Raw genomic sequence first — 70910 nt, 5'->3', positions numbered from 1 at the left:
CAACCTTAACAATTCCAGGATGCTAAGCCAAGTAATGCAGGAATGCAGCACAGTCAGTGCAGTTTGGGCAGGTCCAAATGGGCAGGGATGTGTTTCAGGCATGACAGGCAGCCAAGCACATCTCTGCTGGCTCCTGCAGGAAAACACCCACTAGGGAGACGGAGATTTTGCATTCCTTCTGTTTTCTGAATGTGAAATTCCCTGCCATTCCCTGACAACATCCCATTCTGCCCTGGGGCTGTGAGTCTTTGAGGCCATGGGTCCTCGTGGAGGGAGGGATGTGGCTGGAAAAAGCCTTGGCTTTGACGTGATGTGCTTGAGGTACAGCAGCACACAGGTTGGCAAATGAGATGATTGTATTTTCAGGGCACAAACTGTTTGCCCAGAAGGATCCCTCAAAGTGGGGGTTGGCTGTGAGTTTCCAGAAAGCCCAGTTTCTGGCAGAAAATGTTGTTTATAGATGGCCAGTTCAGGAATATGGAGTTGCTGCTTGTCCTCAGACCTGTCCTGTATTTATCTGCCTTTATTTTAACTGGACTGGAAATGTTTCCTTTGAGTAATTACAGCTTTTGTTTCTTCCTCTGCCTCAAACACATGGTCTGAGGGAGGTCTCATCACTTCTCAATGCTTCTCTCTCTATTACTTCTCCCTGCCAGTGTCTTCAACAATCTGCTCTCAGAACACATCAGGTGTTTCTAAATTACTTCAAATTGACTTGAGTGGGAATTTGGGGAAGCAGACAGAGATTTATTTCCTCTGTTTGTTTTTCTGGGTGTTCTTGAAGAGCTGTCTTGGTCTCACTTTGCTTAAACCCTTTTAACAGATAAGGCTGCTTGTTTCTTTCAAACATCTTGAAACTCTCCAGCCACAGAATTTAATTTCTTTTGTCTGGATTTACAAAGCTGGGGGTGTAGCTCCTTCCCTGCTCCCTTGCTGCTCATCAGACTTCAGGTAATGGCTGAGTGCTGTGTTCTGACTTTGAAAGCCATTTCCCATCATGAATTCCAGACATCTTTTTCCAGACTCCACACTCTTTTGTTGTTGTTTAGACAAAGTTATCAGTGAGGGAGGGTGCAATAGCTAGCTGGCAACTCCTGCAGCTGGTACAAGCACAGCACTGCTGCAGATGCCAGGGAGCCCCACTCCTCCTGAGTGTGGTCCCAGGAGCAAACATTTGTTTTGGTGCCATCTAACAAAGCCTTTATAAACCAGTGTGGTCTTCTGAAACCCTCTTTCTTCTTCATGGCAATGTACTATGCCAAAACAGAGGGAACACATTTTTGCTGCAGAAGGTGATGCTCATAAGGAAATGATGGCATCAGGGTGAACCCATTGCTCTTTACAAGTCCCTGAAAGGAAGTTGTAGCCAGGTGGGAGTTGGTCTCTTCTCCCAGGTAACAAGTGACAGGATGAGAGGAAATGGTGTCAAGTTGTGCTAAGGGAGGATTAGACTGGATATCAGGGAAAAAATTCTTCACTGAAAGTGCAGTCAAGCACTGGAACAGCCTGTCCAGGGCAGTGGTGGAGTCACCATCCCTGCAGGGATTAAAAAGTCATGTGGCACTTGGGGGATGTGGTTTAGGTGGTGAACTTGGCAGTGTTAACCTAAATGTATTAACCTAAATGATTAACCTAAATGTATTTTCCAACCAAACCAATTCTGCAATTCTATGAAGGCAGAAATAAATTCATGTTCAAGCAGAAAGCTGGGAGGTGATGCTTCATGTTCTGCAGCCCACGGACACCACCCTGAGTGTGATGCCAAGTGTCTGTCATTAAAGTGTTGAGGTGACAGAAGGACAGAGCTCCTTACATAAACAGAAACGACAAGACAAAAGACCTAGTGGAGAAAGAAGCTAAATTTGGCTGTACATATAGATGACTCACACAGAAATATCATCCATTTATAGGTTGTCTCCCGGATAGCGACTGGCCTGGAGCAAATTCACCCTGCAGTCAGTGGAAACACTTACAGGGAATTCAGTGGGAGTTCAACTTGGCCACAGGGAATGTTTTCCCGTTTGAAGCTCTTTGGTGTTTGTTGAATTGTTTCTTTCAAGCCTGTGGAGTGCTAATGGGCAGCACTCAGTGTGATGAGGCAGACACATAAACCTTAGAGCATCACTGCTCTAGCTACTGATGAAACATGACTTTGTGCTGAAATCACATCTGGGGCACTGAGGGAACAGGGCTTGAAGCAGATGTTGGTGCAGGGCTGCCTGGAGATTGCTGCAGGGAGATGTTGCTCAATCACCCATCAAAACAACATCTGCAAACCTGTGCCACTGAGTGAAAGCTGTGGGGCTGGAGAGGGACCTGGAGGGTGCCAAGGAGGAGAGGTAAAATCTGGAATAGGGAACAAGTGATGGGTCACAGAATCATGGAATGCTTTGGCTTGGAAGGGACTTTGTGAAATCTTGTGCAACATCCCTGTAATGACCCAGGAGACCTTTTAGACCAAACTGCTCAAAGCCTCATCCAATCTCACCTCGAATGTTTCCAGGGATGGGGCATCCACCACCTGTCTGGAGAGCACGTGCCAGTGTTTTATCACCCTCATTGTAAAGATCTTCCTTACATCTAACCTAAACTGACATTTTTTAGGTCAAAGGGTAACGGTTTTAAACTATCAAAGGGCCAGGAAAGGATGGGGTGTTTTGAGGACACCAGGCACTGTTGGTGAGGAGAAACCCTTTGCCCAAAGAGGCAAAACTAAGACTAAACATCATCTGAGCTTTTCAGTGGGACATTGAGGAGTTGGCAAGAGCCTGCTGTGTTCACAGAGCAGCAGCCCCTCAGAGATCCCCCTATATGGGCAGCAAAGCAAGGGAGAGCTTGGGGACTTTGCTGGGGTTTGTGGGGTGACTCCCCCTGACACCACACTGTGAAACTTGGGCAGCAGAGAGCTGGGAACTTCCCTCCCCACTCCAAAAACACCATCTCCATGGCCAGTACAGAGCAGCCCTGCCCAGCTGCACAGGGATGGCTCCTGTCCAAGTTCAGCAGTTAAAGGAAATTATCATATCAGGAAAGGAAACCCCCTTAACATCAATACAAGAATTAATCTGCACATATTGCAGAGCCCTGGTGATTCTTGCTTGCAGTTATTATTTCTCACTCATGGAAAGGCTGCTCATTTTGGACCTTATCATTCAGGCAAGAAATAACAAGATGTTTGCAAAGGCTGGGGGCAATTTTGAGATTGGAGTTTTGCCATCTCACTATTAAACAGTACAAAGTTTATTATTAAACAGGTGGAGTTGTGCATATGGGTGACTAGCATTTTTTTGAGGTACTATTTAGAACTACCATTCCTATCACCACTGAAAATTGTTCCACAGCAAAATTATCTTTATATTTAAAAATCTAGACCTGATTTGTGGTTCATGTTTGAACTGTGGTGCCACTAGATGTGAGCAAAAACCTCCCAACAACTGGAGGATGTTTTAGCAGCACAAATAAAATTTGAAACTCCCAGCCATCTCTTTGGTGATGATGTGAGGCACAATGGGCTTTTAAAGCCAAATTCTGTAAAATTTGGTGATGTGGTTGGGAGATGCAGCTTGGATGGAGACACCAGGTGGTGCTGGGAATGTGGGTCTGGAAGGAAACCTCTGTGCTCTGAGCATTCCAGAGAAAGGTTTTGAAGTGGTGTTCCTGATAGCACCACACATGCTGTGACAGAGCAGCAACCCCAGAGCCTTTCCAAGGAAGCCAGCTGGAATCTGGGCCTAATTGCAGACTTCTGTTCATAAATGTTTGTGTGTGTTTACTCACCCCTGAACCTCTTCTGCAAACAGGGTCAGCAATTAAAGCCCATCCCAGCCTTCCTGCTCTGGGACTGCCTTTGCTAAGCCAGGCTCAGGGAGGGGAGGCAGTGGCTGCTCTGGGTGCCCCTGGGTCACACGTGCCCTGTTATGTGACCTGCAGGACCTGCTGGCACAAACTGCAGCTCCATATCCTCTCCTTGTTCCTGTGGCTCTCCTGGGGATTTGGGGAGGCAATCTCACCTCTAATCAAATTGTTGTAGGAGCCTAATTATGCTCAGATTCGTGCTAGAGAGAAAAAATATCTCCCACCAGAGCAGCTGGGATTCAGGACTGCTTCCATGGGAGGCTCCTGCTGCCCCTGGGCCCCTTGCCAGCTGAGGGTCCTGTTAGGAGAGGCAGGAGGAATATTTGCAGCCTTAAACACTCTGATAATGTCCCCTTGGTCCATTCAGCCTCCAGTCTACCCATGGAGGGATTAATTTTATCTGACTTGTTGATTTTGGGCATTAATGGGTGTTCCATCTCTCCTCCAAGGTGTGGATGGGAAGATCCCACAAGAAAGTGGGTTGTAACAGGAGAGGAGGAATCCATTTACTTAAACCCTTGTATGCAAATGTGCTGATTCAATTCCAGTCTGCAAATCAGAATGAAATCCCTACACAAATGTTATGGTGGGGAGTAAATGTTCTCTTTCTCCTTGGATTTAAACTGCAAATGCAAGGTTCTGGTCTAAATGGGGTAGAAAAAGAATGTGATTCCCAGTGAATGGTTATTGGATGTTGACCTGTTTCATGGGAACGTGCGCCTTCTCTTGCTCACCAAGGTTTGGTTTGGGATGGGTGTGGAAGGGTAGAAAAGGAATGTGATTCCCAGTGAATGGTTATTGGAGTTTGGTCTGTCTCATGGGGATGTGCACTTTCTCTTGCTCACCAAGGTTTGGTTTGGGATGGGTGTGGAAGGGTATAAATTGCTGATATGTTTAAGTGCCTGTGCTCTTGCAGTGGTGGCTCCTCAGCAGCTTTGCCAAGCTGTGAGGCCAAAAGCACCTTGTGACTCCTGCACCTCCTTCCTCACATGCACGGGGGCAGCTGATGCTGGAACAAGGAGCATGTGTCTTTTCTTTGAAAATGAGAGCAGGGCTTTGCTCTCCTGGGGCTTGGCCATTGTACCTAGAGATATTCACCCGAGCTTGGGCTCAAAGTGAGGGCTGCGGCTCCTCACCATCACTGCAGGAATTTGACCCCAGCCAACAGTCACATTTAGGGGAGCTCCGACGGCATCGTGCTGAGGGGGCTCAGCCCAGGTGGGGTTGCCCTCTCCCCCGTGCTGCAGGAGATGAGATGCTGCCGGCATGAGCCTCCCACTCCACCCAGAAAATCCTGGCTCTAGAAGAGCTGAACCGAGGCGTGACCCGGGGAGGAGCAGGAGAGCACAGAGCCGGCTCTGGGCAGCCGGAGTGGGGCGCTGGGCACGGGGGATGCTGCACAGGGGCACGGGGGATGCTGCCCAGGGGCATGGGAGATGCTGCCATGAGGCACTGGGCATGGGGATGCTGCCCATGGGCACTGGGCACGGGGGATGCCGCCCATGGGCACGGGGGATGCCGCCCAGCCCACGGCCGGAGCCCGGCGCTCCCAGCCCTGGGCAATGGGTCCCTCTGGTGGGGATCTCCGCTGCACAGCCCGTCCGGAGCAGCACCGGCACCGCTCGGGCTGAGCTCCCCACGGGCAGCGCTGGGCACAGTGGGTTTGTCCTTCTGGCCCCACGGCAAGAGAGGGAATCCTCGGCTCCGGGAAAGATTCCTGCCAGCCCTTCCTGCCCGGGTCCTTGAGCCCCTTGTTGGCCTTGTCCGGGTGGCACATGGCGGCTCCGCCTTTGCAGAGCGGGATGTCCCCAGAGCCCTACCAGGCCATCCCAGCACCTCCAGCTCCGTCCGAGGGTGGCACAGAGCGGGATGTGCCCACAGCCCTGCCAGGCTCTCCCGGCACCTCCAGACTCCGTCCGAGGGTGGCACAGAGCGGGATGTGCCCACAGCCCTGCCAGGCTCTCCCGCACCTCCAGGCTCCGTCCGAGGGTGGCACAGAGCGGGATGTGCCCACAGCCCTGCCAGGCTCTCCCGCACCTCCAGGCTCCGTCCCAGGGCGGTGGCGCTGGCAGCATCCCCTCCTTGCGGCACAGGGTGAGGGCAGCGGGTCCGCCCTGCACATCTCCAACTGCAGCTTCCTTAGTGCAAAACAGCCCGGGAGGAAAACCAGCACACCTGGCTTGTCTGCCAGCAAGAAACCCACCAGGGAGAGGTTTGCGCTGGAAGAAGCAGCTGTGGGTAGCACAGAAACAATCCCATGGCAGAGGTCAGCAGGGAAGTTTATCCCTGTTGCCGTGGCAGAGAGAAATCACCTCTCCCCGCCTTTGGACGCGCTGTCGGCGGAGCCTTGAGCCTTGTGGCTTGCCTGGCTTTGTTTATGATTTCTGCGATGTCCCCACCCTGCGTCCAAGGGCTTGGCAGCCTCGGGAGGGCAGGGAGGCAGGAGCGGGGTGGGAATGCTGCGGACAATGCAGCACGGGCTGCGCAAGTGCCGGGCCAAGGTCACCTATTGTTCCAGAGAGTATAAATAGCTGGGCTGTAACAACGCAAAACCCAGCCTGGAAATCAAAACTTGATTTCTTCTTCAGCTCTCTGGTGAGGAAAGTGGAACAAGTCACCAGGAGAGAAAGGAGCGTCTCGAGGAATGCCCTGTCCACAAAGCAGATGGATAAAACATTGTTATAAAGTTATGCCCAAATTTCCTGTTTGTACCAGTAATAAGGTTTTTTTTCCTCCTGCAAACTGCAAGAGGTAAATCTGCTCTGAGTAGAGATGTAAAATAGTTAATGTGTTTTCCACTGATATAAATAAATGTGATATTTTTATGTCACAAATACAAACTATAGTATTACTTCAAAATCAGGTTCAGAAAAAAAAACCATTAAGTTTCTATTTGACAGGTTTTCAGATACAAGAATTACATAGTGATTTAATACATTTTTGAATAGCATGGCTAAACCACAGCAAAATCCTCACTGTATTCATCTCTTGAGTGAAGTTATTGGTTCTGCTGCTTTGGAGAAGGACTGGCTCTGCAGGGAGCTGTCTTCACCAGTGCAGGTTCAAGGGCATTAAAAGTGAAAACATTCTTGTTCAGTGGCTCCTGGTGCCCACCTGCCGCCTGTTCTATGAGGTCTGTGGTTTCAATCTCATCCCCAATGATCTTGTCTACCACGGTTTATCCCTCTCTAAACCTTTATGTGATACTGTCTGCCTCTGGACTGTCCATGTTGCCCAAGCTCAGGGGCTTGGCTTTGGGACACTAGCAGAGCAGGATGTACCTTTTGATTAGTAGGGTTCTCCTTTCAGAGAACAGACCTGAAATCAGTTTAATTGAAACAAAAGAAGTTGTAAATCTAGTCATCCCCTACCCCAACTCTCATATCTTCATTTGGGAATTTCACTTGAAAGTATCACCCTAAAACACATCCGTACTTTGTAAATGATGTATGCATTGAAGGAAAAAGGCACCACAGATAAATTTTCAGTTAGGTAAAGGGCAGACTGTATGTGCAGATCCTAATATGGCTGAGAAAAAGGCAGTTTCAGAGAAGCTGTGTAAAATGAATGTCTGTTGTTGTGACAGTGTGAAGTGCTTTCATATGTCTCAGACTCTTTATCCCCTTTCATTGTGCCGTTTTCTTCTATTAAAGTATTTATTGTTTCTAGAAATTGGCTGAAAGGCTAGGCTTGCATGTCCACTCTTTTTGTGAACCAGAAGTTTTCAGGGTTATTTAACAGTTTGTGCCTATCTAACTGGATTGAGGAGCGATGAGATGAGATGGTCTGTGCCATTTAGCATTGATGCTGTTGGGATCATGTGTGTGACCAAATAGAAAGCTGAGCACTTCAAAACTCTGTTTGCAAGAACAGTGCTCTGAATTGTGCTCTGGAGTGCTTTGATTGTATTAATGACAGCATTACTGCACCTTATAGCTCCAGTGCATGTGTTAGTTTATATCTTGTCTTCCTCTGTCTTGCAAGCCCAGAACAGATATAATTACAGCACATCTTTCCTTTTTAAGTTTCCTGCTGGGATATTTTCTGCTTGAAATCAATGCCTGCCAGTGTGCCTGTGAAATTTCCTGAGGAAGTAGTTTAAATGGTGCTGTAAAAACCAAGACTGATTTAGTAAGCAGGAGCAATCCAACATTGTTTCCAGAAATCCATTGCACAGAGGGAAAAGGAGGGCAGAGGGGCTGGGGAGTTCATGCCCATCAGCTGCTGCCTGCACTGCTCTACAAATACCTGCATGGGAAGGAAAATAAGTGGACAAAAAGGAACATGGATATGGAGCAAAGCAGATGCAGGACATCAGGAAGGATTGTGTTCTTCAGACAGGAAGGTCTAATGAAACAAGGGAAACAGCATCATTGCTTCAAACTGCTCTGCTTGCAGAAGGTGTCCTCATCTCTCACTAGCACAATCTAGACTTCTGTTGTGGGAAATAGCAGAATAATTCCCTCTTTATCTCCTCCAACTGTCTCCTGTCTCGTGTTAGGATGCACCCAGCCCAGTAGCAATTGTTTGCACTGATCTTTGCTGCCACACACTTGGCACCAGCAGCGAGTGACAGAGTGAGCACTGTCCAGCTGGGAGAGGTCCCCAGCACTGCTCTGCCTGGGGAGCACAAAGACAAGCTATAAAGATCTGTCTCTTGCTCTCCTGTCATTCTCCTCTTGCTGTTGGGGTCCCAGGAGCAGAGGATGTCCCTTTGGCAGAACCTGGGGGTGGTGCTGCTCTCTGCACACTCACCAGCAGCATCTCTGATGGGGCCACGCTGCATCTGGGGGCACTGCCAGACTTGGGGAGAAGGGGGTAGACCTCACCTTAAACCCTCACACAGGTGCCAGGCTGCTGCCCTGGGGGTGTTGGACTGGAGTTGGTGATCAGGAGGGTCCCTTCCACAAGTAGCTGTGCTTGGAACTTTGATAACATCCCCCTCTAAGCACTTGAGCCTCTGTGCTTAGAGGTGTTTGAACAGCTGGGTGTGGGCATTGGCACCCTGCTGCAAGGCTGCCAAAGGAGCTGGGGTACGGGCTGGAATATTAGAGCAAAGGGCACTTCTAGGGTTATGGATATGTTTTACATCAGTTCACCATCAGATGGAGCAGTTTTGGAAGCAAAGACCAGAACCGTTCCACTTGCACTCTGCCTGAGGCCAGGATAAACAGTGCTATAGCATCCTGCTTTCAGATCAGTGAATCTTCAATTATTTGAGAGCCTTTATCTGTGGGATAAAAGAGTGGGCTCACAAGTCACTGTTGGTACTCACTCTCTTGGGAAGTGCAAGAGGCAGCTTTCAGTTTCTTCATGCAAGAAAACAGGAATTCAGCCTGGAGCACTGAGTGCTGTGTGAGTGTGGGGCTGGCAGTGACTGCACCTTGTGGGGAGCTGGGTCTGCAGGAAGGAAAATGGGAGAGGCTGTGCTGGGTCATGGCACCTGCAACAGCTTTGGGCAAGTACAGAAATTGCAGTGGTGTTTCAGCTGAGGTGTTAAAGCAGGTGAGTGAGCAGACAGTGAGGTTTTCTGTGCCTCAAACACAGACCTGTCCTGTCTCACCTGTGACATTGCCCTGATTTTGCCCCTGTGGACATTGGTTCACTTGAGCCAGGCTGTGCTGCTTTGCTCCAAGAGCAATAATCAGCTCTTTAGGGCAGATATTCAAGCTGTGTTCCAGAACATCACTTAGTATTTACTCTGACACTGCAAGAGTAGTACATAAATAAGTGCCTCTATATTTAGGCATTGGTCCATCAAGGGAGGTTTGCTGGAATGGGGTATCTGTGTGAAGTGCACAGTGAGGTGGGAATAAATTCTGGCTGAAGCAGTGGAGAGGAATAAAAAGCCTGGATTTTGAGAGACTGAAAAAATCCCTTTGCCTCTGCAGACCTCTGGGGAGAAGAGAAAGAGTATTTTTCCTTCCAGCTGTGTAACTCCAGTTCTAGCAAGGCACAGGCTGTTGACTGCATGCTGTCTCCATTAGCATCTCTGAGTGCTTCCCAGAAATACACCTGCTGACTCCTCTGAATAAGAGGAGTTAAATGAGGTACATTAAAGCCACGTTTCCTTGCCATGAATTTCCAGGAGCTCAATAATGCTGTTTTGGCAAGTTAATCTGGCAGTCCTTGTACTGATGTCTTTAAAGGGTCATTAAAACCTCTTGGTTTTTTTCTAAACAAAAGACTGAACCAAAGATTTTTGTGGATAATGACCTGAGTTAAAAGACTTGGTAAACCTGCTGTTGCATCAGGTAGTACATCATCATCTTTATGATGCTGGAACAAACACGCTGATGATGCCTCAGTGTGGGACAGCACCTAATTTTCTGGAGCTTCCCCAGGCATTCCCTGCCCTCAGCAGCTCTCCTGCCCAAGGTGTGCCCCATCACCGCAGGCATTTCAGATTTGATATCACTTTTGGTGACAGACAGTGGTAGGTGTTAGGGGTTAAACCCTACCCAGCTCTGAGCACTCATCAGGAATGAGGACCTTTTCAAAGTGAGTTGGAATCCTCTCCCTCCTCCTTGCAAAGGCTGCTGCAGCTGGGATGCAGACAGGGAAACATGAAGCAGCCCAGCCAGCACAAGGAGATGACTACCTCCTTCGCATGGGCAGCCCTGCCCCCCCCAAATCCACTCTGCTGTTTTTGGCCAGTAAATGAAAGCCAAGCTGAGGCCTTGATCCAAAACTGGTCCCAGGCTGTGTGGGAGAGTTTGTATACGAACCTACAAAGGACAGACTGTTTTGTTTGCGAGGTTTTTTTGGTGGGTGGTTGATTCCCCTCCTTCCCCCCAGTCAATTCATTTTAGGTTTCACAAACAATATTAAGCCAATAATGTCTGTGCCAACAAATTGTGATTCTAATCCTGCTTCCTGATACTTGCAATCCTGACTGTTTGTCTGGGTGAGCAATTTGTGTCAGTTGGCTTCTTCCCTGCCTCCCAAATAACTCTCCCACTGTTGGGAAGCCCTCTGCCCAGGCAGGCTGGGAATGGCTCCTCTGCTCCAGCTGCCAGTGGCAGTGGTGCTCCAGTTCCTCTGTGGAATTAGCAATCACCCTGCAGGGATACCCATCCCTGCCCTGTCTGCTGGGGAGAGGGGCTAAGGACATACTGACATGAATACTGGGCTGAGAGTTTGGGTTTAGCATCAGGGGAAATAATGGGAAGGCCACTGCACACGACAACTGGTTAATTTTCAAGCGGCCTGTAGCTATTTTAGTTACAGTCTCTTTTAAGGAGATCAACACTGAGGGCAAATTCCTTCCCAGATAAATCATGCTCATTCCACATGCACGAGAAAGTGGGGAATTTTGTTTTTCAAGTGGCTGCTTTGCATGTTTCCCTGGCTGGCAGCTCGTGTGCCAATGCCAGGGCTGGGTTCACTGGGAGCCAGGGCTGCTGCTCTGGGGGCGGAGGGGAGGTTCAGCCTCACGTGATGCTCATGGGATAACTCCCTAAGATAACACTCTGAAAAAGCACAGGATTCCTTTAAAAATCCTTTTAGAGAAGGTGTCACCCCTGTGCTCTTAATAATCTTTTGAGCCTTGGAATAAGATGGTTTTTTGTTTAGAAAGGAAGGGGAAGAACAGCTTTAGGGTACAAGCTGCTTTTCCTTTGCCCTGTCAGACTCATTCACATCCTAAACCGTGGGCAGCTGCAGCCCCTGCACTCCCTGCATGCCCTTTGGATGCCCTGGGCAAGGCAGGCAGCCAACAGCAACACCGGGGCTGTGGCCACCTCCCTGCACAGGACCCAGCTGCTTCCCAGGGCACTTCTGGCCTGAGCTTTGCTGTTCACCTCACCCTGCTCACAAGGCACAGCAGTGGCTGCACAGGATCCCACAGGAGATCCATGGAGGCTGGGAGTGCTGCAGTGGTGAGGAATGAGGATGCAGATGCCTGCAGCTCCTTGCTGAGGCTCTGAGCATCATCTCTTTGTGCTTGGTAATGACAGGTGAGGAAAAGCCACCTCCTTAGAGCTCCAAAATTTCACTGCAAATACCTTGGTGTGGGAGAGGAATGAAGGACCTGAAATGTGGTGACCTGACCTTTCCTATTCTTACAGGCAGCTGTAGCTGTGTGGAGGTTTTTTCTCTCCCATCTGTAAGCTGTGTGCACAGAAAACAATGAATTCCCAACTGCACACACAGGGGAAGCTCCATGCCTTCCACCAGGACCATTCATGGAGATAATTCCTCTGGAGATGCTCATGAACACCATGAACGTAAACACCACCAATATTTGTCTATTTTATCTAGTGAGATTTATCTGTCTTTCTTTCATGGCTGAGCTGTGTGTTAGCTCTAACTCAGTTGTAAACATGGCTTAAATTTTCCACGTCTGTTACTCTGAATGCGGAAGAATGAAGATGTTTTTGCTAACTCCCTTTAATGCTAAAAGAATTAAGATGTTTTAGTTGTCAGAAACAATGCTGGTGACTTCCATGTGGTCTGCACAGCTTTGTACTGTATGAGGAGGCCAATATTGCCTTTGGATGCTTCTAAAACTCTTTGCATCTTGTATTTGGTTTATAAAATTATGGCAGGCACTGTGAAGCTGACTTCAGTAAATCACTCAGTCTGTTACACTGGCCCAAAGTTAATCTGAGTCTCTAGCCAAAGCAATGGATTTGGCACATATTAAAATCCGGAGTTTTTCTTACATTTGCATAAACAGCTCTAGATTTGAGGATTAAACTAAATTTGTCTTTGGAGGAGTAAAAAACACTTGGCTTGGGGGGGGGGGATTTCCCCCCTCCATGTGTCTCAGGGACTCTTGTGCTTTGTGTGAGTTTTTAATTTTACACGAATGAGCACCAGCTGAAATGTTCTGCTCCTTGCTGTGGAAAACTGCATCTCTAAGAGGAAATGCTGCAGGATTGTTCCTACATTTTTCAGTAGCTCCTGACCTTAAGCCAGGCCTTGTTTCTGTAGCTGGCTCCTTACTCACCAAGAAGCTGAACATACAGGCAAACTCAACCAGGCCAAGTGAACTTAGGGCTGAATTCTGCCTCTGTCACTTGGTTCATTGATGCTTGCTGGAAATGCACTTTCCATGAGCTCTTCTGACTCATGAAAGGGCTCTGATTTCCTGATGTGTGTTGTGCACATTAAACTTCACAAGCAGATCCTGCTTTGGGCAGCATCTGCTTTTCCCAGTCCCAGCCCTGCTGCAGCCCTGGTATTGTTTTACACGAATCTGAAGGCCATGTGTGTTTGTCCCTTCCACGGATAATGTCATTTCTGTTAAGAACCATCATGTCCTTTTTGTTTTGATCCTTTCCCCATGTGCTTGGGATGTACTTGGGGTCATCTTCACTGCAGGCTGAAGATCACTTACAGGGCATTGAATATTTATTTGCTGGATTTACAAGGAAGGTACTGACTGCAGTTACCATGATTAGTTATTAGTCTGTGTCACTAGATTTCATGATAAAGTATTTTCTTTGCTAGCTCTTATTGCTGTGAATTTCCTTTGTCCAGAGCAATAGGATGTTCTGAGATAAATATAGGGCTTCTGTTTCTGTTTCACTTAGCAAGTCTGAAAATTTTATTTCCACATGTTCACAGGCTGGCCTTTGATTCTTTTGGGTCATGTTTTTTCTTGGTTTTGGTTGTTTTGGTTTTTTTTTCCTCCTTGAGTTTCAGTCTGAAGGTTTCCCTTTACTCATGTTTCAAATACCCGCATGGATTTAAGACTTGCATGGAATTGCCAATAATGCTCTTTTCCCACAGATATTTCCTCAAAAATAAGGATTTGGTACATATTCTTTTTCACTGTGGGTAAATGGGGAGGAACAGACTAAACCTACTGAGAATATTGAAGTGGGCTGTTTATGGGGAGCTGCTTTTAGGGTAATTATGCTTCCCATACCCCACCCACACACATCATGTCTGTCAGCAAGGCTGCATGAAAAATATTCCCAGTGACAGGTCACACATGACCAGAGATGTTACTGGTGTCAGCTGAGCTCTCTCAAGAGCAGCCAGAAATGCTGTGGTTGATCAGAAGTACAGAGATACTCAATGAAAATCTTCTTTAGCGAGTTATTAATTGGAATTTTTGGGGTGCCCTTCTCTGAACAAACTGCTGCATGCGCCTGTGGAGGCAAACCCAGGGTGACACTTTCAATATGTGTTTCTGAAAATCTCCTTGGACCCCGTCTGTTGCTATCAGTGCTTCTAAAACCCTTAAAAATCAAATTCTAGAAAACCAGTTCTTCTGTTGTCTGAACTTTTCCATGCTCTAGAAAACCTTCCTGTGTATCATGGAGCCAAATGCTCTGTTGAAGTGCAAGTCTGTTCATAGTTTAGTTCAAAGGGGCTGGAAGGAATTCCTGGTACTGCAAAGCAGGCAGTGCTGGAGGTCAATCACAGCCCCTCCATTGCTGCACGGGCCTGGCCAGAGCCCAGGGGTGGCAAATCGGTGACTCAAAGCATTGGGTTTGTCACAGTCTGATGGGGAATCCAGTAAGATGTCCTGGAGGATTGCACTAGATAGGATGTTCTCCAAACATGGCAAGGAAAGAACAGCTAAAACAACAGAGAATTCAATGCATGCCTTAATTTAACCATGCCTTAGCAACCCTAGCTATGTATTTTCATGACAACTCCATCCACATTTTGAGAACAATCACTCCCAGCCATTAAACTATCAACTATGTACTCAGTGTAACAAAATAATTCATAAACTGATGGACTAAGTGCCAGGAAAAGATGTGATCAAGCAGTCTCATGATACTCCAGAGAAAAACTGTCTTGCTCCAATGTGCATTTGAGTTTATTTTTTGTTAAAAATAGATGGAGATGAACATAAACTGAACACAGTGAATGTCTGAGATAATTTACAATGAAATGCTGGGGGGGTTGAGCAAAAGGAAAAGCACTGTGAGATCTTACACTTGGATACTAATATACAACCTGTGGGCTCAGCATTATTCTAGCTTTACTCTCTATATTTCAGTGACCTTGGCTAAATGAGAGCTGACCTCAGGAATTCTCCATCCCAGTGCCCCCTCAGGAGCACTCTGCAGGGGTTTGGTACTCTCAGGTGCAGCACTCTCACAAGGTTTCTTCCCTACAGGAGTGGAATGAAGCAGCAATGCCTGGGGCTCCTTATGGGAAGGGTTGGTCACTGGCTTCTGTGCCCAGAAAGATTGGGACCACCCAGTGAGGGCACCCAGGTCTCTGTGATCCTGTGCCTTGGGCATTTTCATGGTGAACAAGGATGAATATGACTTGATTTCTGAGGGATTTCCTAAATATTTCCTTGGTAGTCTTTACCCCCACTTAATCTCCTAAATTTTTCCAGGGCATTAATTTCTCCTTGCTGATAATTCCCTGGGAGTTTGGCTATACAGAATGAGATCACTGCGTGCTCTGCACCCCCAAACAAAAGAGGTCTGGTGCAGATGGGGGGCACAGGGGGGCACCCCAATGTCCCACGGGCCACGAGCCTGTGCCAGGGTGGCCAGCCCAGCCCCACCTCCACGGCCAAGCATTCCTGCCTGCAATCCAGGGTGAGACTAACCACCAGATGTCTGACCTCCTCACCCTCCTGGCAACACTCAATGTCCCTTCCTGTAAAGTTCTGCAGGGTTTTATTTTCCTTTCTTTCCCCAGTCTCCAACTGCTGGTTATTATCATTATTAAGCATAAATGGGCTCTTTCACACTCTGCAAGGCGAGTGCTGCTGTGAATGAAGCCTAACTAGCGTGAAAGGGTTTGCATGGCGATACTGCACAGGACTCAGAGAGCGCCTTGTAACTAAATTAATAAGAGAAAGGAACATTATGAACACATCCCCTTTCATAAGTGAGGGGATTTTCCCATAGGCTTGGACCAAGAATGTATCCCATACTTTTGCAAATGAAAAAAAAAGACCAAAGTGAAGTATTTTCTTTAGGATAAAGAAGCTATCTGAAGGGCAGCTAGGAAGAAGGTTTCAAAAACTGAGTAGTGGGAAAGTATTAAGATAATACTCCAGCTCCCAGCCCAGATGAACAGTTGTTTTTCAGTGCCTAAAAAAAAATATGGCAAAAGGCATCCATCTACAGAACCTGGCAAGGAAAAAAAAGTAACTCTTTGCCATGGAACAGATGAGTATTGTCCTTGCACTGCACTTTGAATTTATCATCCATCACATCTATGCACTAAGGGCAATCTGAATGCAAATGTTGCTTTTATTTGCATGAAGGGCTGAAAATAGCTGGATGCAGGTTACAGTTACGGGCATGTAGATATCAAACCTCCCCTACCCTCATCCTGTTACAATTAATGGGCTGTGTTCCTACCTCCTCATGCTGCAATGCCCTCAAATATCACAAACTAAGCAGAGTCAAGCAGGATCATTACAAGGAAAGAAGAGCTCTGAAGAATCCTCCTGCGTTGGCAGCACGGGTCACTCTGAGCTGGTGTTGTCCTGATTCCCAGGCTGCTGCACAGGAAAACAGAAAATACACAACCTGAGACTGAAATTCAGCAGTCTTACATGTTATATATAGAGATTTTTGTCTGTTCCCTTAATTATGATTTGTGCACAGCTCCTGCATCGTGGTATTTCCTTGGTAAGGCCAGGCTGATTCATTTCTACACCAAAATCCTGCAGAGTTCATTCCCAAAAGAGCTGATTAGCTCCTCTCTAGAGGGAGCTCCCTCTAGAATTACATACCACCATCCCTTCCCCCCTGAACACAGGGGTGAGCTGTGACCCCCACAGGTGAAGAGGAAGGAGCACATATTTTCTCCAAGAGGAATTGAGAATATAAATACTGTTTTGGAAAATGCATCCCAGGGAAATATCAAATACAGCATTCCATGGTCAGAGGTAGGTTCAAACCAACCTCACAGATCCTCAAGACCCACAGAATTCAGGCCCAGGAAGCCCCAGCCTGAGCTGCTGCACACTGCAGAGTGCAGGGATTTCCCAGGGCTGCCAGAAGTCCCAGTTTCTCAGTGTGCTTCATCCACCGTTTCAAAACCATTTTGTAGAAGTATCAGGACACATCTAATCCTTGAAAAAAAAAGTGGACATCACAATCATTTAGCAAGATTCCCCCCCTTTCACTTTCCTTTGTTAGAGTAGAATGAGATTGGATGGACTGTTGTTTACAGTCCCTTACAGTGGACTCTTTTACTGCCAATGCCACAAATGATGTCATTTGTTTAGCGGGAGACTGACTATTAGAAATGCCAAATGTAATTAGGATCTTTCCTTTCAGCTGGGTCTCACAAACACTGATAGTGAGAAATGGCTCCTACCTTTTGAACTTTCAGACTAGTGGTGGGATCCTTGCCCTGACAGGGCTCTTGGCAAAGATTTCAACCTCGGGTGAGAAAAGATTTCACACGGTATTTGCAATTCTCCTCTGAATTTGGAAAGTTCATAAGCTTTCAGCTGGGAATGACATCACTGGAAATAACTCCTCTCCTGGGTGAAAAAAAAAAAAAAAAAACTCATTAACCCCTGGAGATTGTAGAGCTGAGGCTCTGCCTGCTTCGGGCCCTCCAAGTCTGGGAGAAATGGGGCTGAGCCTGGCCAGATGCTGCCAGCTGGTTTGGAGCCAGCGTGCTGGGATCCTACTCCACCCATGACACTTAGAGAGAAACAAAGGGTGCAAAGGGTGTGTTAGGGACAGGAAGAGGCGTGATGCTTGTGACTGTACTCCAGCTATTCTCTACTGTCAGAAGCCCCCTGAGGGAGGAGGTGGGAGGAGGCCAGGGGAGGAAGGCCAGGAGCAGATGGCATTAATTTAGCACTGCCCAAGGCTGCTGCACAATATGCAGAACATTGGTCCTTGTTTAGAACCAGCCTAAAAACCTGCAGCCCTGTCCTTGCAGGCTGGCCTTTTACCCATCATAGCAGGAGAGAATACTGGGCATCTGAGCCAGTCCTGAAATTCACCCAGCAAAGCTCCAGCTGATAGTCACGATGCAGTGAGCACCCAGTGAAGCTCCAGGGGCCCATCCAGAGCTTGCTGACATCAATGGAAACCTTTTGGTGGACTTCAATAGACTGTGGATCAGGCCCCTGGTTTGTTACTGGGGGTATACATGGTTCCTTCTGACCAGAGATGGCAAAAGTGTGTACAAGACATGTCTTTAATGGCTCTGGCTCTCCAATCACCACTCTTGCCCTGATGAGAGGAGTGTGTGACCAGAGTGACACCACACAGACACTTCCACACTTATGGCACCTGCTTCATTGTGATCACTGTGATCTAGTTTCAGCACACTCAGCATGAAGAATGCCACTCACTATGGCAGCTGGCACTGCTGAGCTCTGGGTGTCCAACCCTGTCCTCTCCACTCCCCTTCTTCACCAAGAGTTTGCTTCTCAACCTGATGTTGACTTAACTGTAAAATTTACAACCAAGAAAACCTCAAAGGTCCATTTTCTATATTAGGTCCTATCTGTTCTTCTGGTCACCCAGCAGAGAGCCCAGCCTGTGACTGGGCAGCTTTGTATTGATGTGAAGAAGTTTAACCCAAAAAGTTTTTGCTGCCTGTGATCCTTCAGTGCCAGCTCCTGCTCTCCTCAGACTGTTTCCTTCCTCTTCCAGAGTCTTCCCACCACCTCTTTCAAGGATTTTTGTGCAGGTTATTTGAGGATAGGGGTACTTGAGTGAAAATATGGTGATGAAGCACCTGTGCTTTAACTATACACTATCTTCTGCTGCTGGTTTTAATGCTCTGTACATTCCTGTGTGATTACTTTTTCTGCATTCTCTCTCTTTTATTGAGCTTGCAAATGCAAATCAGTTCTGGGTTTTTATTCATTTACTTCCAACTGATAAAACGTCTGTGAGGCAGGAGGGAGTCTGGAGTCTGGTCTGTGTCCTTTAAGCACACACTGCATGCAGTCAGTAATTTTTCCTGCTGTTCACAGTTACATCCATAACAAATGGATCAGAAAAGAAAAGCTGATTTTATTTTGAAAAAATGGGAAAATTGAAAAAATGGACTTTTTCTCAAAATTCTCATAAAACTGAAAAAAAGAAAAGGGATTTGTTACCAACATTGTGGAACTGAAAAAATCCCCAAGTTACTCTTACCTTCATGCTGCTAAATTTACTGAATAGCTTTTGCAAACCCTAGACACTATGTGGACTTCTTAAAAGAGCAGCCTGGCTACATGGTGAAGAACTTTCCCAGATTTTCCCCTTATTTTATGTAAATTTGGCATTATATTTTAGGGACCTCGTTATTGCTTCCTTCAGGTTTTGAGGCTGAAGTTCCTTTCAACTCTTCCTATTATAGCAAACCAATGGAAATGCAGCTTGAGGATAAATCCAAAATGTTTTACTGCTTTTCTAAAGCTTTCTGGTATTATTTTGGTGCTACCCTTTAGTTGCACATCTGTGCCACTGAATCCACACAGCCATTTATTTTAATCAGTCCTGAACCTTTTTCTACTGTGTCAATAGGATAATATTGTGTTACCATGCTTAGGTTTTATTAGATAATATTGTGTTATTCTTAGGTTATAGTCCTAGCCAAGGGTGAAAAAGGATTTTCCCAATTCAAGTCATAAGGGGAATATTGTTAATAAACTTTGTCTTTAGGACTTGTAAATCAGCACAGAACTACAGAGATTTAGGAAGAGGGTTCTCAGTCTCCTGTTTCTGCGCAGGATGCCTAAATCCAGTTCACTGCCATCTTTTCCAAAGAGTAATGGACTGATTTAAAAACTGTGCCATGCCCCTCCTCCCCCTAGTTTTTTGCCTTAGGAGCAGAAGGTGAGATGGGAAGCTTGTCATGGCATGTAGGTACTTTGGGGTCCACTATCCCAGCCAGATTGCTGTGCACCCACTGGGAGGCAGAGCTCTGGTTTCAGTGTGGGGGTTGATCAGACACCACTGATTTCTGGAGGTCCATCACGGTGGCCCTGTGACCTTGGGCAAGGCACAGCCAGCACAGTTTGCAGTCTCTGCATGCCAGGACCCTGCTTTTCACAGCTGCTGGCTATCAGCATCCTGAGTGATGCTGAGTGAAATGAAGGAACTCGCACACAGTGCTCAAACCTGGCCAGGTCTGGATTTGCTAAGCACATCCCTGGACAAGCTCCTTGCTCCTGATGCTCCTGACAGAACACCAGGGGTAGCACCAAGTGAGCAGTCTCAGCAGGGCAGCTCTGTCCCTCCCCTGGATTTCACAGGGACTGATGGGGCTGTGTGTGCAGTGAGCTCCTCTCCTTTGCCAGAGATTACCTCGAGATGGGGCCATGCTTTGTTCCAGGCAGAAAGCTGGTGTAGGACCCACTTCCTGGACACAGGGAGGAAGGAAACCCTAAGGAAGGAAGATGAACAGCACTCTGAGTCATGACCTAAGTCTCAGCCTGCCTCTGGGCAGCATGTGTCATGCTTAATATGAGTGGGGCTTAGGGCACAGTGACAACATGTTCCAGATTCAAGTATTGTGAGGATATTGCTTTAGGTTTTCAACTTAGCATTCAAAAATTTATATCTAGACTGGTTTAAAGGTGAACATCTGGAGGAATAATATATCATGTTGTGGCTTAATTAAGCAATGTTAACAGCAAGCACAGGTCAGTGCATAAGGCAAGATAATGAAGGCTGTAGTGCTGACCATGTGTCCTCCTGGTTTGATGCACCATCAGAGCTGGTGGCTTTGGCCAACCCCTGAGAACTTCCAAAAGCAAATGGAAAAGGGAGCTGGGTAAGCCAGAAAGAAACTTCTCGGATGGAGAAGACTTTGCAACCTTTCTGTGACTTGACTTCAACTTGTGCATATACAAAACCCTTTCATTGCTGATGTACTTGCTTTAGAGATGAGGAAGAGTCAGAAATACTCAGTAACTTCAGGCTTGAACTGCACTGTGAAAAGCTTTGAGGGGAGGAAAATGCCCTTTCCTCTTTTCCCTGATGATCCATTCTTGACTGTGTCACAGGCAAGGGCATGGGCTAAGGTGAAATGACCTTCACAAATTTGATAACCTAAAAGGAGGTTTGGGAATTTCACTCATCAGAGATGTCCATTAATAAAAGACTTGGTGCAATTATTTAGTTGGATGTGATAATGAGGTGAATTCTTGCAACAGAGTAAAAATGTCAAAGCCAACATTTTCTTGTGTTGGAAACAGAATTTTGTGAGAAAAATTTGAAGACTTTCAGTAAAAAGGGTACACAATGGGGTTCTGACACTTGTTTGCCCATTGCTCTCCCCACCTAAATTCTGACAGATTCAGCCTTCAAAGAAATTACAAAAGAGATAAAATTGTCACAGTTTGAGAATCAATCAATACCCAAGTGAAAACAATAAAAATTTTTGAAAACAAGGGTAGCAAAACCTTGAACAAAGGTAAAAATTCTTTGCTAACATTTGGGTCTCCAGCCACAGATGCCAGCAAAAAGTTTGATAACTTCACACAGAGATGTTCTTGTTTATTTCTTTTCTCCAATCTTTCATGGTCATTTGAAAATTAAAACAGATCCTCCTCCTCCTCTGGACAGTCTAGTACAGTGAAAGCAGCTTGTTAGAAAACATGGCTAGGAATGTTTAAATAAAAATATGTAGAATAAAGGAAGGAACTATTCATGATGCATCACTCCTCTGACAGGCTGTGAAGTTATTTCACCCTTCAACACAAGTGCTAAAACATAATGGAATCCCTACTGAGTGTTTTCATGCTTACCAGAACATAAAAAAAATAGCATAACAAAATGCCCAGTGTGCCCCTAACTATTAGCTTGGATGAGCAAGGAGGCCAGGGGAAAACAGTGGCACTGTGGGAAATATTTGTGGCCAGGGAAGGAAACAATAACTGAAAGTGATAAAAATGGATGATTCCCCCAGAACCACGCACTGGCCAGGCAGCTCTTTGTGCCCCATGCAAGAAGGACAATCTGTAAGCACAACAGCAATGTAGATTATGGGGTTTTTCTCTTTGCTATCACAAAGAATTTTAAAAGCCAGATTCAGATATAGAAAAGGCCTTCAGTCAGGAAAGGAGGCCATTTTTTGGTTACAAAAAAAAGCCATTCAGCTTATAAGCAAGACTATGTGTGAGATATTGTAATGCAGCATTTCAATCTATTCTTTTTGGCTTTTAACTTAGCTGAGAACATGAAATGGGCACAGATGCAGCATTGCAGTGTGCAAAAGTGGGACACTAAATGGTGCATTAACATAGAGCTGAATTCTGTTGTTAATCAGGCCCTATTCAGAAAGAAACAGTGAAGCTTTTGCCTGCATAAAAACACATACGACTTGGCCTTTAATATACAATAATTCATTTAAATTTACTGAATCCACTGAACTTTATGAACTCAGAGTGGTTGCTCAGGTACACATTAATGGTGTACCAGGTGTAAATGATGATTTGCTCCAAAGAAGTTATTAACTCTTACTGCTTTATTTTCCTCTGATTCACAGCACAGATTTTGAGTGCTTCTGAAGCCTTGCATGTCATTTGATGTTTAAATGCAAAGATCCTATGAAGAATTGTCCTGAATTATTATCACTTACAACAAGGAAGTGAAGTTTTATGGAGGTTCCAAAGCCCTTCTGTACTCAGAAGATGGGATGGTTTAACTTTGTTCTCCCTTCGCATTGATGTAGCTTCAAAACCACCCAACGGGAAGTGATGGTTATAGTGTTGTAAAACTGGTGGAAATAACAGGATTACTTTTGACTAACCACAGGGTTTTCCATGTCAGGAATTTGAAAAGCCTGAAATCATTCTGTCCTCAGACTTTTTTACCTTTTAAAAGAAAAGACTAAACAATATCTTTAGGGCTTATATGGAGATTATACAAAGCCTGTTAAAGTAAGGGGAAAGGACAAAAGGCAGGCAATGGGGAGCAGTCAGCCAGAGGGACCTCTTCTAACCAAACCCAGTGTTCCTTCAGCTTAGAAAAAGGTGTTTATCAGTCAGATGAAGGGCAGGACATAGGGAAGCCATCCTACTTAGCATTATGCTGTCTGTAAATTTGTGAGCCACCAGCAGCACCAATATGCTGTAATCTGAGAGAAAACCCACAAGTGCTCATGCCAACTTCTCAGTCTCACTTCATTTTTGTGTATATGAACTTCCTGCAGCAACACTGGCCTGGAGGAGGGAAAGCCCTCTGTCCTTCCACCTCTCTGGGCTGGACCATCTCCCTGGGGTACACAATGGATATGCCCAAGTGTTTGTGGCAGCTCAGGTGCTGGTTGTACCCACAGCCACCTGCCAGTTCTTGCAGAGGTGAGCTGCTCTAAACTGGCTGTGAATCACTCAGAACTCTTGGTTTTGAAAGTACCAAGTTTCCTGTCTGACATTCTCCCAATACCTGTTTAGTATTGTTGCCCCTCAGCCAGGAATATATTTTCCTGTATGTGAAAATAATTGCAGTAATGTTTACAATATAAAAATGGAAGTGTGCTTCATGTGCTCAAGGTATTTTGAGCCTTTGCTAATATTATTCATAGAAGTAATTGTATGAAAACCAGAAATTCCAATTTTGCTGGGCTTGCTTTTGGTCTGGTTCCATAAACACTAACAGCATTAGAAAATACTGAAAGTCTTTTATTTCACATTAATTGAAGTAACTATGACAACATAACACAATTTATTTCCTTTAACATTGAATGGTGGTAAAATTGGCATTGTTTTAGGCCAGTTCACAATTTGCATCAGAAATAGCTTTGCTAGTTCTGGTTTATGCTCAAATTTTTCAATTATTCTTTTACTTCTTTTTTAAAATGGTTACTTCTCTGGTGAATGGATCAAGTGTTAATGACATTTGAAAAGACTTTTTTTGAGCCACATAAGGCTTAATAAAACCATAATTTTTCATTTTATTGCTTCAGTGGGGAAAAGCTGTTAATTAGGAGTGCCATGGTAAAGAAAACTGCTTTTTGGCTCTGCCTACCAACTGGTTTATTCTGCTTATAAACAATTGGTCCCACTTAATGACTAGACCATACTGTATTTACTAGCTACTGTCAAACATTCCCAGACCTCATAGTTTTATGTCTGTGAAACACTTGCATATTATGATCTCACCTCATGATACAGAATCTCTCTATTCAAGTTCATACATGATGTGAAAAGTCTCTGAGATGTACTCTGAGGTGTAAAATTAGTGTAATTCCCCTGGAATGAAAGAGACGTGCCAGTTTCTATCAAGTGGAGCTATGGCCCACAATGTCTCAAAGACATTTGCTTTTGTCTAGAAAACAAGCAAACAAACGTCCTTCATTTCAATGGAAAACAACACTTATGTCTCTCTTTGCTCAAGTACAGAAGGAGATCAAAGATGGCACAAAGGCTCCTTGCAAGGCAGTGTTTCACTTCCAGACAATTAATATGATAGTATCAGGGAAATGAAAATCTATTCCTTGCCTAGGTGTTTCCCCTCATGGACTGGAAAACTACTTGGTTTATCATTTTCTGTCTTTAGGCAAAAAGGTAACTCTTATTTGCATGTTTGTCAGTTTGTGCTTGAGAGTACAAAATTTACTTAAAAACAAGCCTAGCCAGCTAAATGAAATGCCAATGGTCTTATTATCCTGAGAGAGCACAGCACTTAAGTCCATTATTAAAATGAAGTTAATTGAATTTAAACGTGGGCTTAAAGTAAAGCACAGCCATAAATACCTCACTGAATAAATGGGAGATTATTCTTATGCTTAAATGTAAGCACTAATCAGTATTTTCCTAAAACTAAAGTTTATAGCCTTCTATCAGCAGTTCCAACTATCCCACTAATAATACCTGGCACTAAAACCAGAATTTTTCCAAGAAATTCATTCAACAGCATGAAAATCAAGACATTGCTCATACAATAAATTAGAAGAGTAGGTTTGAAACAAGAACACAAATATTAAAATCTGGGTGTGATGAGTTATGTATAAGAAAGGCAGGAAAGAGCTTATTTCAAGTTGAATTGTGTGGCTTTCTCAGAAACAGCTCTTTGGCAATCTAGAATGGAAAAACCTCCTTGCTCTACAAAATCCCAAAATGTAGAGAACTGTAGAGAAATGTGGGAACTGCAGAGCAACTATAACTGCTCTGTGTTTATACACCCAAGATCCTCTGCATCAGAGCAGTCTTTGGAATCAAAATTAGGGGTTGAATTAAAAGCTTGAGCCCTGAAATTGCCCCTGATATATCTGACTGATTTTGGACATGTGGCATTTTCTAGCAGAACCTAATATTCTTTGTATTTCTAATAGCAATGAAAATGTTTTCCTATTAGAAAGTTTAATAATGAAATATTCCTCAAGTATGTATATAGTACATATGTATATGTGCAAGTATATATCCTTTTGAGTTGGACCAAAGAATCTGTGGCCTACATCTCTTCCACTGAAGAGATGTGTCTATATAAATTGTCATAAATTGAGCTGGGTCTATATAAATTTGTTAAAGTATATCATGAAATACATTGTATTTTACTGCCAGTTTAGAGAAGGAGGAGAATGGACAAAAGGAGAAGTTCAGCTGCAATCCCATCTCATCATTGTCAAAATTCAAGTTTTGGAAGTTGCTTTTCCTTTCGATGTTCCTCACTGGCACTACTGTTTCAAAAGGATTTTTCTTCCATCAAACAAAACTCTTCAAATGCCAAATAATTGTTCTGCCTGCTACCATTTTCTCTCCAGTGATGGCCTGGAATCCTCACCCACCAATTTGCAGCCATGGACTTCCAGAGCCAGAGACCAGTGTCTTGTATTTAATGACTTTTAATGGGCTTTGCTTTCGTGAATTTACTCTGTCACCAGTTTTGGTTTTTGAACTCATACTCATGTAAAGCTTTAATATCCACAATGTTTGGGGGCAGAAATTTGAACTCGTTATTACACTTTGAGTGAAGAAAGACCTTTTTCTTCTCAAAAGCCTGCAGCTAAGTTTTCTTCTTCCAGAACTTGAAGACAAAGGCTTTTCTTTCACCTTTTCAATCTGGGCTTTGTGCAGATGTCTTTAATACCTCTTTTCAGCTGTTTCTTTTCCAGATGGAAGAGAATATTTAGGCCTGCCCTGCATGGGACCCATTTGATCTTCAGACCACTCCTTTTGGTTTGTCTGTATCTCTACCAGATGTAGCATTCCTTCCTTGAGATGGAGAACTGGCCCTCTGTCTGGAACCTGTGATGCAGGTGCACCAGGAATTCCCAGCATGGAATCAATCTTTTCTTTGTTGGCTATTGCTTTTGTAGCAATTCCTGATGTTCAGTGCATTCCTTGGTGATCGAAAATTCATCCAATACCTGCACTGAACTATTACAAAACATAGCATGGGTGATAATATGTTAGATCATGTAATTGTGGATGTTACTTCACCCCCACGTGTGCTACTTTGCATTTATATCTAGACTGGATTTCATCTACCTTTTATTTCCCACTCAGGATGGGAAACTCCTCCTTCAGTTCTTCACACCAAGTCCTCACCTTCACTTTCATACATGACTTTGTTATCCACAGTTCATCTAAGTGCCTTCTCCAGCTCACCCAGGGGCACGCTGAGCAGCACCAATGGGCACTCTTCCCTGCCAAATTCCACTTCCTTTGCTGTGAAAATGAACCAGAAACCACCACTCTTTGCTGCCTTCCTTTTGACCAGTTATACCTATTAGATGTTACCTCCTCTTCCCTGGCAGATCATCTCCTCTAAGAACAGTGGGAGATGTTGCCAAGAACCTTTTAGAAATCCAGGTTGAATACATCAAGAAGAATGTTATCTTCCTCACACTTTGGCTGAATCCTTCAAAGAAAACCAGCAGTAATCTGCAAAGTCTGACTTTCCTTTGACAAGCCAACACCTCACAGGGGGTTATAACCTTCCTTTCCACTGCTGGCTCAAATCTTGTCAGAACACTGATGTTCTGGCAAGGGAACTCAAGCTTGCAGTGTGAGGGAGACACAAAGTTTTTCCCAAACTGGGGTATGAGAGGGTTGAGCTGGTCATTCACAGCTCTAGTCATCTTCATGATGAGCAAGGGCTAATGATTAGCATTATTTTAACAATAAATGTTTTGATTCTGCAAGCATCTAATTGCATAAATTTGATGTTCTGTATTAAGTGGCTCTTCTAGGGGGTGCAGCTGTTAAACTGTTCCTGTTGACTGGACTTTGGAACCTCTGTGAGCTCTGTTGTCAACAAGACTAACCCGTTTTTATGGTGTTTAGTTCAGTAGATACACACAGAACAATCTGTCTTTTGCAGACCTGTATTCTCATTTACAAATGTTACTCTCCATTTCTGCCATCTTGTTTATACATACAGAGTAGTAAAATGCAAACATAGGCCTGGTATAAAGATCATTCATACTTTAAAATTTTAACATGAAAAACACCACTATCCTAATTAAACTTTCCAATTTTGAGGTGTGTGTGTTGATGTGAGCATAGACGTAGCACGTGAATACCTTAAATATGTGTATACATATGTGTTTATACATATTATACATGCATATACACATTTATATCCATTAAAAACTCAGATTGTGCTTATTCTTTTTCTGCAGAGAGACTTAATGCAAAGAATCAATACACCATGATTGCAGTTCCCGTTTTGCAAACCGGATAAATTAATCAGCAAAAGGGATCAGCGTGCTCTGGGGCAAAGCCAGGATTTACACCGGCAAAACCCAGGGATTGTAGGAAAGGCACAGCACAAAAATGGCTGCATTGCATCGGAGCGAAGGGCGGTATAACAGGATGAAAGAAGGAAGGGAAAAAAGACCTGACACACGAGTTTTGCAGAAAGTTTCCAAAGCGGGGACGAGGTTTCTCCGCCGGCAGCTCGGGGGTGTCGCCGCGCCGGGACCGTCCGCAGGGACGGGGAGAGGGGACCGGGGGGTCCCTGCAGGGGAGATAGGGACAAAATACAGGGGGAGGAAATGGAGCTGCAGTAATTGCTGGAAGGTAATGCTGGGTTCGTTCCTTACTGCTTTTTTTTTTTATTTGCCTTTTTTTTTTTGGTTGGTTGGTTGTTGTTTTGGTTTTTTTTTTTACGCGAGCCTGTCGGCCACTCCATTTGTTCCGCTTTGAAGTGCGTTGTGCAGCAGGGAAGGAGATCCGCGGAGATGGCGTCACTTTATAAAAGTTTCCAGATTTTACCGAGCTTCTTGGTTTGGTATTTTTTTCGGTTTTCCCTTTTTTTTTTTTTTTTTTTTTTTTTTTTTTTTTTTTTTTTAGGAGAGGGGGTTGTACTATTCGACTCTTCGTAATGCAAGTGGGCGATGTGGCCGAGATCTAAATATACCCCTGTGAAAGCAGAACCCCTGAGATAGCGACACCGATAGCTCAGGCTATTGTTAACTTTTGGGATTCCAGCTGAATCCCGCAATGTTAAATATTTATTTAATTACTGCAGAGAGAGCAGGAATTCTCGTTGACTCCACTAATGGAGTCAGAGCAGTGCAGCAGGGGAAAGTTTTTTCTCCGGCCCTCCCCATCGCCCCCACTTCCAAGTCTAAATAGCTGTGGACAAGCACAGGCTGGAATACGAACATTAAGAGAAAAAAAAAAACAAAAAACCTTTAGCTTTGTTTTAGGAGTTATATTTCAGTCGGGTAAGCAAACTATATTGCATGTATTTTTCCATATCTTCAGCTCACTCCAAACACAACATTCCAAAGGATAAAACCTATTACAAAATAAAACTGACTTTGAAACAGCTGAACTTCTACGCGGAGTCTAAAAATTATCTTAAAGCGCCTCGAGAATCCTAAATGTCATTCCCAAGATGTGGCGAATTGTAATTATGGTTGTGAACTATTTTAGTGGCAGGGCCTTACACGGGGCTGGCTAAGCAGCTGGAGCATTTATGAATTTATTTTTTGCCCTTTACAGTGTTACATATAAAGGGATTTAGACAACAACAATACTAATTTGTATCAGATTAGAAAAAAATGCAACTAAATTGAAAATGTGTTGTTTGCCTTTTGATTTTCCTTCCTGTACTTCCTTTTAAAACACATGTCATAGGGCAGTGCTTAAAGAGTGCAAGACGACTCATCAACAATAAGATAGTGAGTGAGAAATAACATTATCATTACTATATTACTGTTTTATGATTTTTTCATCTTACTGGCTTTTCCAAAAATTTTTGGGTTTAGAAGATGATCCAGTTCCCTCTTCTCCTAATAAAAAAACAAAACAAAACAAAACAATAAAAAACCCCACAAAAACCAAAAAACCCCAGAAAAACAGCAAAAAAAATCGGTGGAAATTCTGGTAAGAGAAAGCAAATAGCTTGGAACACACTGTCCAAAACCTGTACTACACTATGCCCAAAAGCACTTTAATTTACAATAGACATTATTATGCTTGTATATGCAGATCTTGATATGGCAGAGGAAATTATTAAACCCAACTATTTGGTCATGAGGCTGGAAAACAAAATTGTGTCCCTAAGTGTGCCACAAAATTTAAATGCAAGTTATAAAGGCTCAGCACCCTGTAACTTGGTGACTCCGTTGGAATTACACGCAGAAGGAGAAAGTCAGGTCCTGTCAGTTCCTACATGAGAAAGCCTGAGTGCTCTGCACTGCCATCACTAATTGTTTTGTGTTGGGAAATCCTGAGGTGATAAAACGGCTGTTAGAAAGCTGGCTTGTGAGTAATTAAGTGTAGGTCTAGCTATTAAAACCTGATTTGTTACTCATAGGTTACACTCATCTGTGTTGCCTTCTCTCAAGATAAAGATAAACTCAGTGTTCTTTTCACTGGTCTAGGCCAAAAGTGGCTGTGTAATGAATGGAGAGATGTCAGCTCTATGGTTCACACATATACAGGTGGGAAGAATTACCTTTATCACAACAGATACAGTTACTGTAATAGAGAGCTTCTGTTTCAAACAGTTCCTTTTCTCCTTTCATTTATTTCCAGAGGAAATACTGGAGGATGCATACCCTTCTTTATTTAAATTTTTAAATACTTATTTTGCTCATAAGCAAAATTTCACTTAAAAAAAATTAATTTCTGTTTCAGAGTGTCTCTGTTTACTATACTCAAGCTTCTCCATAGAGTGGGTGTAACCAGGAGAAGAATTTGGCCCATGATGTGAGCTAAATTTTCAGTGCTTCCACTATTTAGAGCTCCGTTGTGCTAAAAATAGTTTTCCTGTGGTTTTGGCCATGGAGCCACAAATGCAAGTTTTCAGTGCACAGTTATTGTGGATGTTGGGTCCTTCTATTGCTGGATGACACAGCTCATGACTGTGTCAGCGGATGATTATGTTGAGTGAGGTGATTATGAGAGGCTGCATGTCAGATCTCCACACTGTCCTGGAGTGAGCACGTGTCCCACCCAAATGCCAGGGACCACCAAAAGGAACTATGCTTGAAGGCAGCGCTTGGGCTGGACACTGAAAAACCCTAGGAAAAACTGGGACCATGCAGGAGATATCATTGAGGAATTCACCCAGAAATCTCCATGTTTTGTTAATTGTATGGGATATAAAACAAATGGAGGGAAAGGAGTAAACCTTTAGGAAAGGAAGACAATTTTCTTCATGGCTAATTTGAAGCCAGTTTTCATCAAAGCAAAAAGCTCATGGTGTTCACAGGGTTATAGTACTTGTAAGGAGTTCACTGTGATGTCAGATTCATCCTATTTCTGTACTACATATTCCATCCCAATTCCATTCTCCATCTTCTCTGTTGTCCATAGGAAATGGTCTGGTTGTTGCAGACAGCTTTGAGGAGACAAGGGCCAACTTTTTTCTGAGCTTAGTAGCAGGTGTCAGACTCCAGAAAGTGCTCTTGTAATGTGAGGTCATATTCTGGAAATAGTTGAAAATCACTGATTTAGAAGAATGAGAGCACTGCATGTTTCTGTGCTGCTGATGTGATGGTGAGGGCAAGCTGGGGATGGTCCAGAAAAATAACACCAGAAGAATATTCAAAGGATTCAAGCTGTTTAAAACTATCTTCTTTATTGTTTCCTCTCTGAGAGCACTATAATACTTTGTGTTCATCAGCTGGGACATTTTTTCCATTTCTCTGGGAAGGTTTTCACCCCATTCCAAGAAGAAGACGTGATTTCGGAGTACTCTGCCCTGGCTGGACTCTATCCACAGATGTCAACGAATGGTGGTTCCCACTCTGATGAGGACTTTGTGACAGTTCTCAAGCAAATGCTCTTATTCATACCTTCATACACATCTTACTCTTCCTGCAATGTCCTTTTCCTTTCTTTTTAATACATTTTTCAGGCTTTTTTTCTTGAATTATGTGTTCAGTTTTGCATCCTAAGTGACTCTCAGGTCTGTTGGACTGGATATACCATACCCAGTATATTCACAGTTTTATTCTGTGCAGTGGAGCTGAACTTACAAAACTTTTACATAATTATGTCTTTGTTTCTAACATCTCCACAGATGTCCCATAGCATTATTCAGGTATGTGTCTCAGCCCAGTTCTTCTTCCAGTCTAGGAAGAGAAGTTTGCAGCTTTAAACTTGCTCAGAAGAATACTTTTGGCTTGCCTTCCCTCCCCTGGCCTACAATTTCATGTTAATGTCTTCTATCTGTAGCTTCAGGAAACAAGGCTAATTCTTCTCTCCCTTTCTCTCTGTGAGCTGTCATGCAAGGTACCCAGAAGTGTGGCTGTAACAATAACAGGCTACTTAATTTGAGAATTAGCTCTGGGGATTCAAAGGCTGTGAGCCATGAGTGTACCTTCACAGGAGCCTACACCTCTGAGGGCCTTGCAGATAAACACTTCAATATCTTTCCTCCAGACACTAAAGGTTATTTCCATTTTCTTACATATGTGATGCAAGGTACACAGCATTTGTATTGTCTTCTTGGGAGGCAGCCTCTCACCACCTCCTGTGCCTGTTCTCAGCCTGCTGTCAATTGTGGGCTTATTTAAGAGAACCAAATGGCCAGAGTGGATGTCACCTCCCTCTCCACTTGCTGAACTCTGCTTAAACACAACACTGTTTTTCTGCCTCAAAAATATACATAAAGGTATGTATAGTATGTTAGCCCCTCCTTAGCCTTTCCCACCCTGAAACTTTTCAAACAGGGATGGCATGTTCCTCTCTTCACTGCCAAAAAAAAAAAAAATAGATTCCTTTCTCAGCATTTCCCCCTTCCCCCATTTCTTCTCAGCTGACAGCTGTGAGAGTGGAACTTTCTGGAGCTATCCTATCCATTTCCCCCAATTCTGTTTTTAAGATAGATTTGGTTTAAATATCCAAGCCATCTTTCACACTACAGGATTTTTTTAACATAAAGTAGCTTTGTAAATGCTTAATGTGGGTAGAGACATGGCAACAGTTTACATATATTTATTTTTCTTTTTTAAACAACATTCCACCTTCTTCCCCCAGCAATTTAGAAAGTTGATAGAGAATGAAATTGAACAATACAGCCATTTAAGAAATTACAGGAAGGCCAAAGTTATGAATAAAGCAACTTTTTTTCAAGACTATTTCCTTATAATGCAAACCATCTATTTGATTTTCATACTAATTCACTTCTAACCAAATAAAAATTTCATTAAGAAATATAGGAATAGTATTCCATATCTGGAGAGTAAAATGAAAACAATGGAATTTAAGACAGTTCTAGAACTTCACACTTCTCAACCACAGAAGGCCTGATAGCTGTAGGGAGTTTTCCTGTTGGTTGTTTTGTACTTTGATCGGACTTTGAGGTTATCTCTCACCTACTGTAACTCAGCCTTATGGGAAGGTGCTTTTCTGCCCTCTTTGCCATTAGCCTAAGCACAAAAGGAATCAGACAGGTATTAGTACTTCAGCTGACTTTAGAAGGCAGGACCCAAAGTATAAACATGTGTAGTAGTCTCTGCAGAATTTAACATAATTTAATTTTTAAAACATTCAGGTAAGGGAGAGGTTAGGTAGTTGTTTTTCCTTGGATTAACACAGCTGCATGTCTGTGTGCTGGAAAATCTGGGTTTGACAGTGATAAAATAGGATCGATGGCTCCATGAGTTGTGAAATTCAGGAATTTGTGAAATCACATGATTTCTGGAAAATGTGTCCAGGGTGCTTTGAATCTCGTTGTTGTCCTTTTATTGAACTTGATATGTTATTAGAGTGGACCCACTGGAATGTGGCACTAACTAGAGATCCAAATGATGGAAACCATGTATGAATAGGTGAAAGTGATGTTAAATTTCCTGTGGCCTTAAGGGCACACAGACTTGAATCATCAGATAGCAAATGTCACTTGTTTTGTATTTTATCAGTCTCATCAATTATCAAAGAGATAATTTGACTTCAGACATTTGGGGGTTACCCGTTCAACATTAGTCTATGACAAAATGGCATTGAAAAAAAAAGGAAACCTACTTCTCAGACCAATTATCATATTCCTTGCTACCACTCCAAAATAGCCTTTGCATTATGCTTAAAAATCACTCTTTTTCTGAGAAGGGTGTGCTGCAAGCAGACATGTCTCCATTGCCAGTTTTAAATTTTTAGGAAAACTTAATTTTGGAAATCTTAGAGTTTTCCTTGTCTTCCCCACACTCTTGCATGCACACCTTCAGCTTCCCTCATCCCTGGAGCCCTGAAGGCTTCACAGTAGGAAGTGCATTGGAGCTCTGTGATGTAGATTCACCCAGCACTATACAAGTGTTTTGTAACTCCTCAACAGAGGAGAACATATTGTTTTCCAGAGACATGATGGTTGGCACATGAACAACACCTAAAATGCCTGCTGCCAATTCGTTGTTTGTTACTTGGTTTATTAATTAAGTTACACAAAAGATTTGGAAAAAAGCCAACAGTTATTGTTTTATTTTTTGTCCCATATTTTGGACTGCCTGGCCAAAGCAGAACAATTGCTGGTGCAGAGATACAGAGGAGTCCCCAAAGGTTAGCTCTGTTCTGGGACTAAATTACACCAAAGCATTGCTCCTTCACTGCTGTCGTGAACTTTAGTAGAGATATCCTGTTGGGCTATTAATTGACTTCTAAAGAACTTCTGTTTACATCCAAGAGCCATGTAGTTTTGAACCAGAAGAAAATTTCTTCAAAGCTCAAATATACGTGAAATTGAAATTTCATCTCAGCTCATTTGATATTTTTCCCTATTTCTATGAACTTTACATTGCTTTTTCTTGATTTCTTTTTTCTTTCTGGTAGATATTTTACCTTTAAGTGACATAAATTAAACACAGGATTTCATGTGGCTTCTTTGTAACTTAATTATATATGTATTTTTATACGTTTATAGAATCACTTTCAACTACATTTGCATGCTTCTATTTTTTTTCCAAAAGGAATCTGATAGCAAGATTCAGTTGGCATGCCAGATACAATTGGCATGCCAGATTTCTAACTGTAGTTACATGTTCTACAACAGACACACAAATTTATCTACAAGTGTTGGGTTTGCGACAAATATCTGTTCCTACACAATTTTTTTTGACCATAGGAAGAAACTCTCTGTAGGAATTTCTGTAGTTATCAGACAAGGATTTAGCTTGGTTCAGTAGTATGTCTGAAGCTGGTCTTGATCAGCCTCTGAGGAAAGCAGCCTTTGTGTTGTGAAGTGAGTGAAGTGTGAAATACTTTCCTCTAATTGTGGACATTCCTATTGCCCATATAAAGTTAATTTTTCAAAGTCATTGGAGTTCAGACTTCAACAATAGTTTGTGGTGAATGGTTCCACCTGGTCCTGAAGAGCAGAGTTGAGCGTGGGTCAGCCTTGCACTCATTGCTCATTCTTCCTTAAAATACCCTCATATCTAATAATTCACTCAGTTAAAAATGACAAGAAACACTTGTGCCTGCAGTATGCTTAACCAAGGTCAGACATTGCTGTGCCACACTGGACATGTTTCTGGCCCAATAACTCTCTGAATTTTTCTTCGGTGCAGTCCAAAAGCAGCTTTGAGGCAGCAGTGCTCACGTCCGTGTCACACAATGAGGACAGCAAGAGTCTGTCCCATAGTGGCATTATACACAGTAGGAAAATCTTCATCTGTGCAACCCTTTCTAGAGCCATCCTTAACCGCGCTGACACATTTTCTTGAAGCTTCACTGGGCATCTTAGTAATTTACTCAGAGACACAGCCCCCTGAAGAACCTCAACTGCCCCAGGACATTGTGGCTAACACCCAAAGATGAGGCTGGGGGGACCATCCCACTCTCTACAACACCTCAGAAGAAGGTTGTAGCCAGGTAGGAGCCAAGCTGTGCTCCTGGGCAGTGACAAGACAAGACGACACAGTCTTAAGCTGCACCAGGGGAGGTTCAGCTTGGGCATAAGGAGGAATTTCTTCACAGAAACGGTGCTCAGACATTGCAGGGGGCTGCCCAGTCAGGTGGAATTTCTGTTCCTGCAGTGTTCCAGGACAGACTGAGCGTGTCCCTCAGTGCCATGGTCTGGTTGGCACGGCGGTGTTGGTCAGAGGTTGGGCTCGGTGACCTCCAGCACTTTTGCAGCCCAGGTGAGCCGGTGGCTCTGTGAGGACAGCCCGGTGCCCAGGGCAGCAGCGCACGGCACTGCGGGAGAGTGCCGGCCCTCGGCCCCAGCAGCGCCCGCCATCGCAGCGGGACCTTCGGGGCCTTTTGTACCGCTCCGTTACGCGGCACGTTACTTTCTGTTCACCGAACCCCGCACACTTATTCACTGATTCATTATTTCCATTTATTTCGCTCCTTTTCACAGCGCGGGGCCAATTCCCCACAGAGCCCCTTCCCACACGCACTCGGGCCGGGCCCGGCCCTTTTCCCGCTTCCTCCCGCCGCCGCCGTGGCGCGCGCGCGGCCCCGCCCCGCGCACATCCGGGTCCCGGCGCTGGCCCCGCCGGCCCCGCCGCCGCTCCCGTCCCGCCGCCTCCCCCGGCAAAGTTTCGCTGCAGCAGCAGCGGCGGCCGCGGCCCAGCCGGCGCCTCACGGACACCCGCCCCGGGGAGGCCGCCTGCTTCGCGCCGGGTGGGTCGGGGCGGCGGGATGGTTGGGGCGGGGAGGTTGCGGGCCGCGGGGTCGCGGCGCTGCGAGTCGGGTTCCGGGCGGCCGTGGGGGAGCGGGGGGAGACGGGGCCGAGGCCTCGGGCGGGCCCGCGGTGACACCGGGGGTTACAGCGGGGCGGGAGGGCACGGGGAGCGGCCTGCGGGGGAAGGAGCAGCCCCGGGAGGGAGAGGAGAGCGCGGGGCCGCCCGCGGGACACGCGTGGTGCCGGTACGGGAGCGGGCACCGCCGGGCGCGGCAGAGGCTCGAGAGGGTTGTGTCTTATTTTTGTTGTTTGGATTTTTCCGGGTTTTTTGTTTTTTGGGGAGGATTCGAGGACTCTCTTAACTGGAGTCAGGCCTGAGAGAGCGAGGGGAGAGCAACAACACGTTTGCAGGCGGTGGTGAAGAGGCGGGAGGCGATGTGCGGGCTCACACACACACACACAAACACACAGCGATCACAAACTCACACTTGTCCACCTTGGCCTTCCTCGCGTGTAGCCCTGACAGCTGCCTCACAACAGATGCACAGCTTCGGTGATTTAGAATGGCAATTTTTGTCTTCTGCGGGTTGTAAATTTAATAGAGGAAATATGCTCTTGCGGTTAAAAGCACAAGACTGGAAATCAAATGATCTGTGCTTTGTTCCAGTTGTGGGGTTTCTAATGTGACCGTAAGGTGATTGAGTGATATTTCGCAGGAAAGTGAGATAGGGAAGAACTGATTCAGCAGTAGTGTTGAATGTATTATTGAATAGGTTCAATAATAGTTGTTGAGTCTCTTGGTAGAATAGGTAGGGATTTAGAAATTCCATGCAGTGAATCACTTGGGCTCACTGCTGTAACAAAACCTCCAAGGAATAACTGTCAGAATTTGCATCAGCAAAGTTTTGTCTGTCACGGGAAATTAGATTGTCAGTGTATGATGGGTTTAGATGAAATCTCATGCTGTTTTCATTCCTTGGTTAATTTCAGATAATTAGCCTTCCATGGGTGGCTTTAAAAAGAATGAAAACTGAAATGAGCGTAGTTCATTGTGTGTGTCAGTTACAGAAGTTCTGCTCAAAATATCTTCCTGGTCCTCTGAGGAATCACAGTTTGACTGGAGTAAAGAAAAAGGTGCAAACACTTGCAGGCATGTGCCTGTGCTCATCAAAACCTGTAATGCTTTATGAAGTTGGCAGCTAGTGGTAGTGGAAGTTAATAGAAGCAGCAAATAACTTAATTGAAGATGTTTCATAATTAGTGTGTTGTAACTTTTGAGAGTGCCCTGTCTGTGTTGGATTTAATGTCTTAATCCCTACCGTTTGATAGTGGTTTACTCTTACCTCTGATATTATAATTTTGTTCACTTGGCCTTGAAATTGCAGCTAAGTGACTAATGCCACTTATTTCTGCAAAATAAAACCCCAAGAAACCACGTGCTTACTGCGATACCTACCTTTTTCAAACCTTTCTTTTCCTTTCAAATGTGGAGGGCATCCACGTGAGATAGGAATTTTCTCTTTTTCTGAAGAGGACTTTCCAGGTGGAAGCCCAGATGGACAATCATGATGGGGCTGGCAAATGGAAAAGAAGGAAGAGAGGTTTCCTCATTTCTTTCTATTGGTGACAAAAGATCACAACAGGGTGTGCTGCTGTGTACAGCTGTGGTGGGTGGTTTTTTGGGGTTTTTTTTGAGGTTTGTAGTTTTAACCTCTAATGGAACTTGAAGGAACAGCTGTAATTGTTGACCCTGTACTATTTTGTACTTGTTGGAAGTCAGATTTTTAATCTTGCACCTGGAGTCGGTGATCTGTGCAGAGTTTTTATGATCACAGAATATTATTTGAGCTGGAAAAAATGTCTTCCAAGATGGAATGCTCATGCTCAGTTAAGGAACTTTTTGGGTTTATTTGAATGTTCTTTGCAAATTATGTTGTGATCTTTAATACTTTGGAGGACACATTTAATTGCAGAAAACTGTCCTCTATTTTCTTTATAGATGTCTTAGAAAAGTGCTAGGAACTCTTTTATTGCTCTTGGCTGAATTACATACCTGCAGAAATACTCCTGTGGCAATTCTGTGCAATCCTGTGTCTTCCCTTCCTTCCAGTTAAGGCCTTGCTGGTTATATTCATGTTTGTTTGGGTTTTTTTAATTAAAAGTGCAAGTTTCTTCAAATGTCTCTGTTAGATTTGGTGGAATGAATTTTATTTTAATCTGTTAATATTTCTTTAAAGATCTTTACTGATTTTTTTTAATAACAGGTAAGCAGCTCGTGTTCAAAATGAGAAGATTTATTCTTGTGTGAGCTGAGTGCACTTGAGATATCTTCACGGCTAACGATAAGCAGCTCATTAAAAGCAAGCTGAGCAGTAATTTAACACTTTTGCCGTTATCATTAGTCACAGTGCAAGTTCCTGCCCTGTTTTCTGGAAGCCTTTTCAGCCGTGTTCCTGTGACCACGTAGAGGAGTTTGGCTGGCGCTGGGGCGCGCTTGACCAGCGTGGGTTGGCGCGGTGCAGGGCGCTGCCTGCCAAGTCCCTATCCCCACTGACCTACCACCAAGCTTGTGCTGCCAGCACTGTCATCCTTGACAGAGGATCTTTGTCAGAGTCCCTGCTACTGATACACCAACTATGAAGTAGTGTCTCTGAATTCTGGGTCAGTGGATGTCACAAACTGACAAATTTAGAATACTTTGCCATTCATTCATTCTGTGCGAGGGGAGAAAAAAAACTTGCTGAATTACTATTGTCAAGTGTTCCCTCCAATCCTGTAGCTTTTGTAAACTTGTCACAGGCTTAATGCAATTCAGTTGGAATGAAGTGTATACACACACACACACATATACATCTTTATTTTTTGTCTTCTTTTAAAGCTTTTTGGCTGGCCCATTTTCCAGGTTATACTTTCTGTTGCCAACTCATAGTATTTAGAATCTTGGTCTCTAATGAAGGTCTTGCCCATGAGCATTTACATTTTTAGAAGGCTTTGTCCAGCTTGTTAATTTTTTAGCATACTTTAGGGTTTGTGAAAAGCACAAGATGCCCTTTATTTTCCCATTTTTGTTTCCAAGTGTAGTACTGAGGTCATTCCTAATCACCCACTTGCTTGTCCATGTCCAACCTACCAATGGAGGCATAGGCCTTTGTTTTCATGTAGTGAAATGTAGCAGTGCTTTTCTCTGGAATTTTAATTAAGAAATGGATTGTAAGTTGTAGTTATCTGCTTTGGTTAGAGTAGATCTTAAATAGCCTTAAAAACAGGAGGCAGTTTCAGGGCTGTATGCTGTTGCATAATGCTTCTGCTGGAAAGTGCCAGTTAGCTGAAACAGAAAAGTGAGAAAACGTACAGTTGTGATAAAACGCTTAAGGAAGACAGGTGTTGGTTCTAAGATGGAAATTACAGTTTTTAGAATTTCTACATAAGCTAATTGCTCAGTAATTAGTGCAGCTGCAGAGACCAGGGCCATGGGAGCATTGAATTTTTTTGTTGTAAATGTGGATACTTAGAGAAATAGACCATTTTAGGCATAGCAAGTTTTGGTGTTTTCTCCCTCCCTCTCCCTTCCCCTGTATCAGAGTTAAATTCAAATTTTGCCATGATGCAGAACAAATTCTGTTCTTCAATTATAATTTTTCTGAGCTTTTATTGACATCAGATGGAAATAAGGATGCTTTGGAAATGCAGTGGAGCTCTCTTAGTGATCTCTTTGCCTGGACCTCTTTTGTGGTATAAATCATTATCACTGCTACTATTTTTTGAGAAAACTTTAGGAAGGAGCAGAAGCATCACTTTGCTATCTGAGTTAAATCTTCCATGTACATTCTATTACTTGCTGCTTGTGCTTGGCCTCAGAGTTTGTTAGATTTTTTATAAGAGTGTGCTGGTTAAATACTTCTCAGCTGACAGAGCTAAATGCTCCAGCATTTTTTTAAACTATGTTACATGGTGTACAGATGTGGAAATTAAAAGCAAAAGTATTGTGTGAGACAGCCTTGTCAGCAATTGTCAGTAGATTTTTCTGTTTGCAGGGCAGTCACGGTTAGTAAAAGTTTTGAAGATACCAGATAGTTCTTTTCTCTTCTTGTTTACATATATTATCAGTTAGATTATATTGCCTTACAAGGCATGCTTGAAGCAAGAAATCAAGTGCTAGGGTAGAAGCACTTACCGTAGATTTTGGTCAGCTGGATGCCAGTTCTCATGAAAATACCACAAGTTCCTTTTTGATATAATTTATAAAAGCTCTTTCATCTTTTACTTAAACTTACGGGGACAAGAGGCAAAAGAAGTTTTTTCATTGGTGGTATTCCTTGTGGCTGAGATGTTGCACAGGGTAATTGAGGAGAAATCTTTTCTGTGGAGAGGTTGTGGCAATGGTTTGAAGGATGCAGGCCCTTCAAGTTCATTGAACAAGTTTTTTAACCACAGTGTCATCTTAGGATTTGTTCTGTGCTTGATGTGTATGGAGAAACTGTGGAACTAACATTTCTCCTGTGTTTGGTTTAAAGAAAAGACTTAATATGTGCCATTGCATGGGACTGTGTGCTGGGCTACAATGTGAGCTTGGGAAAATGATAGTAAAACTCAAGCACAATCCTGCACAGTTCCTGTCAGGAAATTTATAAGGAAAGAAGGATTTTAATAAAACCAAGTGAAATGATGTGTGAGGTTGTAGTTTTAAAGAAAGTATTGATCTGTGTATATAGCATAACACACTAATATACTACTGCAGTTGAGTTTCTGAGCCTTCTGTATGCATATGTATGTTAATGTGTGTATGGAGTCAAAATACTTGAGAATTTCTGAGTTTGAAGGGCAATAAAGTTGAGCACAAGGGCTGACTGCAGAACAGCTTTAACTGCAGATCTGCAGCAGCTCTAATGAACTCCCAGTTGTGCTGCTGCTTATAAGTGGTGCTTTGTTTATTGTATGAAGTTGAGTCTCAAAACAGCTTCTAATCATCAGCAGTGAAGTTCCTTGTTTCACATTGGGTATGATGCTGCAGGAGGCTTCCTGAATTTGCAAACAAGTAAATGAGTGGGAAGAGAATAGTGCTTGTACATTTGAACACAGCCTTAGTGCTGGCTGTAGGAAGGGATGAGGGTCATTGGTTTTACCCATTTTAAAATGGTTTTACCCATTTTATTCTTGTGCATGTGAAAGCATCATTCACTGCCCTGCTGTTTGGGATGATGGTTTGCTTGGTTAATGGTACTTCAAACCTAGATTTTGCAGCTGGGAAATTAGTTTGGAATCAATTGGAGAATACATTACACACAAAATGCATCTCATGAAAATAGGTTCACCATATTTAATGTTATTTTCTGTTCTGCAGTGACTCTTTCTCAGGTCCTTTTAGCCAGAAGGAGATTCCTTGGTATGGCATCAAATGGACCTACTGAAATTGCCAGTTTGATGGAGCAGGCTAAGGAAATTTCACAAGAATTGATAAAGGGAAGTCAAGTTGCTCAGTATTTTTGAAGGTGATAGAGTTCTCCCATCTGCATAAATGAAATATAGGTTCTGTTGTTGGCGAATTTGTTTATATCTGGCTGGATGAAGTATTAAGGAGGGGATTCAAACAATGGACCTGTTCACCCAACTAGTTTCCTTCCATTTGCTGTAGTCATTAACAAGAACTTTTAAAGTATAAATAATGCATGCCCCAAAGTCTAATTTTGATGCAACGATTACTTCCTTTTATACTTGCCCTTTAAAAGCCCCCTCATGCTACTCCATGTAATTCATTACACTCCTCCTAAAAGAGTGTTTGTAGCTTTTTTAATGTAACAGTGTGGTTTTCAGTTGATATTCTCTTGTAATTCAGCTGAAAAGTTATTTAATAAAAGAAGGTAATGCATAATAGACCCTCTGCCTCTTAAGGAAATTTAAGCAAGCTTTTTTCCCCGTGAAAGTTGTTACCAGCTGTGTCTAGAGGTGCAGCAATAGGAGTAATTTGTGCACCACTGAATGAAAAATGTCACTTTTAAAAGCATTTGTTTCTGTATTCAGAGTTCAGTGATGCTCTGTGGTACTGCAATCACAGCTCATAACTTGGGCTTTTAAGCCTCAGAAGAAATTGATTGTAAGTACAGATGATCTGGGGAAGCTGTTCCTGGCAGATGTCAGGATTACTTAGCAACCTTTCATGAGTTAGATGCTGAAATTACAGCAAATGCAAGTAAATGTTCTAAATGTGGTTTATGCCACACATTCAGAAATCTAAAAACCCTGCATGAATTGTGATTTCTACATAGAAATGTTTGGTTTCTACTTAAATACCTGGACCTACAGCTTTGTGGCCTTAAATAGCTCATGAAGCCAGCTCATGATTCATGAACCTTTTTAACTCTGCCTTGTTTTCTTAAGAAAGGCAAAAGCTGTAAACCTTCAGTGTTTTGCCATCCAGAATGAACTTTGGGCAGGTGTGCAATGGGATAAATTCAGTGTCATTTTTACTTCTCAAAGCCTATTAGTATTTTGTTGCATTTCCTTTCTTGCCCTTGATTTTCTTGAACAGGTTCAAATACTTCTGTTGGAGAGTGTTTAAAGCTCATAAGTGGCCAAAATAGAGTTACAGTGGATGGTATTAAGGACTTCAACATCTCATTTTTCAGTGGTTAGAGTTACAAGCATGGATGTGGACACTTTTTTTGAAGAAGCTCAAGCAGTTTTGATCAAATCTGTTGATCAGAACAGTTTGATCTGTTCTGATGCTTCTGAAATACTTGTTTTACCAGGCATTGCTTTTATTATGGGCCTTCAAATGTAAAGTTTTTAGAGTTAATTATGTTACTTACTGTGAGCAGATTATTTCTAAAATGATAGCTTTTAGGACAGTCATTTATCATAATTCCCTTGCCACTTGCTCTTCAAATACTAATTACTGTAAAATATCTTAGTAGAACTGTTCCAACTTCCTTTCCTTTTAGTGAGCTTGTTTATTCCATGAGTGTGCTTGTGGGTAAATGATGTTGGAATTGTATAAAACAAATAAAGTATCTTTCCTAGTCTATCCATTATGTTCAAAATAATAAAAAACAAAATGAAATTTTACATGATCATAGCATAGAACTGTAGGTCTTTGAATTTGGTTTCTTAGTACAGATGGGGCTCCTGTAATGGGATAGATCAGGGGATGTTTGTTAAGATCTCCTTTGAGCTCAACTTAACTAGAGGAGTTTCCAGTGCATCTTCTGCCTTGATGATGCGTAAGATTCTTTGAAAGCATAGCTGAAAGCAAAAATAGAACATTTTAATTGTCTCTGGTCTGAGATTCTAGGTGGGTTCATTTCCTTTTCTAGGGGTGTGAGCAGTTGCTGATCTTGCAGCTATTGAATGTATGCAAGGCTTGAAAGTAAGTTAGTTGCAACCATAAACAGCTTTTACTTTTTGAAACAGTAAACTTTTATCCTCAGTAAAAGAAAAAATTCAGTCTGAGTTCCTGGCCAAGTTTATTTCCCTTTATGTATTTCCTGTTACTTTGAAGGGTGCAAAGATTCTCATGTGTAATAGTCCAAGGGATCTAAATTAGTCTGAAAGTGCAGACATGGTGATATTTCTGAAGAAAACAGGTGACACGTAATTATTTGAGTTTTTCCTTTAGTTTTTTCTCAATACCTTCTTCTAGGGAGTTACTGAAGCAGTGGGAGATTTCTATTCTCTCTTCTTTTTTTTCCATTTTGTTTTTTTATGAGAGCTGTAGGAAGAAAGACTTCCAAACAGTTTTACTGTTTGTTTTGCTTTTCCGATTTTTTTCCATATTACTGAAACAAAGTTGAATAATCAAAGAAGTACCAACGGGATTAAGCTACTACATGAAATAAATTGATTTTTTTCCTGTAAAGGAACACCAGGTGTCCTTGGGTTGTTCCCTGCTTTCCTCACCCTCTAACTCCATAGTAGAAAATATGGGATGGTTACACTTGGGACATGAATGCCTTGCCTGGGGATGTTTGCTGTAGCTTTGGCTGCTGGTGCTTAGCACATGGTTTTGTTACATAGAAGGATCTGTCCAAGTGCCTGAGTGAGCCTGTTAATGTGCCCAGACACTTAAAAAGCCTTATCAGATGACTTTTAGTTTATCAAAGATGGGAGGAAAAAAGATCTTTGTGATTAAAGGTAGCAGTCTAAGAGAACCAGCACAGAGATATTTAACATTTTGCTCCCCCCACCCCCTTTTTCTCTTATGTGCAGATTTGGTGTCTTGGGCTGGGGTAGGTGTTCTAATTCACCGTGGTTTATCAAAAGTGGAGAGACAATGTTGTTTGGCAGTCTCTGTAGCAAGAGAGGAAGCATCTTTTGTTATTGACATCCTTTCTCTTAGCTCTGCTCTTGCTTTTTGCCAGCTGCTCATTGTCTATACTTGCTTATTTAGTATTCACAAGGGATTTTACAAGTTCTTATCAGTTCGTTGCCACAGCACATCATTTCCTCTTGTCATCGGTACTCCTTAAATTGCTGGGGGGAGGATTTGCATTAGGGCTGGTGAGTGGTAAAACACCATTCATGAGCCAGTTGTTCTGCTCCTCTCCTTTCCGAGGCACTTTGTAGTAAAGGTCACATTTCTAATGCTTACTCCACCATGTATTTTCCCCCCTTCTTTTTTCTGGGGAGAAGAAAACAATTTTTTTTTTTTGCCAAGGCTAAAAATATCCAGCTCTTCAAATACTCTTCTTAAAAGATATAAGGAAGTGCAGCACAAAATTAGCTACAGCTAAAAAAAGGTTGACCACCTCTCTGGGTGGCTGGAGAAGGTTTGGTTTGTGCTTTTTATTGGGTTTTCTTTTAATTGTGCTTTGTTTTCTTTGTCTGCAGTTTCTTCCTAATTTCTTTTCATATTCTCAGAAACATGGGGTCACTAATTAGAGCTCAAGAAAAAGCAGATGCTTTAGGGTTTTTTTTTCCTTTTTGGAAATAAAGATCCATTTGAGAAGCTGAGTGTTTCCATGCAGTATTGGCCTTGGAACTGGTGGTTCCAGCCTGCCTCTTCCCTGTTCATAGCAAATTTAGTCTTTTAACACAGCACCATGACAGGGATATATTGTTATTTTTAAAGCACATTCCTCAAGCTTATCTTCTGAGAGAAAATAATCAATTTAAGGAGTGTTAATGGGAGTTGTGCTGTCTCTACTGACCATCATCCCTTGATGGTCCTTTTTCCCACTAATCAGCAGTGCAAGCTTTGGGGACTGATCACTTTTTTAAAGTGTACATAGTACTGCTGGGATTTTGTTTTGAAACAAAGTCAGGTGCAATGCTGGGGTTGAAACAGGAAGTGTTCTCATATATGCCTTTTGTTTTATTTACCACAGCCTTTACTTGTTTACTAATTCCTTGTTCAATTATTTTTTTACTAGAACTAAATTGGAGGAATCCATCATCGTTTTTGATTCGAAGGCTTCATCACTGACATCTCTATGTTCATTTGTCATCCTCCAGGAAATAACACGGCTCATCAGCTGCAATAAGTGCTTTGGGTGTAAACTGACATTTATTTGGAAAAAAACAAATTAGTTGACAAAAAACCCAACAGACAAAACCCAACAAACTTTTTGAAGACTTGTGTCAAATGACGTCAATGGCCAGTTTGTTCTCCTTTACTAGCCCAGCTGTAAAGCGTCTGTTGGGCTGGAAACAAGGAGATGAAGAGGAAAAATGGGCAGAAAAAGCTGTTGATGCTTTGGTGAAAAAGCTGAAAAAGAAAAAGGGTGCTATGGAAGAACTGGAGAAGGCCTTGAGCAGCCCAGGGCAGCCCAGCAAGTGCGTTACAATCCCCCGCTCCTTGGATGGGCGGCTGCAGGTGTCTCACAGGAAGGGCCTTCCCCACGTCATCTACTGCCGTGTGTGGCGCTGGCCGGATCTGCAGAGCCACCACGAGCTGAAGCCCTTGGATATTTGTGAATTTCCTTTTGGATCCAAACAAAAGGAAGTCTGCATCAATCCATACCACTACAAGAGGGTGGAGAGCCCAGGTATGTTTGAAAGTTACTGTCTGAAAAACTGAACAGAATCTTTGGTAACCACTTAATATTCACTCCATCCTCCTCCTCCTCTGGTACTGTACAACCAATTGAAAGTGGTGTATGAGGCAGTTTGGGAGAGGAATGTTCAAAGTGCACATTACTGGTGGGGTTTTGGGGAGGTGTGTGGTCCATTCTGTACTAATGGTCCAAACTGTTTTCTTTGGGATTAATCACCTTTTACTCACAGACTTCTTAAAGTTAGTAGCAAACTTCTCCTTTGTTGTGAAATAGAAAGCAGTGATGTGTTCTTTCAGATTCACTTTCTTTGAGAAGCTTGTTTCAAAATCTCAGTCCTTGCAACTGGAGAAACTTGTTTCAAAATCTCAGTCCTTGAAAGGTGGCTGCCTTTCAGGAGCTTGCTGTTTAATCAATGTGTGACATGAACTGAGGAGATGAAAAATAAAATTAATAAAATTCTCGGGTGGTAGAGTTCCCCACATGACTTCCAGTTAGGAGACAGCAGAGATGAATAGAAGCAGGAGATGTGATCAGTTAGAGGAAGGTATGTGTCAGGTGTGTGTCAGGTGAGGAGCCTGCTCTTAAAATGTGCTGTGGGAAAGGTGAGGAGGATTGGGATTGCAGTGGGAGAGATGAAGAAAGTTGCTCTGGACAGTGTGGTGAGGAGTTGCTTCCCTTGCTCCCCAGAGTGGTTGTAACTCTACTGCATTGACTGTAGTGCTCAAGTGCACTGCTGTAGCACTGGAATTTCAGACTCCAGTGCTGAAGTTAAAAGATATGGCAGTGCAGATTTTGTTTCTCATCAGTGGAAAGGACAATATGTAACTGTATAGTTTGACTGTAGTAATAGAGACTGTATTCTCATTTTCTCTGATTTGCTAACGTGTGCAGATGTAAGTTTTGCACTTCTGCATCAGTGTTTCAGTATGTGCCACATGTAGCCTGGTTTGGTTTATTATTTTTTTTAAAAAGGTCATCTTTGAGTTGTGTGAAATGTGTGTGTTTTTTTGTGATTCTTGCAAGAGTAAAGTTTGAATCTTTCATTAACAATGATGTAAAAAATAAAGGAGAGAGGATGGGGCAAAGGCATGCCAGATTCATCCCCTTCTCCTCTTTCCACCCCAGCTAGAGTTGAAATTATCATGATGAGCAGAGTATTTGTATCTCTTACCTTATATCTCAGGTTTTAACCTAAATGCATTTGGGATTTGTTTGTTTTTTGCAGTTCTACCTCCAGTGTTAGTGCCTAGACATAGTGAATTCAACCCCCAGCACAGTCTGCTAGTTCAGTTCAGGAACCTGAGCCACAACGAGCCGCACATGCCTCACAACGCGACGTTTCCGGACTCCTTCCAGCAGCCCAACAGCACTCCATTCTCCATCTCACCAAACAGCCCCTACCCCCCTTCTCCAGCCAGCAGCACTTACCCGAGCTCCCCAGCCAGCTCTGGGCCATCCAGTCCCTTTCAGCTGCCAGGTGAGTGCAGCCTGAATGGCAGTTCAGTAAAAATCACTGAAATGTCACATGTTGTTGTGACCCGTGACCTCAGGCATTCGTGGTGTTTGCCATAAATGGCTTTTTCTTTTGCATTTTATGGGATTTATTTCCTAGGTTTGTCACTGGTCAGAGTAAATTGTTACAGTTTTATTTTTCCAACTGTTTTTTGTCATGGATGTAATACTGGTGAGTTTTTTTTGCACAGCTTCACTACAGAATAACTAATCCATACTTTAGAAGAAGAATTAGCAATGAAAAGAAAGCAAATGCAGGATGCTGAACAGGAAGTTTACTGATGTCTTTCACTGAATAAAAACATGTAAAATAAGGTGTTTAACTGGAAAAAAGTAACATTTTTGTTGAGAACAGATTGCATTAAACAGATTCTGTTTAACTGAGTTGGAAAACAGAGAAAAAACAATTCATAGGGACAAAGGAAAGAAGTCTTACTGATTCTGTCTGATTATTGGGGCGGTTTATACAGCCAGGAATTTAGTAAAGATTTTATTTTTCCACTAGCTCAGTGGCCTAATCTTTTTAATCTGGTTGCTCAGTTCCCCAGAAGTGTCCCAGTCTGAGAGTACCTGTGTTGGCCAAGTACTGGCATCACTGGGGTGGATGCATTTATGGGGCTCAGTGGGGTGTTGCCACACTGAGTGCTGTGCTGATGGAAGAAAACAGATGCACACCTCTGTAATGAACTCAGCCTGCAGGAGCAGCAAATCCCCCAAACTCTTCTAGGCCTTTGTTACACTAAGCAAATAGTTATTTCTTCTACTGCTTTGTTTTTGAACACTGAGAAGAGAGTAGGCAAGAAAGGTCATGTTTGTGTGACAAAAAGGGGAAAGCAGAGTCATCAAGCCCAAATGCAGGAGTGCAGGTATTAAAGAAAGAAAGAAAAAAGAGCATCTCTTATTTTTTTTTCAAGTTTCCAATCTTGTTATTGGTTCCATAGGTGAAATTTCAGCTATTGAAGGAGTTTACTGTAAAGGCAGATGGCTGTGTTCAGATTTCTTTGAAAATGAGGCCAAATTTTTTAACATCTTGTTTGGGAATATTTTTGTATGTTTACAACTGTAGAATGTATAAATAAATACTCTAACTTGTTGAAGTTTACTCTTATTTTTTTCATGTTTGTAGCTGATACTCCACCTCCTGCATATATGCCCCCTGATGAACAAATGGGGCAGGATAATTCACAGTCTATGGACACAAGCAATACAATGATCCCTCAGATCATGCCAAATATATCTACCAGAGGTAAGTTGTGTAGTCTGGTGTAAAATTACTTAGTTTAGTGTCTTGCAACTCATGACCAAACTGAAGGAATAACTTAAGATGGGCCAATAAATCTTGCTGATGGGTGGAAGCAGTCCTCCTGGGCCCTTACTTGGGCTATAAGAGACATAATTAAGAAATTAAACTTACCTTGCTTATTTTTATTTTCATCTTTTCCTTTCAAAGCCTCAGGTGCATAATGTTGCTTACAGTGAATTGAAATTTTTTTAAAATTTCTTTTCTGCTGCCTTTGTCTGTTGCTGGAATAACATTTAGCTCTGAAAATTGAGTCCCAAAATACCAGTTATAACAGATATTTTTAAAATGAGCAGAAGAGTCATGTTTTACCTCTTATCATATAGTCTGTTCTGTATGTGTAAGGTTGTTTTTGTTTAATATCAGGATTAGAATTGGAAAAAAACAATAAAATCAACAGGCCAGCTAAAATGCACAAAGGTGAAAATCTTTAAGGTTATAATCAGGACACTTCTTGCCCATCATAATTGTTTACTCTGATTTTACTTAGCTTGGTGTTTTGGAAGGTCTGCTTGACAGTTGTAGCTTCAGTGTTTTAACTCTTCCCTAAACTGTTCCTTCCATTTGCTTTTCAGATGTTCAGCCCGTTGCCTATGAAGAACCCAAACACTGGTGTTCCATTGTGTATTATGAGTTAAATAACCGTGTTGGGGAGGCTTTCCATGCATCTTCCACAAGTGTCTTAGTAGATGGCTTTACAGATCCCTCCAATAACAAGAACAGGTTCTGCTTAGGTTTGCTCTCCAACGTTAATCGCAACTCAACGATCGAGAACACTCGGCGGCACATTGGCAAAGGTAAAGCTGGGTTTGTCTTATGGCAAAGGTAAAGCTGGGTTTGTCTTATGGCAGAGGTAAAGTTGGGTTTGTCTTATGGCAGAGGTAAAGCTGGGTTTGTCTGGCAAAGGTAAAGTTGGGTTTGTCTCATGGCAGAGGTAAAGCTGGGTTTGTCTTATGGCAGAGGTAAAGCTGAGTTTGTCTTACGAACCAAGTCCTTGGTTTTATTTCTCTACACTGCAGCAGTGATAATTCTCAGATGAGAATGCTAGAGGTAATCTGAGATGTGATACATTATCTACCTCTCCAGTATCAGAAAGCAACTTAGGCATGGTTTGATTCTAATTAGTCAGGAATTGCATGCATTTTTCTTTGTCATTAATTAAAAAGACTAAATATTACCCCTTCCTTACCAAACTAGATTGCCACTGGGGCTTGCTTGTTAGGGTAAATGTAGTGATCTGTGTTTCAGCACCAAGAAACATAGCAGGATATGTCCTGATACTCCACATTATATCTACTTCTTAAATTCTGCATACACCTTTGCAGTATGTCAGAGATTTTTTTTTGTTTTGTTGTTGTAAGGTATTACCTTCTGTCTACAGTATGTTCAAATATCTTGGTGAGTTGGCAGCAGGACTTTGAAGTGCTAATGCAAAACTGCAAGGGCTCATTTGTCTGAGTGAATCCATGGGGCGTGGATGTGTGTGGGAGGGATTCCTGGAGACAGCAGGTTTTGCAAGATCTTCTAGTTTTCCTCTGCTGTTTTGGCTGATAGTACATAGAGATGCACTGTTTTCATCTTTGATGGAATGTGCCTGGATTATCTTAAATTGTAGAACACTTTTTCTGAATTTTTTTTTTTTTTTGCGATTAACTCAGTCCTTAGAAGAGAGCCCTGTTTCTCTTGCACATGTTTAGAAGCCTTTCTACCACCTAAGAGCATTTGGTAAAGTTGGTCTTGAGTTTTGATTGATGAAAGTTCATCCTTTCCCATAACAATCTTTTAATTAGAAATAACTATAAATATGACAAAATTTTGCAGATAATTTGGAGACCAGAAGTTCTGTTTGTGTCTGTTGGAAATTTGGCCCTGCGTTGCAGTTGTCCAAAAAAAATTTATAAATAATATTATAAGGGAAAGCAAGTGATTTGTGGGGCGTGGGTGGTTTGTGAGGCTCTTTTGTTTTGGCTCACCCCTTTTAGTGGTATTGGCAGAGAAATCTTGTGCATCTGCCTAAGGTCAGAAGTGTAACCAGGACCCATCATCATATTGTAGAATAGTAATGAGCTTTAAAATGGCTGCATCTCTAATAGTAATTATTGAACTTAAGCTTTGCTTTATGGTGACTCTTCTGACAACAATTAAGGTTATTTAGAGATAAAATACTGTTTATTTAAGGCTTTTGCTTGAAAGGTCTTGAGGTTTTGCCTCCTTAGAGCCACCCAATCCTGTGTGCTAAGTTCTTTTACTGTAGCTGGCAAGTGCTCACTGTCTTTTTAAATAAATAGGGTTGTGTTGTGAAAATGCAGTCTTGCCCACCCCAGATTCTCTGACAGCTGCTTGCAGTTGTTGAAGCCAACAATTCCTCTGCAACCTCCCTCCTACCTTAGTCCCAAGTGGGTCTAGCACTGCTCACAACAGTGGCTGCTGTCTGAAAGATTAACTTGCATCTGCTGACTTGCTGCAGCCTCCTCTGGCACATCACGGGATGGTCCTTAGTGCATTCTCAGGGTATTGCAGGGAAGGCTTAAACAAAGCCTGGAAAACTGGGATAGGGGAGGGAAGGCAGGGGTCTCAGTGAAGCAGCTGGGAGCACCTGAGTTTGAGTGCTGAAGGGATGGGCAGCTTTTGTATATTAATTTTTAGTCAATAATAATGTTGTATAGACTTCAAAACGTGCACAGCCGAACACAAACAGATGTGATAAATCTGGGTGCTTTGTTGATGTTAAGGTCTGTAAACCCTGATGGCAATTAAGTGGAGCAGCTAGTTGGACTTACCTGTCCTTCAGCTTGATAAAATGTACTGAAAATCAGAGCAGACTGTGGATGTTCTTTCTCATTCATGTCCCATCACTGACCCTTCTCCCAGGACACACCTATTTCTGTTCTACTTGGCATAGGCAGAAGCTGCCAGCTGTATAAAACTGGGGTTTTAATAATAAATTCACATAAATTCTTTAGAAAAATAGCTTGAAATAACAGTTGACATGTGGCAGTAATTTTTTCATTCTATTCTGTAATTGATCAGAGAAGGACATCTAGTGGCTGGTGTATCACGAGCCTGCTGTGTTGAAATGAGACAGTGTGTTATAATGCAAGCAAAAGCTTTCCTGAAAACCTCCTCAGGCAGAAATTTACTCTCTTTTTCCCTCCAATAAAATAGAATTTAAGATAACCACCTCAAAATCAGAGACAACAAAGTAATCTGAAATGTTCTTATCTTTGTTTTCAAGGAGTCCATCTCTACTATGTTGGTGGAGAAGTCTATGCTGAGTGTTTAAGTGATAGCAGCATATTTGTACAGAGCAGGAACTGCAACTACCACCATGGCTTTCATCCAACAACTGTATGCAAGATTCCCAGTGGATGCAGCCTGAAGATTTTTAACAATCAGGAGTTTGCTCAGCTTCTAGCTCAGTCTGTCAATCATGGATTTGAAGCAGTCTATGAGCTCACCAAAATGTGCACCATTCGAATGAGTTTTGTAAAGGTAAATTATTCTGAGAGTATTTAAGTTTATTGTGGGTTTGGGTATTTAGCAGTAATTCCATTAGCACTGTAGCAAAGCTGTTCTGGCCTGATGGGGTTCTTTTCAATTATAAGTATATTTAAAGTGATTAACTGAGAGAGAAGGAAATCAATGCAAGAAAGGAAAAGCACAGATTCTATATTGAGTGTTGGCTGTGTATTCAGTTATTTTAGTATTCAGGACAGGAATTTATTCATTGTGGTTGCTGTAATTTTGTTAAAGGAGATTTAAGTTCAAGGTCTAAATTTAAAGGAGTAAAGTGAATAACAAGTCCACTAAAAGAATGGGAGTAGAAAGAAGCAAAATTATTGAAGAAAATTTTTAGCTTCTTCAAATTGATTATTAGTTTAAAAAAATCCCTGGATATGGAAAAAAGACATGATTTGAGTTCCTGAAGTCAAGGTGTGCTGTTATTGTAACAGGAGTGTTTCCTGAGCATTGTTTAATCAAGATGTTGTCTGTCTCAGGTTTAGTGTGGAGTCCAAACTTGGGCTTTCCAGGTGTTTTGTTTGCATCTTGTCCAAAAGATGTCTCATTGGTTTTGTCAGTTATGACAAATAAAGCTCAGTTTGAGAGTGTGGAGGAGAGGGAGCAGGAGGTTGAAAGAGAAGAGAGATGTGGCCATGGCCAGGAGTCATCCTCAGGAGGTGCAGCATGCAGGACTTGATTCAGGATTCCCGGTGCAGCTTCCCTCCTGCTCCTTCCCAGCCTCAGGTTTGTTCCTTTAGATCAGTGTGACTAGATTGGGAATTACCTTCAGATAAGTATCTTGAGATCATGATTTCCTGTTTCTTGTTGGTAGATATTTTAAAAGACAAGCATGTCCTCAAATTGCTCAGTACCCTTTTGTTCATTTTCCAGGGCTGGGGAGCTGAATATCACCGGCAGGATGTCACGAGCACCCCGTGCTGGATAGAAATTCATCTTCATGGGCCCCTCCAGTGGCTGGATAAAGTACTTACACAAATGGGTTCTCCTCTTAATCCCATCTCATCTGTTTCATAGTGCTGCAATTCCACCTTCAGCCTTATTTTTAGTGAACTTATTCTAATTCTAGAGAAACTTCCAGTGGATACTGTGAGCTATATGGAGAATGGATCTTATGATTTAACTTTTTTTTTTTTTTTAAGATCCCTTTGTGACCAATTCCATTGTGTATAGCTAATCAGTTTTACATTTCAAATTGTTCTTGTGATGCTTAAGTGACAGTTGAGCCCTAAGGGAAAAAATAGTCTATTGAAAAATTCAGAACACTTTTCCCCTTCTTCCCCTTAAAACTTAAACAGACAAATGTCTTAACTGGAAAGTCTTTTTGTCCTGTAGGGACAAGAATTAATGAAGACTGACTTCAGAAAATAAATACATATCATAATTTGGGATTTTTTTAATGTGTTTTAATGAAACTGTTTGAACATGTGCAGCTCCAGCTTGCAAGCTGTATTTTTAGCTTAGTGTTTTAACATCTTAAGGTTGACATCTGTCATAAGCAAAATTAGACTTTATTATGGCTAATTTGCCTCAGATTGAACAATGTGATTTTTTTTTTTAATGTACACATGAAATATACTTTTTACAAATATTGGAGTGGTGTAAAAACACTTGTATTTTCTATTGGAAAATGCTGTCATAAACACATTGTATATTAATGCAGAATAGCAGTTCTTAGCCTTTTCCCACTTTGGTTTTGTAATATCTCTTTTAACCACCATTTAAAGTAGTAATTGATCCAAGGTAAACATCCTGCACGGTTCTGGAGTAGTGATTCTTGTTTTGCTTTGATTTACACTCATGCCGTTTGGATTTGGTTGCCAAGGCTATTTCTTTTTAGGTACCTTTCTCTATTTTAACATAAACACTACTATTTGTAAATGGCAGTGCTTACTACTTTTTGGAAGGAATAAGTTTTTGTTTTCTTTTTGGTGTTCTAGCTGTTTATTTTACCTGTCTGGAATTGATCTGTGTTAGGCCTTTTTAGTCTCTCAGTAGACACTATGCAGTATTAGTGATTACACTGTATTTAATTCACTTTCAAGTATGAGTTTGAGTCTCTTTGAAGACTGTGAGTGGCTTAGCAAATGAGTAACTGAATGCAGAAGCTTTTACTTCCAGATCATGTAATTTAATTCAGACCTCTTGGTAATGACCAAAAGTAATCACTTCTTTGTAGCCTGCATAAAACTGTGCTCTTGATCCTGTCCCTGATGGCAGGGCTTCAATCAGAAGACTTGTAGCTGTGGCATCTTTATGGGATTGAAGGACTGTGTTAATATGGCAATGGAATTTCTCTCTCACATCTAAAGAATCACAGAATGTTAAGGGTTGGAAGGGACCTTAAAGATCTCCCAGTTCCACCCCCTCTCTCCATGGGCAGGGATGCCTCCCACCAGACCAGGCTGCTCCAGCCCTTCTCCAACCTGGCTTTGAACACTGCCAGGCTTGGGGGCATTCACAGCCTCTCTGGGCAGCCTGTGCCAGTGCCTTACCAGCCTCACAGTACAGAATTTCTTCTGGCCTCTTTCAGTTTGGACCTGTTACTCCTTGTCCTGTCACTACAGTTCTAGACAAAGAGTCCCTCTCCAGCTGCCCTGTAGCCCCTTCAGATGCTGGAAGGTTCCCATGAGGTCTCCACTCAACCTTTCTTCTCCAGGCTGAACAGCCTCAACTTTTTCAGCCTCTCTCTTCAGGGGAAGGTGCTCCAGTGCTTTTAGCAGAATTGTGACCTCAGGACTTGCTCCAGGAGTTCCACATCCTTCTTACACTGGGGGCCCAGAGCTGTGCTCAGCACTGCAGGTGGGGTCTGACAAGGGCAGAGCAGAGGGGGCAGTGCCCTCCCTCCCCCTGCTGCCCAATTCCTTGGCATGCAGCCCAGGATTCTGGTGGTTTTCTGGGCTGTGAGTGCTCAGTGCCAGCTCATGGTGAGCTTTTCAGCAGCCATCACCCCCCAGTCATTCTCTGCAGGGCTGCTCTCTGCCCAGCCTGTAGCTGTGTCTGGGATTGCTGGATCCTTGCACTTGGCTTGGTTGAACTTAATGATGTTTGCATTTGGCAAAGTAGAGAATTTAAACGCTGTACTGAACACTAAAATCAATTACATAGCATATGCATATTTCTGTCCTTTATATAATAAAAAAGAGGCTGAGAGAAACATGTTAAGATAATTAGAAGTGAATTATATACAAAATTTTGCATGCAGAAAGACCTTATTATATTTTTTAAACTCACCTTGCTTTTTCTCTTTCCTGAACACCTTTTCAGAAAAGGGTTCAGTGTTTGGAGGAGAGGCTGAAAACTATTATGCAAATACTTATTAAAAATGTGTTGCAGTTAATTACTGCAATCCTGAGAAAATTATTTTTTAAACAAGTTCCTGTGTCTTCTGTTGAATGACAGTTTCTCCTCAAATGTGGAAATTGTGCATCATATGGTACCTAAGTAACAAATGATCTTAGAGGATAAAAATTGTTTATGTGTCATTAAAATGTTTTTTATGAATTGCCTTAAAGGAATAAACTGTAACACTTCTGCAGAACCCTAATGTTCTCTTGTACAGGAATTTCTGTATTACTGTTTTGGTTTTTTGTGTTTTGTTTTGTTTTTTTAAACAGTTTCTCAAGTATGTTTGAAAACAGATGAGTGCATCTTCAGGAGAAGGGGAGTAACATTTATCTGCCACTTAGCTTTGGTTTCTTCCCTTTCATTCTTTGGAGCTGCAACCCACAGACAGTTCTTTTGATTGAATAAGATGCCAAGTCAGTTGGCCACAGGATCCTGCTTCTATTTTCTTCTTGGGGTCTGACGTTTGTCAAGCTGCTGAATATGTATATTTAACACTACAGAATATTATATTTCTTGACTAGCTTATGTAATAAATGACATGGCACATTGAATTAAGGAAAGATTGCAGTTGTAGGTACAAGATTTTACTTTATCCAAAATGTTTTTCACCTGGCTTCTCTCTGTTCACTTGTATGCTTCTATGTGGCCAACTGAATGACTCAAGAATGGGTGCTGCAGTGGGTGCTGTGAGCCAGAGCTGGTGTTTAGTGCTAGTATTGTGGTTAGATTGGCTACCCATGCACTGAACCATAATTTCTGCAATAATATCCAGTTAACCCACTTCTGATGCTGTCATTAAGTACTGAAGTGCTCTGGCATTTTTCTGCTTGTGTGCATATTCTGGAACTGCAATGGCTGCAGTGCTGGGATATCCTTGTGACTGCTGGTTTTGGCAGGGCAGGCTTGCAGGAGCAAACCCAGTCAGATTTGTCTGTGTTTTTTCCTAGTAGGGCTTTTTGGGAGCTTTCTGGTTAGCAGATTTTGTGTGCTATTGGTTCATGGTGTTGCTAATCCTGTTTTGTTCATCTGTGCTGCTGATACAATATTCAGATCTGGGTGCATGGCTAGATTGGATAGAAAGTTGTTTGGTGCCAACAGTGTGAAGTGTCACCAGAGCAGGGAGTGCTGCTCCTGGTACAGCACCCTGCAGAAATCACCCCTTGGCCTGGAGAGAGGGATGGGGAGATGGACTCAGCCAGTGGTGTGGGAGTGGTGCATGGAGCATTTCCAGTGTAGCCCAGCTTAGACTGAGTGTTACTCCTCTGTAAAAACTCATTTGGCTCTTGTAGTGTATTTTCTTCTTTCTGGGCCTCCTGCTTTGCACCAGCCCCAGCACTGTTGACAGCTTTGGCAGTACCAGCAGAGAGCCTGGAGCAGGCTTATCCTGGAGGCTTTCCTGGCAGTGCTTTTACAGCCCCTGAGATAAGGCAGCAGCTTGGCTGGCGTTCCTTACACACCTGGGCCTTGCTGGCAGCCAGGCACTGCCTTGTGTGTCACACTCATCAACTGCATTAGGCATGAGGGGCTGACACTGGGTTATAGAATCTACAGGACCAAAATAAAACCACCTAGCATGACTGACCAGTGAGAGACAAATCTGACAGAACAGCCCAACAGGCAAAAGAATGATGAAACAGCCCAGGTGTTACAATTCAGGATAGAATTATTTAAAATGTTGGAATTCTTTTAGTTTTGCTTGAAGCAATGATTTTTTTTTTTCCCCCACAGTATTAAAATGTGAAAGTTGTCAATTCTTGGGTGTAAGATTAACTTGGATTCTTGCAGTCTAACTCTAGAGGACATTGAAATGTGTCAGGCTTCCTCACTAGTCTGAAATAGTCACTTTTTCAGGATATTGTTTTACTTACTTGCTCAAAGTGCTGGTAATGGTTTCTGGAAAGGCAAAGAAACAAACAAAAACCAAACACAAAACCAAACCATTTTCTAAATGTTTTGCTTCAAATGACAAACATGTGACTAACTTTCTTCTGGAGTTGTGAAGTTTCTGTTGAGGAGGGTTTCCCATTCTGAATTCAAATCAATAGACCAAACCATCAGATTACAATATAATGTTGCTTTCTTGTGCTGCTCCATAAACCTGCTTCTGTGTTTGTTGCAAGCATAACCTTTATGCTTTTGTTTACATTGTAGAAAACACAGTTCTAGCAATGAGGTTTTTTCATTTAACTCTAAACATCTTTTTATTTTGTTAATTTTAAAATTACTAGGTTTTGCTATGTTATGTTTTTAAAGATATTTTTTGCATACTGCTGCTCATATTTCAATAAACAAAACAAAAACCCCACAGATTCTTCTGATTTCCTTCCTCTGTAATTCTGTGTCTCAAGTGTTTGTTTACAAGGGTTAATTTATCCTGTGCTGATGCCTCTCCATGTCCATATTTCTCCTCACACAAAGGTGATCCTGGCATTTTAAAAATTCTTTTCTGTAGCTTTTTGGTAATGTGAAAGCTGCTGTGCTCTCAGAAACAGAGACTTAAATTATTTCATAACTTCATTTTAAAGAGTTCTTTTTTCTTGTAGAATGCAGCCAGCCAAAATGGTATCATTTTGGTAGTACTTATGTAACTATTTTTTGTACTACCAACTGAAGTATTTCTGTGAGACCTCAGCAATCTGCTGACTTGGGGGTGGTTGGGGTTTTTTCCCACTGTGGCCAACCATAACATTTTGAAACTCATCGTGCCTGAATGTGTTGAGCTTGAACTGCTGACCAAGAGCCTTTCAGTGAATTGAAGGCTGCTCAGATATCTCTTGTAACTCAGTACTGCTGCAGTAAAATGTACATTTAGAACTTTAGTGAACTGTATATTAGCTTCTTTTTCAAGATTGAGGGGAAGAAAACCTTTCCCTTGTTTACCAAGATACTGCAGAAATGGAGGGTGAAAAGTGGTGTGCATATATTAAATCTTTTTTTGGCAGGATGAGTACAAAAACACTGAATCCCAATGCCACAATGACAAGTGATTTTTTTAGTATAAAACTGAAATGAAAATGTTGATACAACTTTATCTTGTCTGGGCTTCCTGCTTTGGGATTTAATTTTACCATCAGACTGTCACCTGCAGTAATGCTCTGAAATTCTGACATTTTCTCAGTAATGAGTTTTTTTCCTCTGAATGAGAATCCAGTCACTCAGGTAAAAATGAATTTTTTTAATTAAACTCTTGATACTGTACTGTTTTCATGAGTTTGCTTCCAAGACAATGATTGCCATGAAAATCCCCAGAAGATTTAGATGTGGTAGTATTACACAGATAATACAGGCTAATTTTTGAGCAGGATCTCAGATGAAGTTTCAGTGGCTTATTGGCTTTCCAGAAGCTTTATGTGGATTTTTATGAATAGTCTTTTAAGTAAAAAGCAAGCAAACAAAATAATTAGTTTATTAAAATTTAAATAATGTAGAAATTAAGAAGGGTTTTTTGGGTTTTTTTTTTAAATCTTACTGGTCTTTCTGGGGAATTTGGAGGTGCAGTAACAACTCTGGGAGTACGTAGCCAAAGCAACCTCTGAAATTCTTTATTCATGAGATTTTTACAGATGGAAAAAAAGTTTTGGGTGAAAACAGCCCTTTTCCACCCCCTCTCCAGCCTACATGTGTTAAATAAGTCAGAGGCTGCTATGTGAAAAGCAAATTAAAGTAATTAAACACTGGGTGTCCTTTACCCTGTGACAGGAGAGATCTTTCTTGTCCTGGAGTACAGAGCAGCTTTCTGCCAGCTCAGTCAGTTTTATATTTAATTGCTGAACTCTCTGGTGCTGTTTGATTTGCCCCTGCTCTGCTGGAGGGAGGAGCAGCAGGACTGGGCAGCACCTCCGAGGTGTCACGGGCAGCTCTGTCACTGTCACCTCCTGCAGCACATCCCAGGTGTCACGGGCAGCTCTGTCACTGTCACCTCCTGCATCCCCCTGCCTCAGACATCCAAAGGGATGCTCTGAGTTAGCAGAGACTGAGCTGCTGCACTTCAAATGGGGATTGCACACACAGGGACCATGGCACAGAAATGTTCCTGCTACAGGTGATGTGGGACAGCAGGGGCGAGGTAAAAGTCTCATAAGGACAAGTGGGATTTATACACACCAGCAGATTATTGTGAAATCAATTTTTTTTTTCAGATTTAGGTCTTGAAAATATGTTTCCAACTTGTGTTCAGAAATAAGAGTACTTAGATAACATTTCTCCTCCCAAAGACAAATTCTGTAAAATTACTTCACTCCCATGGAGGTGTGAGGTGAGGGGGTTGAAGGGTGGCTTTCTGGGGGATAGAAGCTGTTGGGTCATCTCCAGCCATTCTGTGTTCCAGCTTCTTGCAGGGCTCCTTTTTACCATAAGGCATTGGAAGAAAAAACAACCCCACATCTTTTAAATTAGCAGCTTTTCTGTTCTAAGGTCAGTTTTATTTTGTTGTTTATATATTTTTTCCATTCTCTTTTTGAGAACTAACTTTGTTGTTTGCAATAACAGAATTTATTTCCAGGACTAAATTATAAGTGCTGTGTAACCCAGTCACTCCTGCAAATCCTGATTTTCTGAAGTCTCTTAGAGAAACTGCTGATGGCAAACTCAGGAGCCACTTGAGACAGCTCAAAGCTGTGTGTGTGACTGACTTCAGACACAAAACAGACAGAATGGGCTCTGTTCTGTAAGAGCCAAATAGTGACTATTTTTTTCTAAGATTTCAGATCTCTGGCGAGCAGTGTCACTAAAAAAAAATTAATAGAAGCAATTCTTAAGTTTCCTCTAAGAAATTGAGATAAATGCAGCATATTGAACTTAAAAGTGCAAATTTAGGAGTGACCAGGCTGTGTCCATGAATAGAATTCAGCAGTGGTGCTCTATGCAGATGCTCAGCCCTGCAGGGAAGAATTTGATGATACCAGGAGGGCAAGAAGAGGAAAAGAAATCCTCTGATCCACATCCTGAAAAAATGGGACTGTGTACCTTGTTGCCCTGGAGACTTTCTGTATGGATTAATGGATTTAGAGCAAACTTCTCTACTTACACATGCAGTTTCTGGAAGAGAGAACCTCCTAAACACAAACGTGCTGTGAGCACAATCCAGGTCTTCCTTTCCCCATCTCAGTCTGATGTATCTTCCATTGTTTTAAATGTTTCAAGTATTAGGTAAGTAAAGCTCCTGGCTCTCAAAATGTGTAGGAGAGCAAGGAGCATGGGCAGAGCAGTGTCCAGTGGGGACAGTGCCTTGGCAGAGCTGAACTGAACCTTTTGATCTGTTGGGGTCAGCTCTGGCCACACTCTGCTCTGTGGGAGTGGGGCAGCTGCTTGTCACCAGGAAATCAAGGCTTGAACCTGCTACAAGAATGTCCTTACAGCAAGTGAGTTACAAATTGCAGTGGCCCCAGTGGTTTGATACAGTTTGGAGAGTGTGATCATGTCACACAGCCTTGCTGTGCCGCACTGGCTTGGTTACCGGGCTGACACCCCACACAGACATGGAATATTTAGCTCTTAGGTTTTATTCTTTGCTTTTGTCTTGCTGTGCAGTTTCCCTGACTTGTGAGTCCTACAGGTGAGCTCTTTCCAGCAGAAACTGTCATGGCCATGTGGCATGGGGTGCAGAAAACCCTCAGTTCCTGATTTTTTAAGGGGAGAGGGAAGTGCAGGAGGACCAATGCTCATGGGGAAGCCCACCTGCAGCAGGAAATGTGAGAAGAAAGATGGGTCCTGCTGGAGCCCCAAATGTCACCAAACCCAGTGTTCAGGTAGAGCAATGGGATGGGTGAGCTCCCAGTTTGGAATGCTCTCCCAGAGGAGCTCAGAGCTGCTGGTTCCTCCCTGGTTACTCAGTACAGGGCTGTGGCAAACTCCCCATGGGCACTGCCTGTGCATTCAAACAGAATGAAATACCACAACAGAATGAAATATCGCAATAATAATAATAATCCATTGAAAGAGTGGCATCGACTTCAAAGCATCTTCAAAGTGATGAGTTGTTTCCCTGGCCCAGAGGGAGGGTTAGAACCCTCTTTAACTCTCAGGTTCTGATTCAGCAGAGCACTTAGCTGTGCATGTGAAGTGTATGAATTCTCCTCGAAGTCTTACAGGGGCTGCTCATCTTTTGAAAGCAAAGCCTATAATAGTAAGAGTTTCTCTGAATGGGGACCACTCTGCTTCTCACAGCCTCATGGCCCAGATTCCTGGTGTTTCACTCATATTTCGTGTTTCAGTGTATTGACCTCCAATCTGCCTTGAGGAAAAGCCATCAGGAGGGGGAGGCTGCTGCAGGGTGTGTTAGAGGCTCTAAAAAGGCACATTGAGAAAATGAGATTTGGTCAAAGACACAGGGAACGGTGTGTTTGTGTCAGGGGCAGGGCAGTGACTGGCAGAGTGAGGGAAAGGGATGGAGGATCCATGTAGGATCCCACATGTGTCATACATCCAATAAAACAGTTCCAGCAAGTGAACAATGCCTGTCAGTCCCTCCCTGGTGTGCTTGTGGTTGGAAAGTGGATTTTTTGGCCAGCTTGAATTCTGAGCCTGGTAAAACACAAAGTTTTCTACACATATGTTTCATACATTGGCTAAAATTATGGTGGTGCCCCATCCCTGGAAATGCTCAAAGCCAGACTGGAAGGGGCTTGGAGCAACCTGGCATTGGAAAATGACCCTGCTCATGCAGAGGGGGTGGTACTGGATGATCTTTAAGGTCCTTTCCAACCCAAGCTGTTCTGGGATTCTATGACTCTGAATATCATTAATGAAGCTTTCTTCTGCAATAGAAATGATCCTGGATATTGATGAGAGCAACACAGGGCATGGATAAAAGCATTCCCAGAAAATCAGTTAACGCTCTCAGCATGACAGGTTCTTCTGTAGTATTACTCTAACCAGGCTGTGGAGAAAAACAGGATTATTCTGGAGCTATTCTTGAATGTTTAAATAAAGAGTGCAAAGCAACATGTGCTCTGTCAGGTTCTGAGGTTTTTGCCAGCAGAAATTCTTAGACCAAACTCATTATGGCTGGTAGCTGAAAACAAGCTGTCATTACTTAAAAATAAATAAGAAATGCCTGATTTGATAAAACTTGATTTATTCAAAAAGGGCTGAGAGAAATACACTTGCATTTATTGTTGCTTTCTGCATTAATTGGAATTACAGCAGTTAAATTTGGTTCATAGGAAATATTGGCCACATATCAAGGAATAAAATATTGAAATCTGTTATGTAGTAGTTTAGCTTATTGGAGCAAAATAAAACATGGTAACAAAGACAATGACATGGAAGTGTTATCAACTGTGCAATTTTGGGGTTATAAAAGAAGAAGCTTGCAAACAGACTTCCATATATACACTTTTTGTCTGTGTTCTTGAGTGCAAGCCTGTATGTGTGTGTAATTGCATTGTAAAATTACCTCCTTTGGATGAAATAAGTTATCTACACATATATACACGCAGCTCCTCTGGAGTACTCTGCAGTTCAAGGACAGGGTTAGGAGCAGCATCTGACACCACTTTGAACCCATTTCAGATGATCCAATACCCAAAACTACAGCTAAAACAGGATTTAGGACTATTTTTTTAGTTAAATAGGATTTAGGATTTAGCTATCCAGAAACACACTGTATCCAGGTGTTTCTGGATAGCTGCAATTCTGTATGTTGAGCCATTTGATTTAAAAAAAAAAAAAAAAAAAAAAGCAAAACAAAAAAAACCCAAACCCCAAGCCCTTTGCCTGCTGTTTGTGGGAATTATGGACACTCTTCCCACATTCATGCAGCTTCATCTGGAATTGTGCTGTAATCAAGTTTATAAGAAATCAGCATCTACAAAATAGCTTGTCACCTACCAGTGCGAAGCAGGAGCTTTTTTTGTTCTGATTTTAGAACGAAATCAGATAGTAATTTGAAATGGTAGGGGCTGCCAGTGACCAGTGTTGAATCAAGCTGTTGTCATATTGATCATTTATACTTCTAATTGGGCTAGGTTTACATGAAGAGCAGGGAGTGGTAAAGTAAAGCTACTATTCCTATAAAGCTGTGTTTTATGGCTTTCAGAACTTACCCACTTTGTGTATCAAACTTGGAGCTCTCTGCTCACACTTCTCATTAGTTTGCATAATATTAAATATATTAATTTTCTTTCCCCACTTCTCCCCAGCCTGATTATTTTGGTTTCATGCTGTGGCAAATAATTTCCTTTGCAGCTTATGAAAGATGAAAATAAATTCATTAGGTAGTAAGTGTTTCACATAAGTAGTAACTTTAGACTTGATCGATGATGCATTCAAACATCAAAAAACACCCTTAACAGAATGACAATCAAAAATCTAAATAAACATTTTTCATTTTCTCCTCCTGCCTGGCAGGCCTCCCACAGCATCACCATGCAGTTGGGAGAAATGGGTCTAGAAAGTAAACTCATCTCTGTGGAGTTGTTAGGTAAATACACTGTTTTTTTACATTTGATGCTTGGTTTCCTAAACATGGGGGAACAAGCTCCACCAGATGCCCAAATCAGAGATTGTTGTTAATACAATTATCCTTGTATGGACACTGAATGGGTGGATGATGACATTTGCATACACACAGAGCTTAATCTGGAATCACGGGGCGATTTTTTGCAAAAACTGTATCAATTTGCTAAACCATTCTCTTCAGTTCATAACAGAGCTTTTTATTTACAGCTACTCAGATTGGCATACAGCAGAATTTGGAGCAATCTCCTCCTGCCCACTACTCTAAAGGGGCTCACATCCTTGCACTGGCACATGGCACCAACTCCTCATTGCACAGGGTTTGCGGTGCCTGCTCCTGCTGGCATGAGAGGTGTCAGACAGCTTGTGTCCTCCACGGGTTCCTCGCCTCCCTGAGCGATCTGTCGTAAGGAAGAGTAGCAAAAAAAGAATTTTTCAGCTGGCAGTTTATGAAGAACACAATGAATGTCACAGTCAAGAACAGAAAGAAAAATAGAATGATGTAAGTCACCAGGTCTGGCTTATTTATTTCCCCTTCTTTTAACACCCTGGCTGTCGACATGTAAAGAGCAGAGGAGCTCACGGGTCTCGGGGTGCTGCTCAGGTAGGGCGTGTTGGTCTGAATCATTAGGTGAGCTTCAGTGGCGCTGGTGGAATTGAGCAATTCACTATACATGTTCTTGCTTAAATTTCTTCCACAGCAGAAGTAAAACAGGAGGGCAAACGCAGTCAGTCTTTGGCATAGGAAAGAAACAGTGTTCCTGCTTGTAAAAGGATGCAACCCAGCCGCATGTTGTCTGAGACAAATTAATTCACTTGCACTGCTCAGCGACTTTCTTTTAAATCTTCTTGCCTCATATTTACAGCATTTACCCACAAATATGAATCAAAAATGATACAGGTACCTCGTGTCCTGGCCCTGGTTCCCCCAGCACTCCTCGTTTGGGGAAATGCGCTGGCTCATCAGCCGGTCAGCCGGGATGTGCGGGGAAGGCGCTGCGAGCCCGGTGCCACCTCTCCTGCATGGATTAGGGGACACAGAGCCTCTTCAGCAGCGGGCACGGAGCAGGGATGAGCTGGGAGAGCGCTGAGAGCCCGGTGCCACCGCTCCGGCATGAGTTGGGGGACACAGAGCCTCTTCAGCCCCGGGTACGGAGCAGGGATGAGCTGGGAGCTCTGAGAAGGCGCTGCGAGCCGGGTGCCACCTCTCCGGCATGGGCTGGGGGACAGAGAGCCTGAGAGCCTCTTCAGCCCCGGACACGGCGCCTCTTCGCCCGGCTGGCAGCGGGCACGGAGCAGCCCCGGCTGGGCTGGCAGCGCTCACTGTCCGCCCAGGGGAGGCACGGTGGTTTTCCGGCGGCTCTGCAGAGGTGGGATGCACATAAACCCGGGGTTAAGCGGCATCTGCCTGCCCGGAGATCCGGCCGGATTTGCCGTCGCGGTTCTCCGCCTCGGGAGGCTCCGCGCTGCTGCAATCCCGGCGCTGGGAAGCATTAGTTGAGTTTCTTAATCCCGGTTAACGCTGGCGCTCTCTGGAGCCAGCGTGAAGAGGCTGAGCTTTCTGCTTGAGCTTTCCAGGCACTCCTTTCATTGCTTTGAGAGAAATAAATTTAAAAAATAATAATTAAAAAAAAAGAGCGATGTCCCTTTGGTCGAGAAAGAAACCCCAAAAGAGCTTCCCTGGGGATGGGTCAGTTCCTTGGCAGCCTCACCCAGCGCCGGGCTCAGCCGAGGCTCGGGCTGGGGCAGTGCGGCTCGGTTGGACCCGGCTCCGGCTCTGTTAGACCCGGCTCGGTTGGACCCGGCTCGGTTGGACCCGGCTTTGCCCCTCGCTCCGTGGGCAGGGCAGGGCACAGGGCAGGGCTGGGTTGTGCTGCCGACCGCTCCGCAGCCCGCGGTGCAGCTGGCACTGACACGATGCTAAAAAGGAAGAGATCTTCGGATAAATTCCCGTGAGTGCCTGAGGCTCTGGCTGGAGGTTTTGAGCTGGGGGAGGGTAGCAAAGAACGGGACAAAAAAGAAGAAAATTGCCTCAAAACCTTTCTTTCTTCTTCATCCCTTTATTGTTTAAATCTGGAGTAATCAATGTCCCTTCCTTTTTTTTTTTTTTTTTTTTTTTTTTTTTACTCCTCTGTGATCCCCAGCACCCTCTCCAGCCTGACAATTAGCATGTTAATTCTTTTTTTTCAGCAAATTGCTTTATGCTGCTATTAGCTCCTGGCTGCTCGCCAGCTTGCTCTCACAATCTCCCATGCATCAGATAAGCGCCGTTAATACTTTTATTTTAACGCATTGGAACTTGAAAAATGGGCAGGGGAGAGGAAGAGTAACTGGGCAGAGGAAAACAGCACCTCCAGCCCCAGGGTGCTGATCCCAGGAAAAGCTAAAGCTGCTTATGATGAGCTATTGCAGCCAACAGTGCCGGTGGTTAAACATTTCACTTAGCATAATAAATGTTTCTGCTGGGAGAGGGCGAATGAAGAGAAGGGAAATCTTCTGGTCAGTTAGATTTGAATAAAATTAAATAAAAACTCAACGCACTCTGAGGCCCTGGTCAGCGTGTTCCTCATCTCCTGCCAAGCTCCAGGTGCTCCAGTTAAACCCCGTGTGCCACCAGCAGCTCTGCTGGGGTGGTGGCAGAAAGCCGACACATCTCTGTCACATTGCTGTTCACATCCTCCTGCACCCATCCTCAGAAGAGCCATTCCCTGTGTGTTTACTCACAAGTCCTGGGGACCCTGCCATCCACAAGGAGTTATTCCTCTATGGAAGGTTTTCTCGACTTTTGTTCCTCTCTCTGTCTCTTTTTTCCTCCCATTTTCAGCCCCAGTGCTCTGCGTGCCTCCTGCTGCTCTCAGGATGGCAGCAGGGCCTTTTCCTGCCTGCCCCCAGAGCTCCTCCTGGGAGCACATCTCCTGCCCACAGAGCCACTGCAGTTACACCTATTTACTCTGCAGGTTCAAAGAACAGGATGCCCAGGCAGGCAGCCGTGGGGGCTGGAAAAATCAACAGAGCCACAGAGTTTGAACTCTCATGCTGAAATGTCTCCTTTCATGCCTCCTTCAAAGAGGGGACTCTGTGAGCAGCAGCACGGCAAGGCTGAATGCCTTCCCAGCACCATCCCATCTTCAGCTCTCTCCTCTCTGAACTGCTTTTGATTTTAACAAAGCTTTACAACCTTTTTTTATTTATTTCCTTTATTGTTTTCATTAATATGTAAGAAAATCAAGAAGGCATCTTGGGCTGAATCCTACAAATAGTGTGCACAGTCTCAATGTTTTACATGCAGGCTCTCTGCAGATGTTTCCAACTCTGTAATAGGAGGAAAATGCAATAGGAGGAAAAGATGCATAGGGATGTCATGGTCATTGGTGTGCTTCCTCCTTGCACAGAAGTGTGGTGCAGGAGAAAGGGCTGTGCCAGGGGCTCGTGGGCATCTTTCACCCCCATCCCTCTGTGACGGTGTTCACAGGGGTCTCAGGCTGAGGGAAGAGAGGAGGATCTGACTCCATGTTTCAGAAGGCTTGATTTATTATTTTATGATATATATTATATTAAAACTGTACTGAAAGAATAGAAGAAAGTATTTCATCAGAAGGCTGGCTAAGAATAGAAAAAGAAAGAATGATAACAAAGGTTTGTGGCTCAGACTGTCTGGCCGAGCCAGTTGGGCTGTGATTGGCCATTAATTACAAACATCCAGCATGGGCCAATCAAAATTCCACCTGTTGCATTCCACAGCAGCAGATAATCATTGTTTACATTTTGTTCCTGAGGCCTCTCAGCTTCTCAGGAGGAAAAATCCTAAGGGAAGGATTTTTCATAAAAGACGTCTGTGACATCCCTCCATCCCTTGAGCCCATGGGGAGCATTCCCCTGGCTGTGTCCCTGGGGGAGGATGGCACAGTCCTGGGATGGGATGGGATGGGATGGGATGGGATGGGATGGGATGGGATGGGATGGGATGGGATGGGATGGGATGGGATGGGATGGGATGGGATGGGATGGGATGGTTCCCTGCACTCCCCTGGCTGTGTCCCTGGGGGAGGATGGCACAGCCCTGGGCCAGGATGGTTCCCTCACTGCTGGGACAGGACAAAGGTGCTGTTTGCCCTCCCTGGTAAATGCCCCCAAACACCTCCTGGGGCTGCATCCCTGCCCTGCACACACAGGGTGCCCCCCTGAGCATCCTCTTTCCACCCCTCTTCACTGCAGGTTGCACTCAGACGCAGAACCAGAGTCTGTATATTTTCCCTTTTGCTCCTGCACAGTGTTCTCTCTCATTCCTGGAAGATCCTTGCCCCGAGGGTGCCGTGTCTCAGCTCTGGTGCCAGAGCTGTGATTGTGTTCAGTGGTCACAGTGCAGCTGCCCAGCGTGGGGATCAGTCCTAGGGGTGTTTTACTGGAGCTTTGTGTGCACACAGGGAGCTCTGAGCTCCTCTTGCTTTTTGGCTGCCTGGTTGGAGCTCATATACAAACTGATGAGAAGCCCTGGGAGTAAATCAGATGTATTTTCTGTGGCACTGTATCCAGGCTTAATCTTAAAACAGCTAAATTGCCATAAATAACACCTTAATTGCAAAAACAAGAGCTGATCCTTTCTCTTTGTTCTCCTTAATTTGGAAGAGTTTTTAAAGTCTTCAGTTCCTTTTAATTTTTCCTCATTAACTTATTCCTTATTTAGTAGTTTCACTGGGTTTGTTTCTTGGTTTGGGGGATTTTTTTAATTCTTTCCCAAGGTTGCCAGCATTTAGTGGCTGATTTTGTGAGTTTTTATGTGCACTGGCAGTAGCACTGCAAGGACAAACACAGGGCCTCTGACTTTGGCTAGAGTTTAATGACAATAAACTTTAGAGTGTTGCAACTTCCTGTCCTGCTTAGAAACTGGGTCAGCATCTCTGGCTTCGGTGGCATCATGGGGACAATGTGGGGCTGAAAGGTTTCTCCTTCCTACCATGTCTGGGTTTGTCTGCCCTCAGATACATTCAAGAGAAAGAAATTTTGTTCAGGTGTTTTGGTGTTTTGTTCAGGTGTTTTGTTCAGGAGTTGGTTGATGGTTGTGGCGACTCAGTGACAGTTCTGGTCCAGTCTTGTGAAATAAACAATGACATAAATGTCCAGAGGTGAGAAGAGGGAGAGCAGAGCCTGCACCCCTCAGCCCCATCCCTGCTGCCCTCCAGGCTGGCAGGACAATCCTGTTTGCTTTAACAGCTCCCACCACACACAGCACAAACCGTGGCGGGGTGGGAATTGCTGGGCGTGGATCCACGCTCTGAAGGGCTGCAGCCTTTCCCCAGCCCCAGCCTGGTAAATAATGCATGATCTCTGTCATGTGCTTACGCAACCCCTACCACGATAAACACCAACCCAGGGAAATGAAAGTGGAAAGAAACATTATCTTTCTCCCTAATGCAACCATTTACAATCTGCATTACGATCCTTCTGCTCTGCACAGTGAGCAGCAGGCAGGGGGATGTTTCTATTAGCAGACCAGAATGCCACAAATCACGGGCTGGAACTTTCCAGTGCCGCATAAAAGCAGCTTAAAACCATATAAAGGAAAGAAAATAAAAATAACATACAGGGATTATTTCCTTTTCTGTTCGCTCCAAAGGCAAATACTTATTTCCAGGTGCCTGAGTTTCAGATATTTAGGAACATATTTTCAAATGCAGGGCCATAAAATTTAGCACTAGACACCTAATGTGGAGATCTTGCCTTTGGCTCTTAAATATGGGGCAGAATGCCTGAAGAAATTGGCTCAAGTGCAGAGAAGCCATGAAAATGTTTTGTTTCAGAAGAGCTTGTGTGTGTTATTTCAAACTAACTTCTACCATTACGTTCCTCAGGACACGTTTGCACCAGCTAAAGCAGGAGCATTTAGGAAGTTTCCAGAAAAGTCTGAGGCAGTGGGGTGGAACTGGGTGATCTTAACATTCCTTGCAACTCAAACCATTATAAAAGGGAGTTTGAGTCTCTTTGGTGGGTGCTGCATCCAGATCCTTTGCTCTTCTCCAGGCTGGGAGAGTGCTGTGATTCACCCAGCCATGGGATGGGCAATGGGCATCACACACCTCCTGCCATCCCAGTGAGCTTTGCCTCTGCTCCAGTGGGTGTAGGGGAGTGACTCTGGCTGGTACATGAATGATGGGAGCATCCCAGCCTCCCTGCCCTGCCTTCCCATGGTGGGCAGCTCCATGTGGCTTCTGGAGGGTTCTGCAGAGTGAAGAGCTTCACCCTTGGTGAGAGGTTGTGTGTGATCATGCACGGATTCCCTGGGTCCTGACAAAAATTGTCATTTCTCTGTGCAGTCACCTTCTTGGTGTGACAGCCGGACAGAGTTTCACCCTGCCAGGAGATGTGGGTGGGCATCCAGTGATCCTGAGGATGCAGCTCCCATACATCCACACAGGCACAACAGGAGCAGGAGGTGCTCTGGAAGAAAAAGCAAAAGGCTTAATTGCAGAGAAAGGTTGTCTTTGGTGGCTCCTTTACACTCAAACGGATCCTGAGTCAAACAGTGCTGGTGTTTCAGCTGAGCTGGGATCAACAGGGGCCGTGGGGCTGGGCTGGGCTCGGCAGCAGCAGCAAAGCTTCCCCCAGCTCAGGGCTCAGGTAGGCACAGTGGTGCTGCTGCTTGTGCTGGCTCAGGACCACGGCAGTGCTGGCCCTGCAGCACCAGGATGCTCCCTGGGGCTGTTCCTGGCCCAGCCTGGTGCTCTCTGGGCAGGGAGGGAAGTGCAAGGACAGGAATGTGCAGGAACAGGGCTGTGTGCTGTTCACTGGGTCTGTGTGGCCAGCATTTAACCCCAGTTATTGGGGGGGTGAAATTTAGTAAGAAAAGAAAGGATGAAGGGATACAACTTCAACAAGGTTTCAGTTCTGAATATGGTTTGCTTCTGGTGTCAGCAGTCCCTCACCAACCTGCAATATGAATAAAAGGCAGTATCAGTCCCATCCTGAATTGATCCTCTGGGGATCAGAAAGAGATTTGGGGAGGCTGTGGAAAATTGTGCTTCTCTGTCTCCTATTCATGTCTCTTCTCAAAAGGAT

The 70910-nt window shown here is 43.3% G+C and overlaps 2 protein-coding genes across 3 annotated transcripts; one reads left to right on the top strand and one right to left on the bottom strand.

The window, feature by feature from the left end:
* Window positions 1–35595: 35595 nt before the first annotated feature.
* On the top strand, window positions 35596–57694 carry SMAD5 (SMAD family member 5). 2 transcript variants are annotated; one of them, XM_064724893.1, is made up of 7 exons: window positions 35596–35731; window positions 45180–45712; window positions 46947–47198; window positions 48360–48479; window positions 49109–49330; window positions 51769–52025; window positions 52926–57694. In XM_064724893.1, exons 2-7 carry the CDS (start codon window positions 45310–45312, stop codon window positions 53067–53069), a joined length of 1398 nt encoding a protein of 465 aa, XP_064580963.1. In that variant the 5' UTR covers window positions 35596–35731; window positions 45180–45309; the 3' UTR covers window positions 53070–57694. The 2 variants fall into 2 exon arrangements, with proteins under 2 accessions (XP_064580963.1, XP_064580962.1); XM_064724892.1 differs by having other exon boundaries at window positions 45098–45712.
* Window positions 57695–62458: 4764 nt separating this feature from the next.
* On the bottom strand, window positions 62459–65871 carry SMIM32 (small integral membrane protein 32). Its single transcript, XM_064725275.1, has 2 exons — window positions 64993–65871; window positions 62459–64901 (listed from the first exon to the last, which is right to left on the bottom strand). Exon 2 carries the CDS (start codon window positions 64531–64533, stop codon window positions 64213–64215), a length of 321 nt encoding a protein of 106 aa, XP_064581345.1. The 5' UTR covers window positions 64534–64901; window positions 64993–65871; the 3' UTR covers window positions 62459–64212.
* Window positions 65872–70910: the final 5039 nt, after the last annotated feature.

Source organism: Zonotrichia leucophrys, chromosome 13, assembly GCF_028769735.1.
Source record: "Zonotrichia leucophrys gambelii isolate GWCS_2022_RI chromosome 13, RI_Zleu_2.0, whole genome shotgun sequence".
Lineage (NCBI taxonomy): Eukaryota > Metazoa > Chordata > Aves > Passeriformes > Passerellidae > Zonotrichia > Zonotrichia leucophrys.
This window is presented reverse-complemented; position numbering and strand designations above follow the sequence as displayed.

Excerpts from the sequence above, each read along its gene's own strand:
- SMAD5 (XM_064724893.1), top strand. The coding sequence starts at position 45,310 with ATGACGTCAATGGCCAGTTTGTTCTCCTTTACTAGCCCAGCTGTAAAG. Across the intron at positions 45,713-46,946 it reads CAAGAGGGTGGAGAGCCCAG|TTCTACCTCCAGTGTTAGTG; the intron begins GTATGTTTGAAA and ends TGTTTTTTGCAG. Across the intron at positions 47,199-48,359 it reads CAGTCCCTTTCAGCTGCCAG|CTGATACTCCACCTCCTGCA; the intron begins GTGAGTGCAGCC and ends TCATGTTTGTAG.
- SMIM32 (XM_064725275.1), bottom strand. The coding sequence starts at position 64,533 with ATGTATAGTGAATTGCTCAATTCCACCAGCGCCACTGAAGCTCACCTA.